Here is a 72,089-nt window from a genome sequence, read left to right on the forward strand (position 1 = left end):
TTTTCTCAAACAAATCTATAATTATTTTGCTACAAATTCTCTTTAGAAGGATTCTAAAGAGTTACCAAATGAATGGCTGATAACTAGGATTTAAATAGCTGTTATATTCTAGATTATTCCGATCTTTGGTTCTAATGGCATGTGACCTATATCAAACAAGAATAAATTTGAGCACTGCAATTTAAAGTCAAAGTAAAACTTTATTTCTCTACAGGTTAAGATTTTTTTTCACTAGTACCAAAACACTTTTATAATAAAAGTAGAAAAGAAGTTAGATGTGTTATTTAGTCCATATGTTTTAAAGAATGAAAACAGTAAATAGGTAACTAAATTTAAGTTTACCTTTCTCCTGTTTTGCTTTTAATGTCTGATCAGTATTTACCTTTAAACCATTCAAATGAGATCACTGAAAAATATAAATACAATATAATATAAACAATTTTATTTTTGATGTGTCTCTAGCCATCGATTGATGGCCATTTTCAGAGTCCTATTTGGTATAAGTACCACTGAGGGAAGAACAAGATTTGTCATGGGACTTGTACGTTTCTTTTTGCTGATCCAATTTTCCATTGCTTCCTTTTCATATGAATAGCCATCTAAAAAAAAAAAAAACAAATTATTTGCAATGTAGGAAAGGCAAGTTAGGATTACTAAAATGAGTTGGGTATAAAAACTCCGTTGCCAAGGCCTTTATTGTGATTTAAGTGGCACTCTTGTCCTGTGCCACTATTCCCAAAATATTTCTGCCACAACACCTTGAATTCTGCTATTTACGATTAAGATTGAACACATTACCTTGAACGATGTCAGTATTTTACTGATTCTTTTTGAACACTACAACTGAGAAAAGGACGCTGTAAAGAATTCAGATGTAGCAGAAAGGAAAGAAGCCAGGCGGAGTGGAATGGTAGTGAAGATAAACTGCCCCGTTAGAGCTGCTAGCTATGTGTGTAAATTAACGTGGCTGAAGATGAGAGAAAAGAGCCTTAGGAATAACTCAGAAAAACTTTTCAACACAGTGAGAAGTCAGGGAAACATTACAGAGAGATTATAGAACTTGGCTTACTAAGCACTTGACAGTTAAATGGATTTATGATGCAAAAAAAAATCCACCCATTGAAGTTTTTAATTACGATGTTCTTGCAAAATTCTTTGCGTTTGCATATGCAAAGATTGGAGTTTTCATTTCACTACTTTCTTCTTTATACTTGTACTTCAAACTGAAAATCTTAGTTCCTAATTACATTCACACGTTAACCTATTTGCTTTAATCTACAACGCATACAACTGTTTCAACTATCTATGCCAATATATTACTAACGTAAGACGACTTTCTGGCTCTGTCACCAAGACAGATACACTAGGGTGCTGTAATTGAAATACTGTGTTTGAAAATCACTTGAAAAAAAAATTCTTCTGTTTGATTATGTTACCAACTTTGACATACAATTTGGTCCATTTGCTTCCCTTTTTATCCTCCTAATTTTTAGAGATTGGTTTGTTTTCATGATTTATTTTAACTCTGTGAAAACATTTAAGTGATTGTGAAGGTAACAACTATAAAATAAGGTACTTTGAGAGGAATCCATTCTCCCTCTCTCCAACCCATGTTCCCTCCTTTCTCATATAGGTAACCGTGTAAATACAAGCAAATGTATGAGTACACACTCAGTACACATACATTCTTACAGAGAAGCTAGCATGCTGTATACACTATTTTGTACCTGATTTGTTTTTTACTTAACTATACCTTGCTTTTTTATCCCCCCCCCCCCACACACACACACACAGTACTCCACTGTATGGATGTATTGATGGACATCTGGGTTGTTTCCAATCTCTGCCTTTTACAAATAGTGCTGCAATGAAGTCTTATCATTTTGGGGGAGATGCCAGAAGTAGGACTGCTGCATCAGAGAGTGAATGTATATACGAGTGAATGTATATACGAGTGAATGTATATACGAGTGAATGTATATAATTTTGCTACATATGCCACTACTTCCATAGGAATTCTACCATTTTTTTATTCCTACTAGAAATGGCGATGAGTGCCTTTCTCCCCAGAGCCTTACCAAGAGAATACGCTGTCAAACTGGATTTTTATCATTCTCTCGTAAGCAATGGTATAGTGTATCAGGTAGTTTTAATTTATTATGAGAGAGAACATTTTTTCATTGTAAAGCCATTTGATTTTCTTTTTCCTGTGAACTGACTGTTCATATTTTTGGCCCATTTTTCTATTAGGTTGCTCTTTCCTTAGTTTAGGAAGATTTTTTAAAAAATTAAGATATAATTGACATGATTAGTTCCAGGGGCACAACATAATGATTCGATACGTGTCTATATTGCAAAAGAATCACCACAATAGGTCTAGTAAACGTCCGTCACACCACACAGTTACAACTTTTTCCTTTTTTCTTGTGATGAGAAACTTTCAAGATCTGCTCTGAGCACCTTTCTAATGTACAATACAGTCTTATGAACTGCAGTCGCCATTCTGTACATTACATCCGCAGGACTTACGAACTTTATAACTGCAAGTTTGTACCTTTTGACCATCTTCACCCATTGTGCCCCTTCCCCATGCCACTACCCGCCTCTTGCAACCACCAGTCTGTTCTCTGAGTTTGGTGTTTTGTTTTGTTTTAGATCCCACATTATAAGTGAAATCATATGGTATTGGTCTTTCTCTGACTTATTTTACTTAGCACAGTGCCCTCAAGGTCCATCCACGTCACAAATGTCAGGATTTCCTTCTTTTTTATGGCTGAATAATATTCCATTGTGTATACATACATTTTCTTTATCCATCTATTGATGGACACTTAAGTTGTTTGCATGTCTTGGCTATTGTAAATAATGCTGCAGTGAACACGGGGGTGCAGATGTCTTTTCGAGTTAGTGATTTTGCTTCCTAAGTGGAATTAATTGCTGGGTCATGTGGTAGTTCTAGTTTTAACTTTTTGAGGAACCTCCATACTGTTCCACAGTGGTTGCACCGTTTACATTCCCACCAACAGTGCTCAAGGGTTCCCTCTTCTCCACGTCCTTGTCAGCACTTATCTCGTCTTTTTGATAACAGCCATTCTAACAGGGATGAGGTGATGTCTCATTGTGGTTTTGATTTGCATTTTCCTGGTGATTCGTGATGTTGGGCATCTTCATATACCTGTTGGCCATCTGTATATCTTCTTTGGAAAAATGTCTATTCAGTTACTCTGCCCATTTTTTAATCGGATTGCTTGGCTTTTTCCTGTTGAGTTGTATGTGTTTATGTATTTTGGATATCCTTATCAGAGAGATGATTTGCAAGTATTTTCTCTCATTCAATAGGTTGTCTTTTCATTTTGTTTCCTTTGCTGTGCAGAAGCTTTTTAGTGTGTTATAGTCTTACTTGTTTATTTTCGTTTTTGTTGCCTTTGCTTTTGGTGTCACATCCAAAAAATCACTGCCAAGACCAATGTCAAGGAGCTTACCACTCATGTTTTCCTCTAGGGGTTTTATGGTTTCAGATCTTACATTCAAGTCTTTAATCCATTTTTAGTTGATTCTTGTTTATGGTGTGTTAGTGGTCCAGTTTCATGCTTTTGCATGGGGCTGTCCAGTCTTCCCAACATCATTTATTGAAGAAACTTTCCTTTTCCACTGTATGTTCCTGGTTCCTTTGTTGTAAATTAATTGGTCATATACGTGTAGGGTTTATTTCTGGGCTCTCTATTCTGTTCCATTGGTCTGTGTGTCTGTTTTTATGCCGATACCATACTTTTTTGACTACTATAGCTTTGTAATATGGTTTGAAATCTTTGTAGTCTGAAACCTCCAGCTTTGTTCTTCACTCTCAGGATTGCTTTGGCTATTCGGCATCTTTTGTGCTTCCATACACATTTTAGGCTTGTATGTTCTATTTCTGTGAAAAATGCCATTGGAATTTTGATAGGGATTGCACTGAATCTGTAGATTGCTTTGGGTAGTATGGACATTTTAACAATATTAATTCTTAAGAGCACAGAATATCTTTCCATTTATTTGTGTTGTCTTCAATTTCTTTCACCAGTGTCTTATAATAGGTCTTTCTCCTCCTTGGCTAAATTAATTCCTAGGTAGTTTATTCTTTTTGATGCAATTGTAAATGAGACTGATTTCTTAATTTCTCTTTCTGATAGCCTGTTAACTAGCATACAGATTTTTGTATGTTAATTGTGTATCCTGCAACTTTACTGAATTTGTTGATTAGTTCTAACAGTTCTTTGGTGGAGTCTAGGGTTTTCTATATACAATATCACGTCATCCACAAAGAGAGCCAGTTTTACTTTTTCTTTCCTCTTTGGATGCCTTTTATGTCTTTTTCTTGACTGATTGCTCTGGCTAGAGCTTCCAATACTATGTTGAATAAAAGTGGCAAGAGTGAGCAGCCTTGTCTGTTTCCTGATCTTAGAGGAAATTCAGCTTTTCATCATTGAGTATGATGTTAGTAGTGGGCTTGCCATATATGGTCTTTATTATGTTGAGGTATGTTTTCTCTATACCTGCATTGTTGAGAGTTCTTATCATAAGTGAATGTTTAATTTTGTCATATGCTTTTTCTGCATCTATTGAGATGATATGATTTTTATACTTCATTTTGTTAATGTGGTATGTCACACTGATTTACTGATATTGAACCATCCTTGTATCCCTGGAATAAACACCACTTGACCATGCTATATGATCCTTTTAACGTATTGAGTTTGGTTTGCTAATATTTTGAGGACTTTTGCATCTATGTTCATTAGGGATATTGGCCTGTAACTTTCTTTTCTTGTAGTGTCCATGTCTGGTTTTGTTATCAGGGTAATGCTGGCCTCATAGCATGAGTTGGGAAGAGTTTGAGAAGGACTGATGTTAATTAAGTATTTGATTTCTTATATCTACGGAATATTAACACTTCACCGATTTTTCACTTATTTCTTTTGGACTTTGAGTCCATGTTGAGAAGAGTCCCTATTTCTAGGTTATCAAAGAATTTACTTACATTTTCTTCTGGGACTCATAAGGTTTCATTTTTTTATGTTTATATCTCTGATCCATTTGGAATTAATTTAGATGTACAGTACAAGAGATGAAGCCAGTTTTATCCTTTCCAGATGGCTATTTAGTTGTCAGAATACTACTTCTTTAAATTACTTATTTTTCCCACTAACTTAAAATACCATTTTTATTATTCACTATATTTCCAAATGTCCTTGGACCAATTTCTGGATTTTTAAAAATTACTTTCCATTGGTCTATCTGTTCATGTGCCAATCCCACACTGTGTTATTGATAGAGGCTTTATAACATGTTCCAATATCTGGTAGGGCTAGCAACACTCTTTTTTATTTAATACGTTATTTGTTGTGTGTTCTTTCCAGTGGAACCTAGTAATCAGTTTCTGTATCTCTAAGAAAAAACCCACTAGTGACATCTTGCTGAGTCTTCCTGAGACTTCTGAGGCATCTTGCTGAGTTTTATAGTATTCTTCACGTCTATTTGCAAAATTTTGCATATTTTTTATGTCTAGGGTTTTTTGTTATTGTAAATTGTCTTCCACTATACCTTTTAACCACTTTTTGTTTACATGCACACACACAAACACACGAAGGCTCTTGATTTCTCTTTAACTTGCTAAATGCTGATTAGCCCTGTTAAGCTATTGTCTCTCAGCTCCAAACCCACATGTGATGCTGAGGACTTGGCGTGCTGGGGCCCAGATACTGCAAAACCACATTTCTGCCTTGCCAGCTGGCTCCCTGTTAGATCCTGCATGGGATTCCCCTAGAGGGAGACAAAAACAGGGTGAACTCCTGGCAGAGTTGTGCCTAGCTATAGCCTTCATCTAGCAGGGAGAGTTGGTTACACTCCAGACGGTTTTGTTTGCTTCACTGTAGGTACTGCACAAGTTTGTCTTATCCTTACCCCTCTAGAGAGACTAGCACCAGCTGGGTAGCTCCCCCTTCTTAGAGGCTGGGATTCTGGTTCTGAGAGACCCATGTGAGGTTCTGATAACCTCAACTTCTTCCCTTTGTTCTCAAGAGTCCCAGAGATGGTAGATGCTTTCTGCAGATACTGTTAGCACCATTTGAGATATAATTCACATACCATAATCCACCCTTTTACGTATATAATTCAGTGGTTCTTAATATAATTCACAGAGTCGTGCATCCATCACTATTTAATTTCAGAACGTTTTCATCACTCCATAAAGAAACCTTGTACCCATTAGCAGTCACTATCCCCTCCCCTGGCAACCACTAGTCTACTTTCTGTCTCTATAGATTTGCCTGTTCTGGACATTTCCTATAAATAGAATCATATGATATGTGGCCTTTGGTGTCTGGTTTCTTTCTTTCACTTAGCATAATGTTTCCAAGGTTCATCCATGAAGCATGTATAAGTATTTGTTCCTTTTTATGGCTGATTAATATTCCATTATATGGATATACCACATTTTATTTATCCAGTGATGAGACATCAGGGTTATTTCCACTTTCAGGCTTTATCAATAAGGCTGCTATGACATTCACATACAACTTTTTGTATGAACATATGTTTTCAGTTCTCTTAGATATATACCTACAAGTACAATTCCTGGGTCATATGGTAACTATGTTTAACTTTTTGACAAACTGTTTTAAACAGCTGCACCATTTTACTTTCCCAACACGTTATTTTCCATCTTTTTGATTCTAGTCTCTTGTGATGAAGTATGAAGTGACATCTCATCGTGGTTTTGATTTTCATTTCCCTAATGATATTAAGCATCTTTTCTAGTGCTTATTGGCCATCTGGATATCTTCTATGGAGGAAAGTCTATTCAAATCCTTTGTTTATTTTTTAAATGTGTTGTCTTACTGTTGCGTTGTAAGAAGAGTTTGAGTAGGAAAATATACTCAATTTTTATTTATAAAAATCTAAGTATATATAACGAACCTCAGTCTTACATAGCACCATCACACTCACTGGCCTATTACTGATAAATGATGTGCATGTTAATATTACTAGGTGAAATATTGTAAGTTCAATGACAGCTAATTCATTTGCCACCAGACTAGATAAATCTGACAATAGCATGTTTTTAACCTTCCAGGTGAAAGGAGCCCACTTTTGTTATTAATTTCTTAGTTACATTCCATCATGGTGACATAAGGCTATTTGTATAATTTCTGGTGGTGGTGGTGTTTGGTGCTTAAATATGAATGTCCCGTATGTGTTCAAAAAGAAGGTGTACTTTTGAACGTCCGAGTTTGATACATTACTTTGATCTGTTTTGGCCTGAGAGGTATGATCATGTCTATTACTGTGCTTTCTCCTTATACTACCTGTAATTTCTGCTTTATGAAAGTTGTTGCTGTGTTTGGGACTGCATGGCTAGTAATGGCTTATCTTCACTGAGAATCGTGGTCTTCAGAATTATAAATTTTTTTGGAGTCGGAATTCTACTTTTGCAGACAAGTATTTAACCCCTTCTTCATGTTCAGTTGTCTCATCTTTGCCTATCCTTTTATTTCTAACCTTCTGGATCCTTGTTTTAGCTTGGATTGCACTTTGGTAGCTGCTCTAAAAGTTTTGTCCCTTTAGGGATGAGTTAAGCCAAATTGTTTATTAATATTACCAGTACCTTTAGTAATAGTTCTATCATTTTTGTAAATCACCTATATAAATTCTTTCACTATGGGAGCTGGGTTCCATCAATTTTGATGCTTAGGGAAGTTTCTATTTTTGATCTACTGGTTACCTTTACACTAATATCTTTTAAAAAGAGACCAAGAATATTATTAGTGTCTCTTGGTTCCTTACTATAAGAAATATTCAAATTAGCTGGTAGTCTTTTTCTCTCCCCCAGTGTCTAAATTTCAAATAGGCTTTTATTGGGGCCGGCCCCGTGGCCAAGTGGTTAAGTTCCCATGCTCCAATTCGGCAGCCCAGGGTTTGCCAGTTTGGATCCTGGGCGCAGACATGGTGCTACTCATCAAGCCACACTGAGACGGTGTCCCACATGGCAGAACTAGAAGGACCTACAACTAGAATATACAACTATGTACTGGGGGGGCTTTGGGGAGAAAAAGGAAAAATAAAATCTTTAGAAAAAAAGAGCTGTACCAGATAGTTCTAGGAAGTAAAAAATATTTAACATTCACAAAATTTTATTTCAGTTTAATAGATGAATAGGTTCTGGTAAAATGCCACAGTAATGATACCTATTATGATTTATTCATTCCTTAGACTTCCATTTCTGGTAATAAAGCAGAGTAAGTAGATCCCAAAATTTCTTGCTACATTATACTTAGAAATGGCAACTAAAAGAAGCATCTTTTTACATAGATAGCTGACTTCCAGGTTCAAATTAGTGAAAAGTTCAAGTGAAAAATATTAGCTCCCTGGCTTGGGCTCTGAATTTATATCTGTTGTCCAAGAAGAAAGCTTGCTCAGCCCACTGCTGCCCACCTGTTGTTCTGGGAAATGGACAAAGCAAGCCCAACACCTCCCTCGAGCTATACCCTCTTTCCACACTGGAATTCCACGGAGAATACTTGACTGAAGATGAGCAGACACAGGGCACACGCAGACAATAAAGAGCAGGATTAGGACCCCACAAACCTCAGAAAATGAAAATAAATACAACCTGTGAGTATTTCTAAAATAAGGCTGAATCTAAGAAACAATATACTGTGAAAAATATTTAATACTCATATAGCTCTTTTTTGTCATTAGACTGTTCCAGGGCACTCTTACCTATATTAACACTTAATCTGCACCACAGCTTTATGAAGAAGCTGATGCATGGCCTGAACAACTTTCCAAGGTCACGTGAGTCGGCAGCGACAGAGTTGGGATTTAAGCCAAGCGGTCTGGCTCCAGAGTCTATGCCCTTAATCGACAGGCTAAATCAGATTTCCAGAAGTGACAAATAACAGTCACTGGAATTGTGAAAAAACCTCAGTGGGACAAGGTTAAATAGTGCCTAGACAATGCAGAGTAGATGACTGGTAGGTAGGTCTAAGAAAATTACCAAGAAAGACTGTAGAGATAATACAGGATAGAACAGCAGAGAATGAGAGTGGCTGTTTTCCAGAATCGATCAATGGCACAGAATTCCATTCAAGCAGCACTGTGCACCCTGAACAAGAGAAGTAAAAATACCCATCAAAGCAAAACTCTGAAACAAAAAACCAGAATTAAACTGAATTATACTTGTACTGCAACAATAGAGGCTAGAGAGTGTGTTCTCCATAAATAATTGAGATAAAACACTGAAGGGTTTTGCAAAAAAGCAAAGTGGTCAGATAGGGTTTATCAGGTTTTTACAATTTTGAAATGAATTATAAGTGTGAACACTGATTTTTCTAAAAAGCTATATAAATGAATTAACATATTTAAGTGTTCAGAGTAAACCTGAAAGGAACAAAAGAATAGATGGGACACCTGACTAGTGCAAAGTTGTCACTCTCCTCCTCACCCCACCCCTAAATTAACATAGAGTTTTTAGGTTTTCTGTAATTCTAATCAAAATGTCAGATTTTTGAAGCATGACAAAATGATTCGAAAATTTATCTTGAGGTCTAAATGGGCAAAAATTAAACCAATTGTTAAAAAGAATAATGAACGGTAATCATAATTAAAACTAAGAATTTAAAATATGGCAGTGCAGGACCGGCCCCATGGCCAAGTGGTTAAGTTCCTGTGCTCTGCTTCAGCGGCCCAGGGTTTCACCCATCTGGATCCTGGGCACAGACATGGCACCACTCATCAAGGCATGCTGAGGTGGTGTCCCACATGCCACAACTAGAAGGACCCTATCAGTATTAAGAATTTATTCAAAAGTAATATTTAAACAAATGTACCTGTATATACTAAATGACTGAGGATTTTTTCTACAGAATTATTTGAAGATGTCTATCAATCAATCAACAGTAAGGGTTCATTTATGGCACATTCACACCGTGAAAGACTGTCCTGTAGTTGAGAGTGACATAGTTCTGAATATACTGACAAGGAATACTATCTGATATATTGATAAAATTTTTTTAAAAGTAGGTATCATATCCCATTTGCCATAGAGCAAAATTATAAATGGATAGAAAAATATCTGGAAGGATACACCAGAATCTCCACATTTTCAAAATAATTATTTCTGTATTGTTTATGAAAGCAGCATGTGCTTGGTGAAAAATAATTTAAAAGGATGGATGAATAAAAATACTGTATAAGAATGCTGACATACAGGTAGAAGTGGCTTGGAAATTTTTCTGGGGTAGTTAATTCAATAGGTAGAAGGTAAAAGCCTTCGAAAACACCAGAGGAAAGAAGCCACGAAGGACAAGTGATCAGGAAAGAAGGGGAAAAGGGAACTAGAAGGAAGCAAAATAACTGGAAGCATGTGCTGGCAGGAAGTGGGCCAAACGTATCAATCACAGTCTAAAGAAATCGGTTCAGGGGCCAGCCCTGTGGCCGAGTGGTTAAGGTCGTGCCCTCCACTGCAGCGGCCCAGCGTTTCGCCAGTTCAGATCCTGGGTGTGGACATGGCACCGCTCATCAGGCCATGCTGAGGCAGCGTCCCACGTACCACAACTAGAAGGACCCACAAGTGAAAATACACAACTATGTACCTGGGGGTTTGGGGAATAAAAAGGAAAAAAAAAAAATCTTTAAAAAAAAAAAAAATCGGTTCAATTATATTAAAGATGAGGACAGTTTTTCAAAAAAATTAATTCAACCGTATGTTTTCCACAGGGAACACCTCTAAAACAAAGTAACACAGGAAGGCTAAAAATGGAAAGTGACTCTCCCAGGATTATGCTAAGCAAAAAAAGCTAAACCCAAAAGGTTTATTTACTGTATGATTCCATTCATAACACTTTTGAAACGACCAAATTTTAGCAATGGAGTACAGATTAGGGAGGCAGGTGGGAAGAAAGCAGGTAGGTGATGGATGTAGTTATAGAAAGACAAGAAGGGAACTGTTCTGTCCTCCAAAAGGGACAAACTTGTACAGAACTTAATACATAAAAAAAACTAGGGAAATCTAAAGATTTGTGGATTGCATCAATGTCAATATATTGGTTGTGATGATATAGTATCGTTTTGCAAAATGCTGCCGGTGGGGGAACTGGGCAAGTGTACAAGATCTGTTATAGCTGCATATGAATCTACAATTACTTTAACAAAATAATAAAATAAGTGGGTGACACCACAAAGCTTAAAATGAAAGACACAGGCAATATTAAATGGAAGTAAGGCTCTGGAGCAAGTAGAATTCTCAGACACTGCTGGTGGGAGTCTAAACTGATACAACCAGTCTGGATAACCGTGTATATCTACTCCTAGGAATACACCCAATAGAAATGCACATGCATGTTCACCAAAAAACATGAATACAGGTTCATGGCAGCACTGTTTAAAATAGCCAAAAATGATCATCAACAGTAGAATGGACAAATAAATTCTAGTATATTTACACATGAGAACTAACAAATTACTGCTTTCTGCAACAAGGACGAATCACACAAACATGATACCTAATGAAAGCTAGACCCAAAAGACACATTTTATTATTTAATTTAGATAAGGCTTAATAAAAATGTGCTTCTGATTAATCTGTAATTAAAGTCAGGATACTGATTACCCTTGGTGAACGACTGTTCATTATGTGAAAATTCAAGATGTACACTTATGTTTATTTTTAAAATAAGTAGATCGAAATATACCACACAGCCATAAACAAAAAGCCAGAGAGCCAAGATTAAAACATATGAGACAAAAATTCAAGGGAAAATATGTTAAATTATGCCAACAAGAATATTTTATGGTGATGAACTAACTTATTAAAAGCTAGATTGGAATTCATAATTGAACTTGCAGTTAAAAACTCTCCTACAAAGAAAACTCCAGGCCTAGATGACTTCACTGGTAAGTTCTATCAAACATTTAAGGAAAAAATAATAGCAATACTATACAAACTCAGAAAATAGAGCAGAGGGAACACTTACTAATTCATTTTATGAGGCCAGAATTACCCTCGTACCATGTCAAACATTACAAGAGAACTACAGCCAATATCCCTTATGAACACCACAAATACTGAAATAATAGCACATCAAATTCAGCAATATGTAAAGGGGGCAACTCAAATCCTAAAGGTTCCACAAAAAAAACTCAGCAAAGTTGCAGGATATAAAATCAACATACAAAAATCAGTTGTGGTCCTACATACTAACAATGAAGAATCCAAAAAGGAAATTAAGAAAATTCCATTAACAAACAGCATCAAAAAGAATTGAATAATTAGTAATAAAGTTAAGGAGGCAAAAAGACACATACACTGAAAACTACAAAACATTGCTGAAAGAAAGACAAAAAGAAAGAAATCCCATGTTCACAGACTGGAACTTCAAACTGTCATATTACTGAAAGCATTACAAAGTCAACACAATCCCTCTCAAAATCCCAATAATTTTTTTTTTTGCAGAAATAGAAAAATACATCGTGAAATTCATATGAAATCATAAGGGATCTTGAATAGCCAAAACAGTCTTGAAAAAAAGTTGGAAGACACACACTTCCTGATTTTCAAAGTTACTACAAGGCAACAGTAATCAAAATGGTGTGGTACTGGCATAAAGACAGACATAGAGACCAATAGAATAAAGAGTTCAGAAATAAACCTCACGAATATGGTCAAATGTTTTCAACAAGGGTGCCAAGACCAGTCTTTCCAAGAGATGGCATTGGGAAAACTGGATATCCACACACAAAAGAATGAACCTAGACCATTAAAAATTCAAACGGATCAAAAACCTAAATGTAAGAAAACAGTAAAAATCTTAAGAAGAAAACATAGGGGGAATGTTTCATGACACTGGACTTGGAAATGATTTCTTGAATATGACATCAAAAGCATAAGCCACAAAAGAAAAAGTACATAAAATGGACCTTATTAAAACTAAGAACTTTTGTGTATCAAAGGACCCTTTAACAGGGTGAAAAGGCAACTCATGGAATCGGAAAGATATTTGCAAACCATCTACCTAATAAGAGATTGATATCCAGAATATATAAAGAACTCCTATAACTCAACAACAAAAAAAGCAGAAATATGCAAAAAACCTCAAAAGAAGATATACTAAGTGGCCAGTACACATGATAAGATGCTCAACATCCTAATCATCAGGGAAATACAAATCAAAACCTCAAGATACCACCTCACCCCAACAGGATGAAAAAAAAAAACCCAGAAAAAACAAGTATTGGCAAAGACGTAGAAAAGTTGGAACGCTTCATGTATTGCTGGTGGGAATTTAAAATGGTGCAGCCACTGTGGAAAATGGTATAGTAGTTCCTCAAAAAATTAAACACAGAATTACTATATGACCTAACAATTCCACCTCTGGGTATACACCCAAAAGAAGTGAAAACAGGGACTTGCACAGATATTTGTATACCCATGTCCACAGCAGCATTATTCACAATAGCCAAAAAGTGCAAACTACCCACATGACTATGTTTGGATGACTGGATAAACTAAATGTAGTATATACACACAGCAGAATGTTCTTCAGCCTTAAAGAAATTCTGACACGTGCAACAGTGTGAGTGAACCTTAAAGATACTATGCTAAGTAAAATAAGCCAAACACAAAAGGACAAACATTGTACGATTCCACTTATATGAGGTATCTAGAGTAGTCAAATTCAGACAGAAAGTAGACTGGTGGTTCCCAGGGGCTGGGGAGAGGGGGGAGTGGGAGATATTATTTAATGGGTATAGAGTTTGTTTTGTAAGATGAAAAGAGTTCTGGAGATGGATGGTGGTGATGGTTGCACAACACCGTGAATGTACTTAATACCACTGAACGGTACACTTAAAAATTGTTAAAATAGTAAAATTGATGTTATCTGTTTATTTTACCACAATAAAAAAATCAATGACTGTAACTATGGAAGGCAGAATAATGGAACATGTGAATACTTGGTGTTAACATGGCAAAGGGGAATTAAGGTTGCCAGTCAGCTGATTTTAAGATAGGAAAGTATCCTAGACTATCCAGAAGGGTACAATCTAATCACATGAGTTCTTAAAAGCAGAAGAGGAAGGTAGGAAAGTGAGTCAAAGAAATGCAATGTGATGCAAAAAGATACAACCCACCACTGCTGGGTTTGAAGATGGAGGAGGAGGGTCCCCAGCCAAAGAATACGACAGCCTCTAGAAGCCAGTGTATGTTTCCTCTTGCTTCTATAACAAATTATCACAAACTCAGTGACTTTGAAAAACACAATTTATTATCTTACAGTTCTGCAGATGAGCAGCATGAAATCAGTTCCACTGGGCTAAGATCAAGGTGTTGGCAGTGGCGTTCGTTCTGAAGGCTCTAGGGAGAATCTGTTTCCTCGCCTTTATCAGCTTCTGGAGGCAGCCTGAATTCCTTGGCTCCTGTTCCCGCATCACTCCAACCTCTGCTCTGGGGTCACATCTTCTGTGACTGACTCTCCTGCCTCTCTCTCTCTTTCACTTATAAGGATCCTTGTGATTACACTGGGTCCACCCAGGTAATACAGGAGAATCTCCTCATCTCAAGATCCTTAACTTGATCGCATCTGCAAAGCGCTCTTTGCCACATAACACTACATTCACAGGCTCTGGGGATTAGGACATGGACATCTCTGGGAGCTATCATTCTGCCTATCAGAGCTGGGAGGAGCCCTCAGCTTACAGCCAGAAAAAACCCAGGGGCCTCAGTCCTACAGTCACAAGGAATTGAATTCTACCAACAACCTAAATGGATTTCCACTAGAGCCACCAGAAAGGAACGCAACCTGCCAACACCTTGATTTTAGCCTGTGAGACCGCACTGGACTTCTCACCCATAGAAGTGTTGTTCTAAGCCACTAATTTTGTGGTGATTTGTTACGGCAGCAACAGAAAACTAACACGGTCATCTATCATATTACAGGCTAAAGGAGAAAAACATATTACTTTAATGGATAAGCATTTTATAAATTTTCAGCAACTCAGGATAGAAGGGAACTTCTTTAACTTGATAGAGGCAGCTAACATCACACTTAACATGAAAATTGGAATGTTTCCTTCCTAAGAGCCGGGTGAGGTAAGGTACGGTAAGGTAAGAATGTCTGCTCTCACCACTTCTCTTCAACATGGTACTGGAAATCCTGGCCACAGTGATAATGAAACCAGCTCAACAAAAGGTTGACATAAGGGAAGCCATATTGTAGAAAAGAAACCATACTATAACTTTAAATGACCTCTGACTGACTAACCCAGCTAGGTATGTACCCTCCAGGAGATCCACCTGCTCTGCAGATTTTACAACCCCTACTTGTGCATATACCTCCCAGCTGCAGTAAGACAATAACTTCATTCTTTTGAGTTCCTTAGGAATGCAATGACCCCCAGACAGAAAGTCTATGCTGATAGCCATCATCAATGAAAAACTGAAAAGATCTGGTGTGGCAACTTCTGGGTCAACACTCCTGACCCCCTCCCCTATAACCCACTGGCCTATATAACTACTCAAGATTCTGTGTTCCCCTTAAGATGGTTCTTTTGGACATTCTTTGGCCATCTTCCCCCTTGCTAGCAAGCTGTAATAAAATGCCCTTTCTCTACCACCATCTTGCCTCTTGACGACTGGCTTCTGTCTCATGGCGAGCAGATCATGCCCTTTGCGTGTGGGGTTGCCGGGTGGATACAGATTGGAAAGAAAGAAATCTGTCGAGAGGAGAAAGGTTTTGGCCTCGGTGCATGCATGCTTGGTGGATCCCCGTGGCACCCATGACCCCACAGCGCACACACCCATACCCTTTTCTCCTCCCAGCAAACCTCACAGGCTTGGCTGAGTGGTGAGGACCAAGAGCACAGAGCTGAGGCGAGAGGATCGGGAAGCTGGTCCCTTTTCTCGTGGATCCAGCACTGACTGAGCCCTGCCACATGGTTCCTAGGAGACTGGAGGGACTCAGCCTGACCTTTGACCTCAAGGACTCACCTTGTGTGGGACAGAGCAGGTGGACAGTGACATCTGGATGCAGTAAGTGCTAGGACAGCAGGTGTGTACAGCACAGAACTAGAGGCCAGAGGCTTTTCTTTTTTTTAAGCCTTCAGCCACCCAAAGCCAGTACTTTCCTCAGTGTTACTGTAAGAATTAAATGAGATAACATGTATAAAGTATTTTGGCTTTGCTTGGCTCCTAGTGACTGAAAAAAGTTAGATACTATTATTAACAATAATAATACTGTTATCCTTCTTGTAATTATGGTGGGGAAGGGCTCTATAGAAAAGGCATCACTAGAGAGAAGGCAGATCTGAAGGATGACTAAGAATTTAACAGATGGAGACAAGGGCGGAAGAGCATCACAGGTTTCTGTTCATCCTTGATGTATAGTTTTAAATATACCATCATAAATAATAGGTATTTAAACTGACTAAAAGTTAGCCAACGAATTCTTTCTATATTCTGGTTCAAGATTCAGATTTACAAATGTTGGAGAGGTTGTGGAGAGAATGGAACCCTCATACACTGCTGGTGGGAATGCAAACTGGTGCAGCCACTATGGAAAACAGTATGGAGATTCCTCAAAAAATTAAAAATAGAACTACCATACGATCCAGCCATTCCACTACTGGGTATCTATCCAAAGAGCTTGAAGTCAGCCATTCCAAAAGTCCTATGCACCCCAATGTTCATTGCAGCATTATTTACAATAGCCAAGACATGGAAGCAACCTAAGTGCCCATCAACTGATGAATGGATAAAGAAGATGTGGTATATATATACAATGGAATACTACTCAGCTGCAAAACAGAACAAAATCATCCCATTTGCAACAACATGGATGGACCTTGAGGGAATTATATTAAGTGAAATAAGCCAGTTAGAGAAGGATAATCTCTGTATGACTCCACTCATATGAGGAATTTAAAAATGCGGACAAAGAGAACAGATTAGTGGATACCAGGGGAAAGGTGGGGTGGGGGGTGGGCACAAAGGGTGAAATGGTGCACCTGCAACATGAATGACAAACATTAATGTACAACTGAAATCACACAAGATTGTAATCTATCATTAACTCAATAAAAAAAAAAGATTCAGATGTAACTCAAGATTTCATTGATTTCATCATTTGTTTTTTTTAAAGAGGGTGCACAGCAGAATATATATTAAAACAGTGGTTGTCAAAGTGTGGTCAGCAAGATGATAAATTATTTTCATAAAAAAAGAAATACAACTGTCTATTTGCAGATGACATGATCATGTATGAGGAAAGTTAAAGGATCTGAAAAAAAAAAGCTATTATTACTAATAAACTAAGCAAGGTCACAGAACACAAAATCAATTGTGAAATACCAAGCAATGAAGAATTAGAAACTGAAATTTTAAAAACTAGTATTTAGAGTCACAAAAATATGAAATATCTAAGGATAACATTAGCAAAATATATGCAAAACCTTCACACTGAAAGACAAAGCACTGCTGAGAGAACGTAGAAGACCTAAATAAATGGAGAGCTCTGTCATGTTTATGGACTGAAGCTGTCGATTCCAAACTGATCTACAGATTAAACACCATCCCAACCAAAATCCTGGCAAGCTTTTACACTGAAAAACTACAAAACACTGCTGAAAGAAATAAAAGAAGACACACATAAATGGAAAGGTACCCTGTGTTCATGGATTGGAAGCGTTAATATTTTTTAAATGTCCATACTACCCAAAATGATCTACAGATTCAGTGGAATCTCTATTAAAATCCCCATGGCATTTTTTTCCAGAAATAGAAAAATCCATATTAAAATTCATATAGAATCTCAAAGGACCTTAAAAAGCCAAAACAATTCTAAGAAAGAACAAAGCCTGAGGCTTCACACTTGCTGATTTCAAAACATATTGCAAAGCTAGAGTAACCAAAATAGTGTGGTACTGGCACAAAGACAAACATATACACCAATGGAATGGAAGAGAGAGCCCAGAAATAAACCCTCACAAATGTGGTCAAATGATCTTCAGCAAAGGTGCCAAGACTACACAATGGCACTGTTGGCGGGAATGTAAAATGGTGCAGCCACAATGGAAAACAGTATGGAAGTTCCTCAAAAAATTAAAAATAGAATTACCATGTAATCCAGCAATTCCACTTCTGGGTATAAATCCAAAAGAATTGAAAACAGGATCTCAAAGAGATATCTGTACACCCATGTTCATTGCAGCATTATTCACAGTAGCCAAGAGGTGGAAGCAACCCAAGTGTCCATCAACAGAAGAATGGATAAACAAAATGTGGTATATACATACAATGGAATATTATACAGCCTTAAAAAAGAAGGAAATCCTGCCATTTGCAACAACCTGGGTGAACTTTGAGGACATTATGCTGAGTGAAATAAGCCAGTCACAAAAAGACAATTACTGTATGATTCCACTTGTATGAGGTATCTAAAATTGTCAAACTCATGGAAACAAAGTAGACTGTGGTTACCATGCACTGGAGATAGGAGGAAATGGGGAGTTGTTCAACGGATGTAGAATTTCAGTTTTACAAGATGAACAAGTTCTAGAGAGCTGTTGCACAACAATGTGCATACAGTTAACACTACTGTACACTTAAAAATGGTTAAAATGTAAATTTTACTTTTTTTTTTTTTTTTTTTTTTTACCATATATACACAAAAAAACCCTGGCACACTTTTCTGTAGAAACTGAGAAAGTGATTCTAAAATCTATATGGAAACATGCTAAGGACCAAGAATAGCTAAAACAGTTTTGAAAAAGAACTAAGATGATTTACACTACCTGACTTCAGGACTTACTGTAAAGCTACAGTAATCAAGGCACTGAGGTAACTAGTACAAGGACAAACATAAAGATCAAGAGAACATCACAGAAAGTCTAGAAATGGACCAGTGATATAGAGTATACAGACTCAGTTGATTTTCAACAAAAGTGCCAAGATAATTCAATGGGAAAAGATTTCTCAATAAATGCTGCTAGAACAATTGGATATCCATTTAGGAAAAGAAGAAATGTTCACTCTTATCTCACATGTGAAATAAATCATAGACCTAGGGGCCTGCCTAGTGGCACAGTGGTTAAGTGCGAATGTTCCACTTTGGCGGCCCTGGGTAATATCTGAAGGGACACTTTACAAAAGAAGATATATGAATGGATAATAAGCACATGAAAAGATGCTCAACGTCACTAGTCATCAGAAAAGGCACATTAAAAGTACAATGAGATACCACTTCACACTCACTAGGGTGGCAAAAATTAAAAGGCTAACAATACCAAGTGTTGGGAAGAATTTGGAGAAACTGGAATTTTCAGTTGGGAACTTAAATGGTACAACCACTCTGAGTAACAGTTTGGCAGTCCCTTTAAAGTTAAACATTCACTTACTATACAACACAGTAATTCTACTCCTAAATATTTAACCAAGAGAAATGAAACATGTCCAGACAAAGACATGTACATGAATGTTATAAAAGCATCATTCATAATAGCCAAAAAGTGGAAAAGACCTAAAAGTTTGCTAACAGGTTAATAGATAAACAAGTTATGGTATGGAACCCTACTCAGCAATCTGAAGGAATGAATTACTGATACAAGATAAATGAACAAGATAAATGAATCCAAAGCATTCTGCTGAGCCAAAGAAGCCAGGCATAAGAGTATATCCTGAATTATTCCATTTATATCAAATTCTAGAAAAGGCAAATATAATCTACAGTGCCAAAAAGCAGATCAGTGGTTATGTAAGGCCAGGGATGGAGGAGGATTGATTGTAAAGGGCACGAGAGAACTTTCTGGGCTGTGATAATATTATCTTGATTGTGATGGTGGATGCACAGGTATATACACTTTAAAAACCTGACCTAACATCCATGCCCGCCTTCCTCTATTTTATATGTGGGATGCATGCCACAGCATGGATTGATAAGCTGTGCATAGGTCCATGCCCAAGATCCAAACCAGCAAACCCTGGGCTGCAAATGTGGAGCGTGTGAACTTAACTGCTGCTCCACTGGGCCAGTGCCTACAATAACTTTTAATAAATTAACTGCCATTTCTGCTTAACCTAATTCGAGTTCAGTTTCTTTCAACTGCAAACAAGTTTCCTAATACAACACACCAAAGCCAAAAATATACAGCCATTGCTACACTCATAGATAATTTCATAGCTGGAATAAAAACAGCTGACGTTTACTGAGTGCTTATTATGTGCAGGTGCTCTTTTAAGTCCCTAACATGCATTAACTCATTTGATCCTTACAAGAATCCCATGAGGTAAACACTAGCATCCCATTTTGTACATGAAGAAAATAAGGCACAGAGAGGTTATATAGCCTCCCACAAGGTAACTCAGCTAATAAGTAATGAAACAGATTCAGACTCAGACAGACTGGTTCATCAGTGCATTTGCTCAACTACTAAGCCATACTGCCTCCCATAAGTATCTTTTGTATTAAATAATGAAAACTAAAAATAAAAGAACTAAACTTGAATTAAATGCTTATGAATAAGAAAATTATAAATGGCTAAAAACATTAAAAAGTGCTCAAACTCAATATTATACAAAGAAATGCAAACTGAGATTACTTTTCACGTTTTAGATTGAGAAAGATTAAAAGATTGCTAATATCCAGTACAGGCAAGAATGTGGGAAATATGGACCCCCTATATTGCTGAAAGGGCAATTTGTCAGTATCTGTCAGTAATTTCACCTTTAAGTAACTTATCCTACAGAAGCATTCACATTAAGATTGCAATAATAAATTTATACAACGTTTACTGCTGTAGTTTATAATGGCAAAAAACCAACAGGGAATGAAATAAATTATAGGATACAGACACAACTGAGTATTAGGCAGTCTCTAAAAATATAAAGTAGGGGGCTAGCCCTGTGGCATAGTGGTTAAGTTCGCATGCTTCGCTTTGGCAGCCAGAGTTTGCGGGTTTGGATCCCGGGCACAGACGTACACACCACTCATCAAGCCATGCTGTGGTGGTGTCCCACATACAAAATAGAGGAAGATTGGCACAAAAGTTAGCCCAGTGACAATCTTCCTCAAGCAAAAAGAGGAAGATTGGCAACAGATTTTAGCTCAGGGCCAATCTTCCTCACCAAAAAAAAAGAGAGAGAATAAAGTAGATAACATGATGCCTTCTTCTCTCCCTGGGAACTAAAGAAAAATTAAAGCAGCATTTACTGATGACTATGACTTAGAAAGCAAATGTCCATAGACAATTTCAGCAAAAAAAAAGGCATGATACAGAACAGTATAAAGTCTATAAACACAGTTTTGTAAAAAATATCTTGATTCTACTGGTATTAAAAATGTGATATTTAAGAATATAGAGAGAAAAATATTTAGAATTATAATTAGTTCTTGCCTTTGGGAGCAGACAGATGAGATGACTCACTTTATACACCTTTGTTTTGATTGAAAAATTCTCTGACAATGAAGATATATTATATTACAATTAAAAGAGGAAATTTATAAAAAATACAAACATATGTTATTGGTTCAATAATATCTCAAAGCAAATATAAAATGCCAAATGTGAGAGCTAAGCATTCTTTAAAAGAAAAGATGTTTACAGTTGTATGAATGAAAAATGCTCCTGCCTACAAAGTTCACAGCAAGTAGAGACAATTACATTAAAATGATATTAACAAAAAAAGACTATATGATTGGTTCCACTAGTCATGTTGACATAGCATGCAAGGTCAGTATTTAAGCCCCTCATATAAGTTAATTATCAAAGAAGATGAATAAATATTTTACACCCAAGCATATTTAAATGGCAAATTGCCATGTAGAAAAATTTATTGCCTCCCTGGCAATGTAAGAAATAAAGTTTCAAACAACTATTAAACTCACAAAAATAGAGTTATAAAATTCAATGATCACAAAACTGTGGAGAAACAGGGACACTTAAATATACTGCTGATAGCACTCTAAACCTTTTTTCTAGGAAACGATCTAATAACAAGTCTAACAAAAACTATCAAAATTGTTCTTAATGTCCATAAACTATTCCCTGATTGGTTCATTCTGCTTTGGGGCACACATGCCATGAGATGCCCCTAAGTAATGTTTAACAACAGAAAGAAAGGAGTGCTAAGATATCAGTGCAATGCTATTTACAACATAAAGATTTGCAAACATACATACACCAAATCCCAGAAGAGTCAAACAAAATGTAGCATAGAGCCACAATGGAATAAAGATATTAAAACTGAAAATTATGTAGACTACGTCAATATTCCGAAATGTACATAATAAAATTTTACACCAAAATCAAAAAAGACAATGTAATACGAAGTCACTGATCACAACTATGTAAAGTATGTATGTGTTTATTCACAAAGATTAGAAATTAATATGGAATGATGCAACTTTATAATCTTTAACTTCTTACTTTCTGTAAGGTTGTTTCAATTTATGATAGCGACAAAATAAACATAAAAGATCTCAACAATCTATCTTAAAAAACAATACTTTAACTTTACATTCTAGTAACTAAATACTTCGCAAGTTTACGTAAAACTTGTAAAACGTATTCCTTTTGTCTCTAATCTTATCCAAACTTAATCCATCCAATTTTATGCATTAAAAAACACAGTGTGTTGAAATCTAATGAGTTTTTAAAAAGAAAAAGAAACCAGAAACTACTTATGAGAAATAAGACATGTTTTGAAAACTTTCCACATTTAATAAACTTCTGTGAACTGCCTACATTATTTACTCACTTAGCACACAATAAGCCCTGAAACTCAGAAGAGCATCACACATACCTGATGCGATGACAGGCTCCTTCATAAGTTCCCGAGTTATTGGACATATAAATTCATCAGGAACTCCTGAAGAAAGGGTTTTCACCTTTGTCCTCAGCTCTTCAATTTTCCTCAGAACCTTACTACGCAGCCCTAGAGATTCTGAAAAGAAATTATTCTGTTAGGGCTGGAGACCTTCTGGTAACCTTTATGTAAATCTTTAGCAAATAGAGAAAGATTTTATCTACTACAACCAAAAATCTTCAGACATACCGTTTTACCACATGGAACTGTTTTCTTCAGAAATTTTTAATGAATCTTTGTAGTATAGAATACTGAGCTTTGGTTAAAGTAAATCAGCGACTAATAGAGAGGTTACTCTAAACAACCTTAGATTCCGACTTTTCCTCAAGAATCTCAGATTGCCAAACACCAACGTACTAACCAAAATCAGAAAAGGCTCATTACCACTGGTTAATTTATTCAGACAACAAACAATTTCCTAAAAATCATTTTTAAAGATGCTCAGTTCAATAATGTAAAAATTCCATCTTATATTTTTAAACTTTATGAAATTGGATACAGTATTTGCTGATTCTTGTATGAAACACAATCACAAAAAAAGCTCATCTATTTGTCCAAGACTGTACACACATTTCATTCATTTATATTGTTACTTTTAACTTTTAAAAATTATCTTAATTTTTAATTTCAGGAAGTTTAGTATAATTAATTTTAGGAAGTTTAGTGTTATTACCTGTTTACACTTTTAGAACTAGCTGACAGTTCTACTTTAGATGGAGGTTTTTGGGGGTGGGGTGAATAGAAGAAAAAAAAAATCACATTTCAGAATGCCTCATAGTTCCCATAAAAAGCCAAATCAGGGGCCGGCCCCGTGGCCAAATGGTTTAGTTCGTGCGCTCTGCTGCGGCGGCCCAGGGTTTCGCTGGTTCAGATCCTGGGCACGGACATGTCATGGCTCATCAGGCCATGCTGAGGCGGCGTCCCACGGGCCACAACTAGAAGGACCCACAACTAAAGTATACAGCTATGTACTGGGGGGATTGGCGGAGAAAAAGAAGAAGAAGAAGAAGAAGAAAGAGCCAAATCAGATTGCTTTCTGCTGGGAGGTAATTCTCCATAGGGTTGGTAGGCATCTTAGGACACTTTTGTCTCGGCAAAAGGATGTTTGCAAACACCCCTGGAGCTAGAGATAGCACCTCCCTCCCAGAGGGCAGATTTGTTTCCTGACAAGTACAAAGACAATGCCTTCCTCTTGGGCTAGTTTGCTAGCTGTCCTCGTATAAGAAGGGGAGTTTCGTGAGCTTAGGGTTCCTCAGCTATGACCCAAGCACAAATTGCCCCCACAAGACTTAAGGGGAATGGGGAACCAATTTGAACATAAAGCTCAAGCTGCCTGCTGCGTCATGAGGTTAAATCTATTCGGACTCGTTGACCACATCTGCGGAAGTATGGCAAGTCAAGCCGGCAGCTGCCTGCCCCTCAGGGACTGCTTCACTGCTTTCCTATCACCTCTTTCCTATGTAATTCACCAAAACCAAATTGAGGATTTTTAAAAGAATCTTTTAAAAGCACCACAACATGGTTCATAATTAGACAGTAGCCATCTCATTTAAAGGGACAATTACACAACATATAATGAAAAGGACATAGAAGCACTTAATATACTGAAAAATATACATATATTTCCCTGTCAAAAATATTACACATACATGCTAATAATTAGAATGTTTATAATATTTATAGTAGAGAATACAGAAAGCCTACTTCAAAATGCCCAGACTAGAAAAGGTTAAATTGAGTGTGATCCTTGTCCAATTTTGATGTCATTTAAAAATGGATTCAGATTGCTTTGCCCTCAGGGAAGCAGTTACCAAATCATATCCATAGAGCTTAGCCAGAAACAAACATCTCCTTATAACTGGGGATTGGGAGTGAGTGTTATTAAACTTAACTGCTCACAAAGAAAGGACCCTTACCAGCCGAGGGCTAGTAAACCCTCAGGATGGGTAATAGGTAATATCTGGCTATATTTACTATAACCCTGAAGAGGTATCTGGTCCCTATAAAATGACAAGTTAAATAGGCCACTAGCTCCTGTACCCTCTTCCCCAGCCCCTACTCAACTCTGGAAATGCTATATAATTGGGAATTGATAGAGTCTAAACACAAATAACCATCAAAAATACAAAACAGGGGCCGGCCCCATGGCCAAGTGATTACAGTTCTGTGTGATCCCCTTCAGCAGCCTGGGTTCACAGGTTCAGATCCCGGGTGCAGACCTACTCCACTTGTCAGCCATGCTGTGGAGGCATCCCACATACAAAACAGAGGAAGACTGGCAGAGATGTTAGCTCAGGGGTAATCTTCCTCACCAAAAAAATTAAAAAACAAACAAATCTCTGAAAACCCCTACGGAAACAGAGGTAACCAGATTCCAGAGTGGGAGATGGGAGAGGACAGCTTACGGCACAGATCTACGTACACGAATGGAAGAGAGACCTTTCTACTTTCTTCACTCTCTCCAGCTCTGTCCTGTAAGTACGGTTGCCAAAGCAGCAACGCCAGCATCAGCTGGAGCAGAACAAGACAGCGCTATAGCCTAGACCTGACAAGCACAGCCCAACAGGCTGGATACTGAATCACCTCTCCACTGCCCTCAGAGAACAACAGAACCAAAAGTTTATTTCTTAAGGGGAAAAAAGTACTTTCTATTTTTGAAAAATAAATTTTACAAAAACCACCAAACTTCTGACTAGAATGATTAAGAGAAAAACAGTAAAGATATAAAAACTATAGTAGGAAAGAAAAGGGACACACAACTATAGGTATGGTAGGAACTGTTAAAACAATTTTGAGAAGATGGTAGTAGGAGCAGTATAGTTTTTTAATTTCTCTGAATCCCCACATAAAAACAGAGCAACTAACTAGATAGCAAAATCAAATGCCACCAACATTTCCAACAAAACAAGGTAGCTAGGAATCCTTATGACCCCACAATATAAGTGGGTGAGGACAAACCACTGCCATCCATAAGACCCATGGCTGACATCTGTGGAAGGAAGCAACAGGACATCCGACGGGCCTGAAGAAAGGAGACCCCAAAATGCCCAACAAGTACTCACTGGAAAGTAGGGTGGGCCAGTTTAACACCAGCAGCTGAACTGGAAGGGTTATGCGCACTCCAGTAGCAGGTCAGTGCACAAGCCCATAATAATTAGATTTGAAGGGACTGTTTCACTTTAATCATGTATAAAGAAAAAATGGTAGGTGTTCTATTACTTAATGATATGATGCTGGGCAACAAGTGAAAAACTACATAAAGGTGCATTACTAGGAATTGAGACATGAAACTCAAAATCTGAGGATGTTAAAAGAGGCAATGTACAAAGTTTGAAAAAGTATTTTATATAGTAATTTGGTATTATAATTTTTAGATTATAAAATGACAAAAATGTCTCATGTGCTTTCATGGTTTCTTGGAAAGACAAGAGCAAAAGGAAGAGGGAACCCTTTGAAAAAATCTCATTTCCAATTAGGAATATATGATTGATAATTATTTAATATAAGTGCAAGGACTGACATGATATACAATAGTTCCTTGGCATTTGTCATTCCAACTTTCTACTGTTATATCATCTACAACAATTCCAAACTCTAAGATAGGGAGCAATCTGCAATACTCCTGACAACTAGATATAAACCGAGGCCAACATGCCGATGAAAGTCACATGCCTCGTTAGAGGACTCACTGCTTGCCTCGTATCACACCTCAGTGAGACTTTCTTGCTCCTCACCTTTCATCCTTTCTGCCTTCTGAATGAAATATTAAATACTATAGTAGAGTTCACAAATTCATGGATTCACAAATGGCTTAGGACCTATCTCTCTCAGTGCCAAGGATCTTTTGTACCTTGTACAAGAATCTCCGTCTGGACATTCCTTATGAAAATGTAGTACTGGATATAAGGAGTTATTTCCTACCTAAAACTATATCTATTCTACCACTGGTTTTCATTAACATGATCCTAGAAAAGGTCTATTATCCTGGGTTAAAGCACTAGATTCCAACAGATATTCCAGTCTACAGAAAGTGCCTTTGTTTGTTCACAAAAGGCTCACTGAGAAAAGTTTTGATAGACTGCGTAATTCCTTAAAAATAATTTTTTTAACTGTCAAACATAATAGACATAACACTTTGGTTTCTAACATTCCAATGTACTTTACTGCATAATATAATCAATTTCGTCCATATGATGAATGTTAAACAAATTCATATTTATTCACATTCACATAGGAACTATTTTAACAGTTGTACCAAAAAAGCAAATGCAAGTAAGATAGCTATGCACTGAAAGAGTAAAATTCATTCATACACTCAACAATTTGCCTCCTAACACATTTTTTTCTAGAACCAATTTCAATTCTCTATTACTCCGATTTATTGTTTTGAGGAAGTCTGCTTTCCTTAAAAGTCAAGACTAAGAGAAATTCACTGTAGCTTAAAATAGCACCTGTAGAAGATTAAAGTTAGCCTCTTGATCCTTTTATAATCTTGCAAAAACTTTAAAATACTTTAGAATGTGAAAAAAATAATGCCCTAGTCTATTTATTTACTAATTTATTCTGTGTTGAATTTGCTAACTTTCCAAATCTTAAACACAAACACAAAGTAGAGTCCCGATTTACTAGAGAACGTGCAACATTTCTGTCTCCACTCATAATAATGCTTTTCCTCATTCAGCTATTAGACCACCACAGGACTTATTTAAATTACATTTCAATCTTGGCTCGGGCCTGCTCGTTTCAAAACCTATTTCACTGAACTTTAAAATGACTGTAATTACTAAACCTGACACCCATCCTTCAAAAACTATTTCAGGCCATTAATTGAATCCTGTAAGAATTTCTTATTCTTTATTTATCTAGCTATCAGAATAGAATTCTATTCCTCTTATTTTTACTATGTTTCTCTTACATATTTTCAAACATCCTTGGTTGAAATCTGAAATTATTATTTTACATTGTCAAGTGCTTCTGTGTGATAAAGTACTGTTAGTATTTATTGTGAGAGAATAATGAGAAAATCAACTAATGAAGATGCCAAATTCACAAGAACTTTAAAAAAAACCCTACATTCTATTACCTACTTTCAGGAGAAAAAAGTAAATTATAATGGAAATTAAGTCATTAGATATACAAAAATAACTTTCACAGCATGGCCTGAATACAAAACTATCTAGCCCTAAGTATTTTCACAAAATCATCATTCTGTTAACTTCTTAAAAGGTCATAAGCTTCCAAGAGATTTAAATAGCTTCACATATTATGTTTAATATATAAGGAAAATATAACACTATACTTTAAAATGGTTTTCTATAACAAATATTTTTTTATTTGAGTCTTCATTAACAATAAATCTCACTACGGATATCCTATTTCCTAAGTTTTCTGGTTAATTAAGATTTTACAAAGCATATTGATAATAGTGTCTGGTTATTATGTTTACTATTATTTATGTTTATTATTTGATTATATTAATGTATGTTTATTAATAACATACATTATTGTTATCTATGTTATTCGAGTGCCATGCTCTAACAAACATAAAAGACTTCAAACTGTTTTTGATAAGGATCTAGTATCCAGAATACATAAACAACTCTTACAACTCAACAACAAAAAGGCAAGTCAATTTAAAAAGGGCAAAGGATCTGAATAAACATTTCTCCAAAGATAGATAAATGGCCAAGAAGCACTTAAAAAGATGCTCCATATCATTAGGTAAACGCAAATCAAAACCACAGTGAAATACCACTTCATATCTAGTAGATGTCTGTAATCAAGAAGACAGGTAATAAGTGTTAACAAAGACATAAAGAAATTAGAAAACTCAAACATTGCTGGTGGGAATGTAAAATGGTACAACTGCTTTGAAAAACAGTCTGGCAGTTCCTCAAAATGTTAAATGTAGAGTTATTCTACTCATAATTATATACCCAAGAAAAATGAAAACACATTCACACAAAAACTCACACATATATGTTCATGGCAGCATTATTGATAGTAGGCGAAAAATGGAAACAACACAAATGTCCATCAACTGCTGAATGAATGAATAAATGAATAACAAAATGTAGTATAGCCATACAATGGAATACTATTCAGCCATAAAAAGGAATGCAGTACTTACACATACAAAAACATGGATGAACCTTGAAAGCATTGTTAATAAAAGAACCCAATACAAAAGGCCACATATTGTACAGTTCTACTTATAAAACCCCATAGAGATAGAAAGTGTATTAGTGGTTGCCAGAAGCCAGGGAGAGGAGAGAAGGGGGTTCTTTTAGGGAGATAAAAATGTTCTGAAATAGGATAGTCATGATGGCTGTATGACTCTATGAATAAACTAAAAACCACTGAATTTTACACTTAAAAAATGACTTGTACATTGAAAATTACAAAGCATCATTGAAAGAAATTAATACCTGAATAAACAGAAAAACATCCTGTGCTTATGGACTGGAAGATTCAATACTAAGATGAAAATAATCCCCAAACTGATCTACAGATCAATACATTCCCTATCAAAATCAAGTGGCTGTGTTTTGCAAAAACTGATAAATTGATCCTAAAATTCATATGGAAATACAAGGAACCCGGAACAGCAAAACCAATCTTGGGTGGGGATGGGTGATGGAGGGCACATTTTTCAATTTTAAAACTTACTACAAAGCTATAGTAATTAAGACAGTGTGGAACTAGCAGAAAGATAGACAAACATATCAATGAAATATAATTGAGAATCCAGAAATAAACCCTCAAATTTATGATCAACTGATCCACAAGGGTGCCAAGACAATTCAAAGGAGAAAGAATAGTCTTTTCAACAAATGGTGCCGGGACAACTGGATATCCACATCTGAGAGTATTAAGCTAGACTCTTACCTCACACCATATAAAAATTAAGTCAAAACTGATTACACAGAAAATGTGAGAGGTAAAACTATAAAAGTCATAAAAGAAAACACAGATGTATATCTTTGAGACTTGGGATTAGGCAATGGTTTCTCAGATATGACACCTACAGCACAAGTAACAACAGGGAAAAAAAACCAGATAAACTGGACTCCATCAAAATTTAAAACTTTTGTGCATCAAAGGATACTATCAAGAAGGTGTAAAGATAACCCACAGAATGGGAGAAAATATTTACAAATCATCTATCTGATAAAAGTCTAGTATCCAAATTTATATAAACAACAGAAAAAAGACAAATAACCCAATTTTTTAAATGGGCAAAGGATCTGAATCAACATTTCTCCAAACAATATATACAAATGGCCAACAAGCACATGAACAGATGTTCAACATCACTAGTCATCAGAGAAATGCATATCAAAACCACAAGGAGGGGCCACTCCAGTAGCATACTGGTAAAGTTTGGTGTGCTCCATTTCAGAAGCCCAGGTTTGCAGGTTCAGATCTCGAGTGTGGACCTACACCACTCAACAGCTGTGCTGTGGCGGCAACCCACATATGAAGTGGAGGAAGACTGGCACAGATGTTAGCTCAGAGTTAATCTTCGTCAAGCAAAATACGAGGAAGACTGGCAACAGATGTTAGCTTAGGGCTCATCTTCCTTAAGCAAAATAAGAGGAAAATTGGCAATAGACGTTAGTTCAGGGCTAATCTTCCTCAGGGGAAAAAAAAAAACTACCCACAATGAGAAACCACTAGGATGGCTATAATTTAAAAAGCAAACAAGTGTTGAGGATATGGAGAAATTGGAATTCTCACACACTGCTGGTGAGAACGTAAAACAGCACAGCTGCTTGGGAAAATAGTCTGGCAGTTCCTCAAAGGCTAGCACAGAGTTACCATATGACCCACCAATTCCACTCCTAATTATACACCCAAGAAAACTGGAAATAGATGCCCACACAAAAACTTGTACATGAATGTTCACATCAGCATTATTTATAGCAGCTAAAAAATGGAAACAAGCTAAATTCAGTCAACTGATGAATAGATAAGCAAAAAGTGATAAAATCATACAATGGAATATTATTCAGTTGTAAAAATAAATGAAGTACTAATATGTGATACAACATGGATGAACCTTGAAAACTTGCTAAGTAAAAGAGGCCTGACACAAAAGGCCATATATTGTATGATTCCATTTGTATGAAACATCAAGAATAGGCAAATTCTTAGAGACAGAAAGTAGATCAGTGACTGCCAGGGGCTAGAGAGAAAGGGAATAAGGAGTGGCTGCTAATGCTCATGGGGTTTCTTTTTGAGAAAAATGTTCTGGAATTATATAGTGGTGATTTACCACTCTGTGAATATACTAAAAATCACTGCATTGTACACTTATAAAAGGATGAGTTTTATCATATGTGAATTATATCTCAATTTAAAAAATATATGTTTTGAAAATTACAGTTACATGGTCGCTTTAGTTACCTAAAGAAATGCTATGTAACATTTCCTTTCCATAATCTAATAAAAATATACTGTCCTTCTATGCGAAGATATATACCAGCTTACTTACTAGGTTAGAATATTAAGAGGAAACCATTAATGCAACTAAAACCAATCTCAGAGTACATTATTAAAAATTGTTTTTAAGACTGCCTATGTTGCACATATCTTACCAATTTTCAAATCATCAGCCAGACTTTCTTTTGTAAGATTCAACAGTTCTCTTCCATCAATGTTATTCATTTTGAAGAGACCAGTAAGGTCTTCTAAACCTTGTGCACAGAGCCATGCTGAGACGTCGTCCTCTGACCAATCTTCAATAAACTGCTTCGGCTGATCTTCTGTGCTCCCTGCTTAAAAAACAAACAACAAAAAAACCCACACAAAAAGGCAAGTGAAATAAACAAAAGAAAAAGTATTTCCTTTATAAACATTCTCACTTTGAATTAAAAAGTAAATGAAATTTTTTAAAATCTGTGTTTTACTACTTTAACATCCTTTTAAGAAATTTCAAAAAATCAAATACTATGCACCATTTAATACTACTTTAAATACTGCTCTTTTGGTGCTTTTTATTTTTCACTCCGGAAGAACAATTTTTCTTTATTATATAAAATTCATGTCAGCAAAAGTATTCTATTTGCTCTATCATCTGCTTATCAGCACCACTATTTGGTTAATTCTGACACTGATAAAAATAAAATGCCTAAATTATGTGGCAACATTGCTTGATGAGGCCAAAAATAAAACCAACAAAATAAAACAATAATTTCTATTTTGTTCCCAGGCTATATTTATCTGAAAAATTAGTACGGAGTATAAATAGCGAGCTTACAAAGCTATGGGAGATGTGATAAATGTGAATGTGCGCCCAAAGCATTTACCAACAGTTTTAACATAGGTCAACTACTTTAAGACTCGCTTTTCTGAAATTACTTTTAAATTACATTAAACTCGGATGTATACTTCATAGTGAGAAAAGCAATGTGAATAATTTGTCAAAAAAATTACTGAATTTCTGATTTTAATGGTGAATGCAGTTGAACGGGGTTAAATATGATGTCCTTACTAACCTTGGCAAAGTGCTTCTGGGTCAAATTGCCAGATGTTCACTGTTTTGTCCATTGAACCAGTAGCAAGTAAAAGGATATTGGGTGCAAAGGCACATGTTGTGACATACCTAGTTAATAAAAACAACAATTAGGTATCCTCAGGCTATTTTTTAAATTATATTAATTTTAATTATATTTAATTTAATTTTAATTATATATTTTTTTTTTTTTTTTTTTTGGAGGAAGATTAGCCCTCAGCTAACTACTGCCAGTCCTCCTCTTTTTGCTGAGGAAGCCTGGCTCTGAGCTAACATCCGTGCCCATCTTCCTCTAGTTTATACGTGGGACGCCTACCACAGCATGGCTGCCAAGCAGTGCCATGTCCGCACCCGGGATCCGAACCAGCGAACCCCGGGCCGCCGAGAAGCGGAACGTGCGAACTTAACCGCTGCGCCACCGGGCCGGCCCCTAATTTTAATTATATTAATAGAGAGAAAGTTCAGACCTGGTGTGCTGAGTCAACGTGTAAAGTATATTCTCAGTATTCTGAAAAACAAGAGAAACAGCTTTAGATTTACTCAGGCAAGAGTAAAGTTACAGATAAAAACTCATTTGACATAAACGGCCAAGTGAACTGTAATTATTATTATTAGTCACTAATACATGTTGAAACTTTACCCAATGAATAGAGCATAACATCTATAACTAAGAATATTATCAGATACTTGTTTCACTCTTTCTCAATTATCAGCACTATTATCTACTGACCACCTTCCTAGAAATCTTTAGTATAACAGACTCTCAGCTTTTGCCGATTTATTTGAACTTACTAACAGTAACCTAAATGTCTATTACATGAAATAATTTGTATTTTTCCTACGACATTTGACTTGTAGCCATTGCAGGACCAGCAAATAGAAATTAGGCACTTAGATTTTGAGTACACTTAGCTGGCCATCCAGCATCTATATGTATTTAATTGAGACTCATATACATATTTTATGGAGAAAATTTAATGTTATAGCTGTTTTTGTGAATGTAAAATTTTCTGAAAATTTCATCAGAAATATTAAGGTTCTACTTCACCTAGTTTGAGTATTGTTTCACATTTCCTGCCAGAACTCTCAATGATTTGAACTTCTGTGTGGAGGACTAGTTTAGATTCCTTGCTTGAACCACTACACTTTGATAATTTACATATCCATTTCATTTGCTGGCATAGCTACAGCCTGAACTCAATCATTATAAGGCTCCATTCATGGCGAGCCAGCCTGGTGGTGCAGTGATTAAGTTCACATGCTCTGCTTTTGCAGCCTGGGGTTTGCTGGTTTGGATCCTGGGCATGGACCTACAGGCTGCTCATCAACCCATGCTGTGGCAGTGTCCCACACAGAAGAACGAGAAGGACTTACAACTAGGATATACAACTAGGTACTGGGGCTTTGGGGAGGGAAAAAAAAGGGGGGAGGGGAAGAATGGCAACAGATGTTAGGGTAGAGCCAATCTTCCTCACCAAAAAAAAAAAGTCTCCAGTCAACATGGATTTCTCTTGGAGAATATTTTTGTCAACTACATCTTCACTATACAGTCATATGTCACTTAATGACTGGGATACATTCAGAGAAATGAGTTGTCAGGCGATTTTGTCGTTGAGCAAACATTATAGAGTCTACTTATACACACCTAAATGGTATAGCCTACTACACACCTAGGCTATATGATACTAATCTTTTTTTTTTTTTAAAGATTTGTTTTTCCTTTTTCTCCCCAAAGTCCCCCAGTACATAGTTGTATATTCTTCGTTGTGGGTCCTTCTAGTTGTGGCATGTGGGACGCTGCCTCAGCGTGGTTTGATGAGCAGTGCCATGTCCACGCCCAGGATCTGAACACTGGGCCGCCTGCAGCAGAGTGAGTGAACTTAAGCACTCGGCCACAGGGCCAGCCCCTATATGATACTAATCTTATGGGACCACTGTTATATATGCAGTCCATGGTTGACCAAAACATCATTATGCAGCACATGACTATATGTAAAACATCCATTTTTCTTCATATTCATGCAACTCAGCCTTTATTCACATGGATCTACCAAAAACTCCCATTTTCTAAATCCATAATAACCTACTCTTCCTTATACTAGTCCCTAAATCCAGCCAGGACTCTAACCACCACTTTCAGCTATACCCTCCCCAAACCCTGGGGTAAACATTCATTCTTTGCTATTATGGAAAATTGGTGTAAAAGTTTAAGAATAAGGATTTAAAGTAATTTTTTGGATACCGGTGCTCTTTAATTCTGTATTTTCTTTGATCAGATTAAACATCTGTCCATCTTAAAATCACAAAACCAGTATCTCACTTGCACAACTATTTTAGCATTTCTGAAAATGTATGTTATACTCTTGGGCACCCTAAACAGAAAAAATGTATACATTTTTTTCATCTTGCCTAACTAAACTTGAAGTTCAGTAGCCTAATAAATAAACAAAATTTACACAGATCACACACACAAGATTTTTAAATACTTACAGTATCATACACTATCACAGACTTATCCACTGATCTTTAAAAGAAAAAGGAAATTTATGGGTGAACAGTTCCATAAAAACCAAGTACAGCATTTATGTAATTAGTATTTTTAAATCATTCTAACAACTTTTTTAGAAAAGACCGAAATATTGATATACATTTAGATGCAGTATCTTTTTGTTCACATGTATAAACTTTTATTCAAAAAACTACATGCCATATATGAAATATATCAGAAAATTATGAACTTTATTAAACACTAGCATGTGCTATTTATACTATATAGCTACAAACAGAATAAGGATTTGTGATGTATAAATAAGACACAATCCCTATCAAGTCAGTAACTGAAAGGGAAAAATACTACAAGGAAAAGCTATGACTTGCTACTTGGTTTTTGTTTCAGATAGCACTGTTCTCTGTCGTCAATATGGCTGTGCCTTAATCACTAATCTACCGATATATATACACGCATATACACACATCTTGATTGTGACTCATTTTTGAAAATTGTAATTCTAAACTTGATAGGGACTCTACATGGTTTCTTTTAATGGTATAAAAATTAAAAACCACCATCTGGGATTATTCTAATGATGAAAAAAATCATCATACCAAAAAAATGTAATACTATAACAAAACACATAATTAAAAACAATAGATAAATATGCCTCTACATGATATATTCCCCCTTTGGAAATAGTCTTTTTTGGATATTTCCCCATTTGGAAATGTTGCAAGGCAAGAAAACATATGAACAATACAAGTGTTACTTACTACCTTCTGTACAACTTGAATAATATTTGCACTTATTACTAAAACGTAGCTGATTACAGTCTGACCACAGGAGTCATACCTACTGGGAGGCTTAAAATTCCTTTAAATAAGACTTAAAATTCCTTGTTTAGTTGGCTATCCAGTGTTGATGACAAATTTTGACTGCAGAATCTTTGTCATAAATTCAAAATAGGAATTATTCTTTAAACATCCAAATATAAAATAAAATACAAGAAAATGGGAGGGCTATAAATGCATTCAGAATGTCAAAAAAGAGTTATAGCATTAAATGTTAAATTCCATCCAAAAAAAATGAGAAATTATATTAGCAGCTAACATTATTTGAGCATGTATATGCTAGACATCATTTATAAACCACTCTTATTTAGTCTTAAATTCCTCAAGGTACAAGGTATTATTACTCGAATATCTAAAATTCTTAGGGAAAATGCTATTATTACTTCTGAGCATCTTAAAAAAGAAAAGTAAAAGGAAATTCCATCTTCTGAGACTACCACTACTGCAATTAAAACTAACTCATCCTAACGATGTATCACTTAAGAAGCTGGATCATCATTAGTAATCTTCGTGAGCTTTGTGCTGGGAAGACAGAAATTAGGGCAACAAGAAAAAGTCTACATATGGAAATAGCAAGCAATAAGGCCAAAAATGCAGACTAGAACAAAAATACAAAGTACCCTGAGTGCCTGCCCAAGAAATTTAGACAGTCTTGTAGGCAACAGATAGGGAGCCATGAAAGCAATGGAATAGGAAGGCAATGGAACAGGTTCACTTGCTGATGAGGTATAGGAATGAATTTGAGGAGCAAAAGACCAAACAAGAAGAACTCTTAATTAAGAGTCCATTGAATCCAAGCAAGAATGGAGATTATGGACAGAGACCTGCAGACTCTGGAGAGAAAAAGGATTTTCAACACATTTTCCTATAGCCTCCAATTTGACTAATAGGGATTGAAAGGAAGATGCAACAGGATTTGATGACTGATTAGATTTTGAAGGAAGGAAATTAGGATTAGGGAAAAATAACAGTTTTTGATATTTGAGATATGAGTTTCAAAGTCCAGGAGATAAAAGAATCACTGTAAATAGACACAAAATAAAATACTCTGTAACTACTGAAACAATATAAAATCTCAAACTATTCCCTAAATTGAACCTCAACCAACATCACACAAAAAATCCAACTGTTTGCTGCCCCGGTTGTACATTTCCTGCCTGCTTTATATAACTCCTCCTCTAACTTTTCTGTATCCACATTCCAACCCATCTGCCCTGTCACCCTAACCCCACTTTTCCTTACGAAGGAGGCCTTAGTATTCAAGCCTTTTGATAATCTGTTTCTGCAGTTTTGTGGCACTCTAAAACCTCAACTCTACTCACTCAAGAATAGACGAGAAACACGTCAATTATATCTAGACAACTACTAGACAAGAGCAACAACACAGACAGTTGTGTGCTTGATATGGGAGAGAGTATAATCATAGGCTGAAGGGAGATCAGTGACATTATAGTGACATTGTACAGCCATCCATGTCAGAATTCACCCACAGCATATTAATCCAAACTAGCTTTATACAATGGCCAAAAAACTAATCAAATAAAACTATCAACAACTATTTCTTTAGGTCAAGTATGTTCCCAAGGTTTAAAGATTTATTTTACACACAAGCATTTTTATTTTAAACATATCTATGTTTCTTCCCATTCAGAAAGTATTTGCAGTCTCTTACAAAGATGGAGCAAAAACAAGATAAAAATCATGTGAGGTGGGGCCAGCCTGTTGTTGTGATGGTTAGGTTTGCATGCTCTACTTCGGTAGCCCAGGGTTTGTGGGTTCAGACCCCAGGTGCAGACCTACACACTGCTCATGAAGCCATGTGATGGCATCCCATATACAAAATAGAGGAAAACTGGCACAGATGTTAGCTCAGGGCCAATCTTCCTCACCAAAAAAAAAAAAAAAAAAAAGTGAAGAAACTGATGAGGAAGAGAACATAAGGATGAGGTGGGGAGAGGAATGAAGGTTAAGATTAGTATACAAAATATATGTCATAAAATCCAGCCTACATTGCTAACGGAGGGCTGCAAATTTGGTTCCGAGCTTCTTCAACAGCAATTCAAAAAAGGAAACAATCTGTTACACAATTTAAGATAGAAACACAAACCCAATGCTTGGAAAAGAGACATCAATTCCTTAGACTGAGACGTGAAAGAACTATTTCCTCCAAGGTCTTTATAGAGAGGATGCTGGGAACCAAGTCCTCAACAACTCTTCTTGAATGAACATGGTTTCAAACAGCTGTTTTGTAACAACCCTCAGTATAGGCCAACAGCTAAAAGTTAATTTAGAAAAAGCAGAAATCAGACAATGAGAGGGTAAAATGGCATGTTATACGATTGCCCAATGTTCTGGATTACATACAAAATAATATGCATTATTATAATATACATAATATTTAATAAACATGCATTGAGCAATTATTATGCCCCAAATCTAAGTAATAAATGCTTTGCCTGCATTTTCTTATTTAATCTTCATAACAATCTAATGAGGAATGTGTTACTATTTTCCCCATTTTATAATTCAGAAAAGTGAAGCTGAGAGGAGATGGAACTGGAACTTGTTAAGGTCATACAGCTAGTAAGTGGTAGGGCTGAGATTAAAACTCAGTTCTATGTGATTCTAAAACCCACGTTTTTGGCTTTTACACTTCCTAGAACATCATCCCCAGGAACACATTAAAATTAAAATTGATTCATAATGGGCCATGGCATAACTACCCTGGTAGTTATAGCCTAAAGAAGATGGCACGGCTATTCGAACTTCACTAAAGCTTTCAGAAGACATAAAATTTCAAGCAATGCAACATCTGATAACCCTCCATGATAAACAAATTGCAACACGTACTTTTAAGGCTACTTAAATGAACTGACTTGTTCCATAGGATTGTCAACAATGTTGTAGAAACAGGAAAAAAAAAAAAAAAGATGGTTTGAGTTTTGGAAGGGTGAGCGTAAGTCTTCTTATGCTAGTCATTACTGAGCGAGAGGTTGTTTGTTAAAACCACTCCTAATTTATGACAATGGAACTTGAACGTCCACATGCATGAAACAGAAAAAATATAAACAGGCATCTTGCTGGGAAGAGGGGGGACACTTCCCATCCCTCCTGGAGTGAGATTCCTGGCCTCTCTTCGTTCTCTCCTGCTTAGCAGAAAAGGAAGGACAGATGACTGGAAAGTCTGGCGGCAGACACTAAGCCACGTGGCGCAGTCCCTTCTGGATTTTCCTGTTTCCGATCTGCCCCTGCAGGGCAAGTCTGCGGCAGTCCATGCTGTCCAAGAGCACGTGAGCAAGTCAGCTGCAGATTTATAGTCTGTTACCCAGACTGTCTATCCTATATTTCTCTCTCATTGGTTTTCAACTCAAGAAAAGAGGGTGTTACTTCTTGAACTGTTAAAACTCTAACAACAATGGGCATTTTTAAACTAGTTTCCAAGGAATCCTAACTACTAGTACTGAGAACTTATGGAAGGAGACAGCCTCTATTTGAATTATAAAGACTGACCCTTCCTGCTTGAATAGAAGCTAATACATACAATGTTCATTTTATCTGGTTGGATCAGGAGAAGTGGAGTGGAACTGAGGACAAATTCTGCTAAGCAGCTAGAAGAAAGTTATTAGAGGAGAGACGTGGAGAAAGATGAAGGGGAAAAGTTCCTACATATTTTGCTCCATGATGTGTGATGTCATCATAACTCTGAAAGCTAATGGAATGTGTGAAGCATACATGAGAATCAATGTATCTTCCGCTAACCCAGATACTGAAGAGATTTTCAAAAATTTAAAATACTGCCCCTCTTCTATTTTTTTATTTTTCCTAAGAAAAAATGTTGTTAATATGCAATGAGTTCATTCTTGTTTTTAAATGAATTAAAAATGTTTTAGCATTTTCTCAGTTTTATTTTCTGTAAATAGTGATATATATAACCATATAAGCAAAAGCTCTTTGGAGTCCTCAATAACTTTTAAGAGTGTCAAAGAATCCTAAGACCAAAAAGTATGAGAACCTCTGACCTAAATCGTGATTCCATTTCTTTACTTCAGCATTAGCACTCATCTGGTATAGCTAGGCAATGTCTATCAGAATGCTTTAAAAGTTTCAGTAGTTCTCTTAAATCCATCACCTCTACCACTTATTTTTACAGCCTCAATTCCCCTTTCTCCTCTTTATATTTACCACACATTTTAATCTAGTCAAGAATTTCCTGCCACCTGGAATGGCCTTTCAGTTGCCCAATCCTCCCCTATCTGCGTCTATAAATTCTGTACCGCCTTTTACATGGTCACCCATATCTATGCCCTATACAACTTCCTTAGTAGACTTCTCACCTACAATCCCATTCTGCTGTCAATTCATTTTTCCTGTCTAGCCTCTTATTTTCATATATCTTTTATTCTACTCACTTTTTCCCCACTGTCTCCCTCTTTCTCATATGTATCCACTGTACCTTACCAATGACTTTTAGTCACAAATGGAATCTCTCTATCATTGACCAATTAACTTATTTATCGACTCATCAAATATGGTTCAAACATGTCTCTCAATTCTCCTAAAAAACTAAATGTTTATATTTCACCAACTTACATTTCCAACTCATTCACTTGCCTGTATATTTATCTAAATAAACTAAAAATATTCAGAAGACTATCTGAATGCGACCTAGAGCAACACTGTACACCAAAAAGTATTTAATAATGTAAACCTCCATTTATCCAGAACGAACGAAAAAGGAACATTCCAGTTAATATGTTAGTTAATTAAGATGCACATATATACAAGCAACAAGACATTATAATGCTATAAAATGACCTTAACAAAAAACTATATTGAGTATCCCTTAGCACTTCTTCCATGATGCAGAGGGTAAGCATGTCAGGATCTTGCAGTGTTATTAGGTTATCACCATGAACATCAACTATCAGGACAGAGAATTAAAACATTTTCAAGGGCACAAACATTGTCTTATACTTCCTTTTATATGCCCTATTGCCACCAGCAGAGAGGTGGACACATAAGAGAGCCATAAATATTTGCTGAATTTCATATAAACATTTTGTTGATTAACCTCTCAAGAGTGAAATGCACAATATGTCCCCCAAAACAAGAGAAGGAAATCCAACTTTCTCTGTTTAAACTTTCCACTGATTTCAATTCTAGGTAAAAAAAGAATTACTATAAATGCTTTTTGATGATGAACTATTTTCATCTCTTGAAATAAAAAAGTCATATCTAATACAATGACTACATAGCTAATTATTTTGCTGATTATTTGGGAAGGATTGAAGCATATCGGGAAAAGAACTATCAGGCTTAGTCCAGAACATTTTAAGTGGAAGTCAGGAGCCTAAATATCTCAGCTGGGGCCAAAGGTGCTGTGAAGAGCCATGAATGTGGGTTTGAATGCTATAGCCTGTGATATCAGACAGGAAAGTTTTAGAAAATCCAATGGCAGGAAGGAGAAAACATACCAAAGTATTCAAAAGGAGAATATAAAGGAACTGAATCATGTTACTGTGTCCCAAACCAATTGCTTTACAGAATAAAGCTTTGAAAAATAAAAGCTAAGATTAAAATTTTCGAGAGAACTGGAAATCACAAAAAGTGACATAGTGGACCTGAAAAAAAGCCAAATAGAAATTCTAGAACTGAAAAATAAAATAAAAATTAAGGACTCATCAGTAGACCAGTTTAATAGCACATTAAATAAAGCTGAGGAGACTATCAGTAAAAGGGAAACCATTCAAAACGAAGCAAAGGAAATAGAAGAATGAAAAATAGAAAAGAAACATAAAGTTCACAGTGAGAAGGTATAATTTGCATTTAACTGGAGTCCCAGATTTAGAGAAGAGGAAAAAAACGGACAGAGGCAGCATCTGAAGAGATAATGAATAAGAATTTCCCCTAAACTGATAAACTATCATTCGACATTAGTAAGAAGTTCAGTGAATTCTGTGCAAACTAAAAAGAAACCCAAATCTAAATACACCAAAGTAAACGTGCAGAAAACTACAAAAAGAAAATTTTGTGAGCAGCCAGCAAAAAAAATATGAATTACATTCAAAGAAGCAAGTCAGAATAAAACTGACTTCTCTACAGCAATACATAAAAATAATATGTCCTAAGTTGTGTTTATTCCAACAAAGCAAGGTTGGTTTAGTATTTGAAAAATCAGTATAATTTACCATATTAATAGAATAAAAGAGAAAAATCATATTATGACTTCAAAAGATGCAAGAAAAATCACTTGACAAAATATAACACCTATTCGTGATAAAAAATTCTTAGAAACTAGAAGGAATAGAAGAGCTAATAAAGCTTATCTCTCAAAAATCTACAGTGATCGCAATAATGAAAGCTTTCCCTTTGCAATGAGGAATGATTTCCCTAATCCTGGTAGTGTTACCCAGTTCAGTAAGGCATAGAAGATGTCAAAAGTACAAGGACTAGAACGGAAGAGACAAAGCCATCATTATTAACATATGACATGATTTTGTACATAGAAAATCCAAAATTAGAACCTTTATAGAAAAATCCATTGTCTTTCCACATATATTTCTCTATATTAGCCACATCTTTTATAACAGTAACAAAAAAATTAAGTGCCTCAAAATAAATCTAACAAAAGATGAGGAGGACTTCCACACACCAATTATTGAGAGAAATCAAAAGAAAAATAAATGGTGAAATAGGACACATTCATGGTTTAGCAGACTCCATATCATAAAGATGTCAATTCTCCCCAAATTTATCAGACTCAATATAACCCCAATCAAAATCCAAAGAGGTTTGCATGTGTGGAGGGGGGAATTGGAGGCAACCTGACAAGCTAATTCTAAAATTTATATGGAAGTGTCAAAAGCCAGGAATAGCCAAAATCTAAAGCCTTAGAAAGACAGAATGGTTTCAGAGCCAGGAGAGACAAACAGAAAAACAGAATGGAATAGCAGGCTGAGACACAGACTCACACACACATGGTCAGTGATTTCTGACAAGGCAACATAGCAAAATGGTGGAGAAAAGATGGTCTTTTCAATACACACTGCTGGGACAGCTGCACATCCACATGGAAAGAAATGAAACTAGATTCCTATCACATATCATACACACAAATCAAATTTGACAAAGGAAAAACAATGAAAGTTTTAGAAGATAATATAGGAAAATATCTTCATGACCTCAGAACATAAAGAAATTGACTACACTAAAATTATAAACTATGAAGAGACAAATCCAAAGAGAGGGGAAAAATATTTGCAACACATATAACCAATAAATGGCTCATATACAGAAATAGAGAGGTAGATAGATAGATAGATAGACAGAGAGACAGAGAGATGGACAGACAGATATCAACAACAAATCAATAAGAAAAAGATAATCCAGAAGAAAATGGGCAAGAGACATGAACAGGCACCTGGTAAAAGAAGAAATACACATGGCCAATAAATTTCTGAAAAGGTTTTAACCTCACTCTTTCAGGGAAACACAAATTAAAACCACAATAAGATAAAACTTCACATCTATCACAATGGCTAAAATTAAAAAGACCCACAATACCAAGCATAGGCTAGCATTTGAAATAACACTGCTGTAGGGGTGTTTGACCACTTGGAAAACAATTTGGTGTTACCATCAAAGTTGAAAATACAACTATTGTGTAACCCATCAATTCCATTTCTATGTATTCACCCTACAGAAATGCATGAACATGTGCGCCAGGAGATAGATATATTCACAGAATTATTATTATAATGTTCCCAATCTGGAAATAATCCATATGTTCCTCAACATTAAAATGGATAAAGTATAGTATATGCATGCAATGGAATATTACAATGAAAATCAACAAACCACAGATATACGCGGTAACATGAATGAATGTCACAAATATTATGTTAAGTAAAGGAAGCCAGACACAAAATAATTCATATTGTATGATTTGTTTTAAATCAGTTTAAAAGAAAAAAGCAGTATTATGTATTATCTAAGGTGTTGTCCCCAGAAAGGGGCACTTAAAAGGGGAGGACTTCTGGAGCAGAACCAACTACTGTTCTATTTCTTGACCTGAATAATGGTTACACAGGTTTGCATCAAAGTAATTTATCAAGCTATTCTCTTATGTTTGACGTATTTTTCTATATGTCTATTTTATATCAAAATGGTTTAAGGAGATTAAACTAAATAGCTTACCCCGAGACTAGCATTTGCCCATTATGAGAAAAGGCACAAGCCAGAACAGGAGCACTGTGCCCACTCAGTGTACTTTTATATTTTAATTCAAAACCTGCAAATAACAAGGTGAGAAAAATTAGCAAGGTGACCATGCTTATAATTTATTTTTTAAGTCAAAACTATTTCACTTATTTATTCAATAAACAATCTTTGAGTGCCTAAAGGACACAAAAATGAAAAAATCCTCATGCAACTCAGGTAATGGAAGGCAGTGTGATTAAGTGGTTTCAGAAGTTCAGTAATGGGGAAAGAAAATGGCATGCTCAGCAAAGGCTAGACCAGGGGCGGAGTTATAATTATCAAATTATTTTTTAAATTTTAAGCTCTTTAAAGTATATAAAAATATAAAATTTTCAACTACACTATAATCTTGGTGTCTAATAAAAAATATATACATATATATCTCAATTGCCCAAATGCCTAAAAAGAATCAAATGGCTATAGTTTTTTAAGTCTGATGAAATATTTTATCATTCCCTAAATAAAAAATAATCAGTGGTAATTTATACATATTTCCAATATATCTTATAATACTCCTACAAAGTACGGTAACACTAAAATCCTTTTTATGCTTTCTATAATTACTGAAAAGAAATATCACATCTATTTTAAAGATAAACCAAGGGAATTCAACATGTTTCACTGACAATCTATAAAAATAATTATTAAGAAGTTCGTCCAGGGAGACAAGGAAATAGTGAAATCTATAATTTTCTCAGACCTAATAAAAACTTTTTTGAAGTGTTAATGGCTTTTAAGATAGCAAGCATTTAACTAAACAAAAAGGTCATTAGAGCAGGTAAATGTTTCAAAAAATATATTTTATTTAATTATTATTAAATATACATTTTATTTCTATCAAAAATAGAAAAATATATTTTTTTATCTTGGAGAAAAGATGTAAGCATTATCAAACAAAGCAAAAATGTTGAGTTGCAAACCAAATGAAGACCTGTAAAATGTGCAATATGACCATAAGAATAGGTTACATTCTCAAGTATGAGATCCACACATCTATCTATTCCTTCCTACAAACAAGCAATTAAAATAATTAGGTGCAAATGATGATAAATGCTTTATAAAGAGGCTTTAACTGCACATTTATAAACTGTTATATATGTTTTTTAAAGAGTCAGTGTAAAAACATTTTCCAATGAATGAAAAGCTTTACCTTTGAACAAGTACTAAAGATATATTGTATTTAGAACATCTACATATATGACCATATTTATGGTTTATTATAAGAATTTTACTTTGACAGGAGCAGAAGGAAGAAGTAAGATAGACCAGAGAAGTAAAGGAACTCTTATCCTCACCAGCATGTCATTGAATACGTTAAAAGAACTACTAAACGTAACCTAACAGGCAATAAATTAACTAAATTTCCACAAAAAGAAATGTATGTATTTCCTGGCAATAGGCCCCTCTCTATGCACTAGGATAATGACAAGATTCTCTCCTTGACCAAACTCTAGCTAGCTCTTCGGAGCCCTCTTCTTGACTAAGCTTTGACCTTGACCTTTGCTTAAACTAACATACTTTCTAAGAGCACAAGGCTGCATCCCTAGGATGACCCTAGCTCCCTTAAAGTGCCTGCCTGAGAAAACTCAAGGCTGCCAAAGAATTTACTGTTTGCTCCAGTCAATACCTGAAGAGATGGCCCCTGTCCCCCAGTCTCTGTGGGTGGGTAGGAGCCTAACTTCCATTAAGTGTCAGTCAGCAAACTCAGATGAATTTCACATGGACCAACCCCTCCCTTCCTGCTTTTGTAATTTTTCACTTCCCTGACTCAACAGAGCCTCCACTTATACCCCTCTTTATTCTCTCATTCTCCCTTTAAAACGCCCAGTCACCTCAACTGAAGTTGAGTTCAGTTCATGCTGGACTCTTTTCCCTATGGCAATAGTATATTACTGATTAAACTCTGTCCTTACCATTTTAACTAGCGTCCAGCTTTATCTTTGATAATAATTATAAACAATGAAATGTAGCTTGTGATTTAACTGAAGATTACTAGGTAACAAAATATTTTTAGGTATCTGAAGCAAGATGGTCAATGAACCATATAATTTCAGAGTTCCCATTAAATGATAATAAAGGAATTAATAAAGACATAAAATCACATCAACGAAGAGAACAGGAAGGGGGGCATCAGCACATCAGAAACTGAAACCAATTTTGGGAAGGCAGAAAGCAAATTAATCGAGAGGCAGTGTAGAGGAGTAACAGCCCTAAATGCAAAGGGAGGGTGCTATAGCCAAGAAGAAAGCTAGTCTGCCCTAGAAAACCACAAAACACTTAGGACTATCACCGGCAGGGAAAAGCAAAGACACAACGACACAGATAAGGACATGAAAACAGAAAAATTAACTAAAAGTCTGCTTCTGAAACACTCAACGTCTACCTCCAGGCCCTCCCTGACCTCACCCATAGTATGCTGCATGAAAGCCAGATGCTTCTCCCCAGGCAAAATATTTCCAAGGAAAATAATGACTGCCAGGGGAGCTCCATCGCAGCCCCAGGGCAACACAGACACCCACACTTTCTAAGCCCCCAACCCACAACCCACCTTCTTATTCCAAAGGGAAGCCAGCAACAACAAACCACAACATGCAGGGTTTCTAAATATCTTATTGTCTAATTACTCAATGTAAATAGAGTACTAAGGATCACTAGACATTTGAGGAAGGTAACCACACGAAAGATCAGGGTAAACAAAAAAAGGGCCCCAGAGCAAACAAAGATGATCAGGAAACAGAAGGGAACACAAAAACAAAACAAAACAAAAAGCCTCTAATTGGTATCCTGAGAGTTTTGAGAAGATCTTGCATTCATAAAATAAAAGGAGGACACTTTGAAAAAGAAACAGAGAAGACGATGAGCTTTTAGAAATTGAAAAGATGATAGATGGGATAAAAAATTCAGAAGAAAATTAAAAGATAAAGGTGAGGAATTTCCCTATAAAGTAGGAAAGAGAGATAAATGTGGGGGTAAAATACATATAAATCATTAAAGAACTATCACAAAGAAATGCTGTACTCCAAAACTGAACAACGTAAGTTTCTTGATTGAAGGGTCACTTGAAGGATTAGTACCATGCATGGGAAAAAGACCCCCACACTCAAAATAACAGTAACTATAGTGAATAAATTTAAAATAGGGTGGTATAAATAATATTTACAGAAACTGTGGAAACCACCAAGAGTTGAAAACCAAGTGCAAAGTGGTTACTTTTGGTAAGCAGGAATAAGTGTGGTAGTGGTGGTGACATCATAATTAGCAGTGAGTGGTCAATCTTTAAATCACATCTATGTAATTACTTTGATTAAAAGTTCTTAAAACATATTTTTATGATCATTTTTAGATACTCAGAGTACCTTAGGTAAAAAGATCAATTAAAATAGAAATTCTATCTGGATCACAAATAATTTTAGAGAGCGACTAGTTGAATCCATACCTGAGACATGGGTAAAAGAAACAACCCACATTTTGATCTGGCAATCCTGACCACACGATGCCAATCGGAAAAAGTGTGTTTGTTCTCCATCTATAAATGTAAATTTGTTAAAAATAAATACACAAGAATTGATAAAACATCTAAAGCAAAAATTTTTCAATTTCTCATACTGAGATCTGTTAATTCTATTCATTTAAACCATATTCACAGACAATATTAACTTATACCATACAATGAAAATGTTGGTTAAAGAATTTCTTTTAAACAAGGTACTTCAAAGGATTATAACTTTAGCTCCTGAAATTGCTACAATAAATTTTTTTTTTCTTGAGGAAGATTAGCCCTGAGCTAACATGTGCTGCCAATCCTCCTCTGTTTTGCTGAGGAAGACTGGCCCTGAGTTAACATCTGTGCCCATCTTCTTCTACTTTATATGTGGGACACCTACCACAGCATGGCTTGATAAGTGGTATGTAGGTCAACAACCGGGATCCAAACTGGCAAACCCCGGCCTGCTGAAGTGGAACGTGAGAAGTTAACTGCTGCGCCACTGGGCCAGCCCCAACAAAATACCTTTTAGTTTACCTCCCACTAAGGATATAACTCAAGGCTTCAAGGGCCAATATTGAGCCACTAAACCTAGGGCATCCTCCAACCCAATCTTAGAGTCTATGGGGCCAGCACTGATGGGAAATATTAGGAAGAAAAGTCAGTTATGATAATGAGTGTTAAATGCTTAATTATTCCCAATTTTTTAAGGATATCAACATTTCTTAAAAGCTTAGTCTATAGTTCACATGGAATAATAAAGAGATTTTTTTCCATTTGATTTAATCAAGACAAAGGCTGGAATTATATAAATCCAAAATAACATCAATTCGATCCATGTGATTTGGTGGAAAATATTACACAAATTAGGGAAAGTAATCAGTAAATTCGGTGTCACAAAAAACTCACTAGTTTTTATGCTTATTTAGATAATTTCAGTGTATCTTTACATACCTACTAAATAAGTTCCTAAATACTTGTGAGTAATGTAAATATTGACATCATCGACTCAGTTTTACATGAGTTCCACCTAATATCACAGATGTGGTTTGATCAAAAGAGGTTTTTGCACTCATATGCAATACAGCACATTTAAGAAACCTAATATCCATCTTAAGATTGCACTCTGGTTTTGCAAACGTTGGGTATGTGGTATTTAATTTATACACCTGGGTATGTAAAACAAATTTTTTCTATGGACTCTGTCTTTTTGAAAGCACACATACCTTATTTAACATACAATAAATTAACTTCTTTTTCACTGAAAGTTTTTCTAACTCCAAGGGACTTCCATATTTTAATAGCATTTTTCACTTCATAGCACAGGTTCAACCAAAGGGCATCCTTTCTCAGAGATCTTTTTTTTTTTTTTTTGAGGAAGATTAGCCCTGAGCTAACATCTGCCACCGATCCTCCTCTTTTTGCTGAGGAAGACTGGCCCCGAGCTAACATCCATGCCGATCTTCCTCTACTTTATATGTGGGACCCCTGCCACAGCATGGCTTGTCAAGAGGTGCCACGTTCGCAGCCGGGATCCAAACCGGTGAACTCCAGGCCGCCAAAGTGGAACATGTGCACTTAACCACTGCGCCACCAGGCTGGCCCCCATTACGTCTTTTTTAAGCCAAACCATTTTACTCAATAAATGGCTAAGGGTAGAATATTTAAGCACTAGATCCAATCAGGAAAATTTTTTCTTTTCATTGCTTCTTGACTAAATAGATCTTTTGAAGTTAATTCTGAAGTTTCTAATTTAAGTAGTGAGAATTCAGCTAAGACAATGTAAAATTATGGAGCTTAAAATGTGCCTTAATATCTAAATATAATATTAAAAACACAGTTTTCTTCAGGAAAAATATTTAAATTGTAACAAAAACCTAATCTAAACTTTATCATTTAAAAACTGGAGAGAATTGATCCTTTATCCTCAGGCACAAACAGGATTATTTTTCCTTATTTGAGCAAAATGTCACAAAGACAGAGGAGTCAATATGTCATACATAGATATTAACAAATACTAAATTAAACAAATTAAAATTACATACTTTGTCTTTTAAGAAAATACAGTAGTTCCCCCAAATTCCTATAATAATCACTTTTAAAGCATGTATCAATCTGTTTCAGGGAATTTACACATAGGTTAATATCTATTTCAACAGAAGCAGCACTAAAGAAACTAAAGAAGGGACACATTAGAATTATACTGAGAAATATACTTTGAAATACACTCCAAAGGCAGGGTAGGGATGTGGGCATTACACTTATTTTAGAATCTCACTGAGAATTCTCTGCTTGGTTTACTGAACCTTTCCAGGCCCCACCACCTGCAGATCCTTTTGAAGACAGGACAAGGATGCCCTTAGTTTTACTCTAATATTAACATAATAATGATATTTTAATTGAAAATCTATTTTCAGATAATTTAGAATTAAAAAAGAAACAAATTTCCCCCATTTATGTAATTCATCAAAGATTCATTGAGTGCCTATAAGATTTGGAGAACGTTCCACAGAAATGGAAGAAACGGTTCTTGTCTGTTACAAGCTGGTCTTTTTAGAATAAAACTGCACAAAAACAATATATTAAAAGAATAAATTATAATTAAATTAGGTAGAAAAGTTAACATAAGAATGGGTTCATGAAAAAGAAATCTATTAATTTGCTACATGATGTTAGAAGGTTAAAAAACAAAAACAAAAACTTTCAGCAAATCGCTAGAAGGAATCTTTCTCATCAATCTCCATTTCAAGGCCTAACATGCACCAGGCACTGTGAATAAAACAGGCCCAGGCCCTGTCCTCACAAGCTTACAAACTAACAGGAAAAACACCATTAAACATAATCCATATAAGTAAATATATAATTAAAAATTGTGATACTTCTCTAAGTACTATAAAAGAAAAAGCATGCAAATAAAAGACTATATCAAAATGGTTTAGACTGAGTGCGAGGGGTAAGAGCAGGCGAGGCTCCTCTCAAGCGATTTCTTACCTGAAATCTAAAGGTAAAGGACTTAGGGTGAACCAGGTGAGGGGTCCGCATGTAAAATCCTTGTACATCTTAGAAACACTCGAGGAACGAAAGGAGGCCAGTGCGGCAAGAGAATGAACGAGGCCAACCATGATTGGAGATGAGGCAGGGAAACAGAATGTGTAAGGTACTTACAGGCTTTGTGTTTTAGATTTGGTTTAATCTTATTCTTATATTCTCATATTCTCACCTTAATCTTATTCTGATAAGCCATTGACAGGTTTGAAACAGGGGAGTGACAAAACCATCCTGCCTACTGTGTGGACCTGAGTTGTCCTATAAGGTAGTCACTAGCCACACGTGGCTACAAACACTTGAATTGTGGTTAGCACAAACTGAAATGTGACATACACACCAGATTTCAAAGACTTAGTACCAAAAAAACGTAAAATATCTTATAATTTCTATTACCAATTACTGAAATATTTTAGATATATTGAGTAAAATGAAATGTTATGAAAATCAATTTCGCCTACTACCAGAAAATTTTAAATTTACATATGTAGCTCACATTATCTTGCTGCAAGACAGCACTGGTCTGGCAACAAGACTGGATAGACAAAAGCAGAACTTCCGTCCTAACACAGAAGACGAAAATACAAAAAGAAAACTTCCCATTTCACTGCATCCATTTAAAACCAAGAGCCTGTATTATGGAGTTTTTGTTTCTTCTTTTTCTAAAAATGAACTGTGTTGGTAAACATCTTATTTTATAAATTTAGCTTTTGGAAGATTAAATTACTAAATGGAAAATGTAGCTTCTGTTTCTAATTTTTTAATTTCACATTTCTATTTGAATATCAACATACTGTACCTGAAAAATCACAGTACAACCAATAGAGTGAAGTCCTCCGAATTACCATATTCAAGGAACGCAGATCCATTCTACCGGTTGAGTCACCCCCCACACACACTAAAGAATCTGATAATCTGATTTTCCTGTATTTCTTCATGACTTCATTTTGATCAAAAAAGATACAGGAGAAGGATGATTCTTTAAAAGGAATGAATTAAAAGGGCTCCTCCTTTCACTAAGGATGAAATGAAAATGAACAAAAGAACTAAAAGTCATATCCAAACTACAAATACGAATTAGTAATGCTTAAGAGAGTAAAATAACTAACCAGAAATTGGCTGTGAAGAAAAATCACAGCAGGTAATTCCAAGATCATGTGCTTTTTCACTATGCAGACACCTCATTTTATCATCCCACAGCGTCAAATCTCCACACGAGGAGCCAGTGACAAAGAGGGTTCCAGTAGGAGAAAATGCACAGGCCACCAAGGAGCCATCCTTAACACTACCACATCTGAAATAAAAGCAAAACAAGGGGGTTTTCATTTCAGAGCATCTTTTACTTTGTATTACAATCTCTAAGAGCAGCTTGATATAGTAAAAAGAGGATAAATGGTTACCATAGAACTAGAGAGAAAGGGCAGGAGATGTCTCTAGAAGTAAAATACCATTTATAGGCTATAAACTGAGATATGCTTTCTCATACAGAGGATTTAAACATTATCTTAACATGTTCAAGGCTAAACTATAGGGATCCAAAGCCCTTATATCTTCATATTTTTCCACATGGCAAGTCAGTATGAACACACTAAAATCTACAAAACTTACCAAAAGCAATGACACCAACTATAGTCATATATTAAAAAAGAAAAAAGTACTTTCAACTTTTGTGTTAAAATCACCCAGAAGCAAAAGTAAGGCCTTTCATCTTATCTTCAAATATAAATCGTTTATGAAAAGAAAATGCTGTGAACAAGTTAAAGTTATCTTGGGAATATAAGGAAGCATTGTGCTGACAACACTATTTTCTCAATTAGGAAACAAAACAGTGTTCCATCTAGTGCTTAAATCTACAGGAGTGGATCATTTTTCCATCACTAATTACAGACATTAGGGAAGTGATCCTATAGATGCAGAATTTATCACCTGATAAGCGAAAAAGAAGATTCCCTAATGACAGCTGTATTTCATTCATAAAAAGAATATTTCATTCTTCATGCCTTCTCTGTACACTATTAACACCACTTAAAACACATCATTTTCTTCAACCCAAAAACCTAAACGTAAATGAGCAACAGTTGTTGACCAGCTGGCACCTGTGCTCCCAACGATGTTGAGGGGTAGGAAGAAGGGAAGGAAGGTACATTAGACTATTTTAACTGGTAACATTTACAACTCTGCGGGTTTTGATGTACTTAACGTCACTGAACTGTACACTTAAAAATGGTGAAAATGGTAGGTTACATGTATTTCACTACAATATAAATACATAAAACTACATTCTGTTAATGTTGGTAAGTTGAAACCAAACATCACCAGTGTAAATTAACTGTCGTATTTTTATCCGAAAGGAGTTTTTCAGGTGGCTACTACTCACAAAGTTCTTTTTTCCGGGCTTGGTCATTTACGCAGCAAGAATCCTCATCAGGAAACAGGTGAGACTTACCTACTATTACTTTATTACTGAGAACATGAGCCACGAGTGACAAAAAGACCAGAATCACGAATCTTATTCAAAAGACTGTTTTCTTTGCCTCACTCTTACAATAAAAATGCATAAAAGTCTAACAAGATTAACCTTTATTTTACAAAAGAAAGATTTGAAATTTAAAACTCAGAGCCAAGCAAATCTACAAGAATTATATGAAACATCTGCTTGGATGACCTTCAGAAGTTGAAATATTTTTCCTTGTCATGTCTAAAATTACCTGCTTCTTAAAGTCATCAAAACATTCTGCTTTCTGCTATTTTTTTGGTAGATCTGTTAATAGGATTAAAAATGGGAAGGATTGAAATATTCATACCTATATAACTTGTATGACTGTGCATTCCACATAACAACCGTTCCATCAGCTGCCCCTGACACCAAGCAAGTGGAGTCGGGGGAAAACTGGCAAACCCTCACAGGGCTACCGCTGGGCTGTTCCATCACCGCCAAAGTCTGCCCATTTTCAGTATTCCACAGGACAGTGGTACCATCTGTTGAACATGAAGCTAAAATATGTCCTGAAGGGGAGAAACAGCAGCAGTGGACAGCATAGGTGTGAAACTTCAAGGGGGAGTGTGGCAATTCACTAAAGTCACTCAGAGAGTACAGGCGAATTGTTTTGTCCAAGGAGCAAGTAGCCAAGAGGGCAGAGGAGAAAGCACAGCAGTTGACATCATCATCATGATCGGCTAACGTGTGAATTAGTTTCACCATGTTCTTTATTTGAAGTAAAATATCCTGCAATGTTTAAATAGATAAAGGTTACTTCATTCTAGGAATCAAAGAAATGCAACTCAAATCCTTATAAAAGGGCCAAAATCAAAGAATTTGCTCAATGAAAGCTCCTACATTCAATCTATTACACCTGGGATAAGGATAATTTGGAGAGAAATAAAACAATTATAAGACTTTAACCTCTGATGATGATCCCAGTCACCACTGCCATACCAACAAAGTTCCTTAACTCCTGGAAAAAAAACCTGTCAAATAACTTCAAACTAATTTGACATTGAACATCCAAAACTCTGGGTATTTATTTCACCTTTGAAGCCTTTCCCTTAACTACTTTTCAACACTGCTTCATTCCAGATCTGCTAATCTCAACTCAAAAGATTTTTCACTGTTTTAACAACCTGACTAGGCCGCTCCTTCCATAGGATGGAGCCAAGGCTATTGCTCTGCCTTTAAGATGCAGAACTGAATGGTTCACTCATAAAAACGAACAAACGGTTTCACCCAAAATTTAAGTGGCAGCGTTGAAAGCTATCCTGTCATGTTCTTTCATCTAGTTTGATCAAGAACAAAAAGAATAAAAAGATTTGAGGTGAAGAACCAATAAATCAAGGAAACCAAAGAGAAAGAGCGGCCAAAAATGGACTTAGCCAGACTGCACTTAAGAACAAATTTAGGATAAAATGCAAACTCCTCACCACGCCTTACAAAACCCTCTGTGATGAGGCTATTGCCTGCCCACTTCTCAGACCTCAACTCCTGCCACTTTCTCTCCCTCTCACTGCTTTCCAGCCTCCCTGGTCAAACGGATTCTGGTCTTCCATCTTCATAAAGCAGTTTTCTTACACTGACATGCTCTTCCCTCTGCTCCTGGAATCCTAGTCCTCATTCAGGTTTCAATGTCCCTCCTCAGAGAAGGTTCCCCAATCTAAAGAAGCTACTCTCTAGGCTAGCACATCACACTATTTCAGTCCTCAGCGTAGCAATTACCACCATCTGGTGTATTTGTTGCTTGTCTCCCCTTCCTAGAGTGTAAGCACCAAAGGAGTTGAGATCTTGTCCATCTTTCTCATTTCTGTATCCATAATATGTAAAAAACAGTCAGGCACCTAATGTGCACAAATATTTGTTGAACAGATATTTATTTTTTCCTAAATCCAATTGTGTTCTGGCCTTTAAAGATTATATATGAGCATAATATGAAATGATCAGAAAATTAAAAATAAAGCTACTAATACTAAAAATAATCTGACAGTGGAAAACTGGTATAGAATGAGGTGATAATCAAGCCCTGAAAGGACAGGTATAACCTTGGATGGTAAAATTCACAATCCTTTGTTCTAACTGACAGAAATAATCACAAAGAGATGGAGCCTACCTTTTCCACTATGTATCTTATTCCAAAAGTTCAACCTCTTTTTTTCAAACAGAAACCCCAATAACGTCTAGAAAACAGAAAAAAACACGAAAAATCCAGATCGACTATCGCCTGTTATCATTGCACCGAAAACAAGATCAGACGATGCTTTCCGGAGATCTCTCAAATCCCAACTGTGCGAGTGCACGCAGGTAATTTTCCAAACAAACTTTGGCTGCCACACCCCTGTGGCTCTCGGCTCCCTCTGCAGTGACAAGCCCCACATCGAAGGGCAGAGACGGCGTCGGCGGAACAGTTTGTGTTGAAAAGCGCTCTCCAGCCTCCCCTACCTGCCTCGGGGCGTGGTCCACTCAGGCCTCAGCTGTCACACCAAACGCTCAGTCTCCGGGCAAACCGGGTCCACTCGCCAGCGTCTACACACGCAAATCCGTCTAACCCAGAGCAAACGCAAACCGTGCCAAGAGCCCCCCTCCCCCCCACCCACATCAAGCCCGCGACTCGGCCCGCGCTCGCAGGGCCCGGGGATTCTCCCAGTTCTGAAAGCCGGCCGGCCCTCCGCGGACTGGGCGACCAGAGGCAGGAGGGCGGCCTCGAGAGGCCAGGCGGGCGCGGACCGTCCGGGGCGCGAGCACCCGCGCTCGGGAGGCGCCCAGCTGGGCTTCCACGCCACCCGCGTAGGCCCGCCCGGCTCCCCGGGGTCCTCGCTCCCGTCAAGGCCCTGGCCGGTCCCTTTCGCGCGCTTACAACGATTCCGAGAAACACAGCGTTCAGACGCCCCGAGCGAGCAGGCTCCGCGGGCCGAGCCCCGTCGCGCTCCCCTACCTGCGACCACCACCGCTAAACTGGCCCGGGGCGCCGCCCCTTCACCCAGCAGACCCCCCGCAGCGGGAGCCGCCCTCGGGGCTCGCAAGCAGCGCAGCGCAAGGGACGCACAGGTGCGGCGGGCGGGGCTGGCGCCCGTGGAAACGCCAAAGCGAAAGAAACAGGCTCCGCCCTCTCGGGGGGCCAGCCCGCGCTGCGGCGCATGCGCGTCCTGCCGCCCGCTCATGGGAAGGATTAGGCTCTAGATGAGTTCAGGCTTAAGGAGAACCTTTAGTTGCAGTTTTCCCCCAGTTGAGGAAGCTGATCAAGATGAGATAAGATTTAAGAAGAATCTTTAGTTGCAACTTTTCCCAACTGAGGAAGCCGAGGTTCCAAGGTCTAGCGAGAGCCTGACATGTGGTTTTAAAAGGGGCATTGTATCAACTCTGGTTATTCCAGCTCAAAGGTCTTCAATCTCCTTCCTCTCTGGTCTTTCTCTACTCTCCTCTGTCTCTTCTCTGACTTCTCTGATTGGTGTTTTTTGTTTAGGCTAGCTCTGCCCTCAGCGGTCCATGACTTGGGATCTTCTACCTTAGCGTTTGTGCTCAGGTTTCCGAAATCTCTGTTTCCAGGGCCAGGGCAGGCTGCTTGCCTCTGGGCCTTAGTCCTGCGGTTCCAGCTGTCCACTGGACAGGCCCGGGTGGATATCCTGGTGTCGCCTGAATCCGATGTGCATTTCTACTAGCCTTTCCAAGTGTATCTCCTAGGCTCACAGACCGTGGTTTCCATGTGTAACTGACGACAAAGTGATCTTGCCAATCCATTTTGAGATTAAAAAGTCCAGAAAAAAGTTCCTAACCATGCTAATACTTAACTAAGTGCATGACACAGGATAGGACTATGTTCAGCAAAAATCACAGATAGCTAGCTTTTACTTTTAATGCATGCGACTTTAGAGTTTTCTTTAACGAGGAAACAAAATTGTCAACGTGAGGAAACTAAAGCCGTATATTTGAAGAGTAATCTAAAATGCTCAGATTTAGAGATGAAATTGAGATTACTGGAAATGATTTGTAATGAAAAAGAGAAACGGGAAAGGGGAGATCAAAATTCATGATTTGAGATACTGCTGGGATTTTTAAGTTGATTAACGAGTGCATCATGATTAAGACTTTGAACACCTGACTGTGTGCCAAAGTGCTGCCAGAACAGAATTTTTCTAAAAACAACTTTTTGATTGTATAAATCATAGAGCTCTCTGTAGGAAATATAGAAAATATAAATAAGAAAAATAGCCAATAATCACACTACTCAAAGATAACTCACTCAGAGATAACATTTCCTTTCACTTTCATTCATATAAATATCAATGATTTTACAAAAAGTCCTGCAAACTGCCTTTGAAATCTTAAACTTGTATCCTGAGCATTTTCCATGTCTAAAATTTCTTCAGTAGCTTAATTACCTTTTCTTTCTAATGGTCCACATTTCCAGAAACATACCATAGTTTATTTAACATTTTCCCTGTCGTTGGATGGTTGTTTCAATATTTTTGTGCTTATTATAAATAATACTGGATTAAATGGCTTTGTACATGAATCTTTACCCACATTTAGGAACATTTGCTAAGGAAATTGTTAAATAGAAATGGAATTACTGGGCATATGAGTGTAAAGATTCTTAATCCATCTTGCCATATTGCATTTCAGAGAAGTTGTGTTGTTTATACTCTCAGCAACATATGGTTGTGCCTGTCTCTCCACATTCTTGACAGACTTGAGTAATTTTTTTTATTCTCACTAATTTGATGACTAAAAGTAGTTATAATATTCTTTAAGTAAAAGAAATTCCTGCCTACACATGCTGGTAGTTTAGCACGGTAACCTCGAGGCCGGTATGGTCAGCTTTGCCTGTCCTGGAGGGAAAGGCAATTTCAGAGAGGGAAGCCCTATTGTAGTAGGTCTGCAGTCTCCCAGCTGGCAATTTGGGAGATGTTAATTAAAATATTTTGCCAATATGCTAGAGAAACATTGTAAGAATTTGTAGAGATCTTTGAGCACATGAGTGAACTGGTTATCTTATCTCACGGGACAGACAGAATGTCAAAATAGCTGAACTTTGACTTGGAATATTGAAGATTTGAATATTTTATGCATTCTTTGCTTCAATTATGTAACTGTGGTCAATAATCCTGTTTTATCATTAATTTCTAATTGTGCTCCTAGTAATATTACTACTTGAGGATTATAGAAAGTGATTTTAAATGATATATTTAAAGGAAAACTAAGTTTTCAATTAAATAGTGAGCAACAACACAATCTCAAAATGCAATCAAACGGGAACAGAATAGGTGTGAATCAACTAGTGAGCCACTGATTACTGAAATGTATGGTCGAGAGTAACCAAGAGCTCAAAGGAGAGAGAGAGAGATGATAGGCACTGGAGTAATTAGAACAGATGGGTAGGAGTGGGTCTTAAATAGGCTTGCAGCATGGGCCAGCTGAGGGATGAGCTTGGGAAACACCCAGTTTCACAGTAAATACCAACATATTTGGGTTGTTCAGCTCTGCAGGCAAACCCAAGGCCAGAATTTTCAAAACAGTTGGGCAGGACAGAGTACAAGATATAAAAACTCCCTTAAGGTGTTCAGTTTGCAAAAATATGTCATGCTTGGGGCCGGCCCTGTGGCCTAGTGGTTAAGTTTGGCATGCTCTGCTTCAGTGGCCTGGGTTTGGTTTCTGGGCGTGGACCTACACCACTTGTCAACGGCCATGCTGTGTCAGCAACCCACATACAAAATAGAGGAAGATTGGCACAGATGTTGGCTCAGGGTTAATCTTCCTCCAGCAAAAATAGGAAGATTGGCAACAGACGTTAGCTCAGGGTGAATCTTCCTCAGCAAAAAAAAAGAAAAAGAAAAAGTATCCAGCTCAAAACATATGATATGTGCATTTGTGTTTGTGTCTATCATACTTCAAAAAAGTTTTTTGAGATATCCATGAGAATGGCCCAGGGGTTCTCATACTGATGCATTCACTCTCCACACCTGGTATCATCCACAGTGCCACCTCCCATTAGAGAACTCTGGGGATCTGGGACACTGTAACTGTCTGGGAGCTTGCTGTTATATTCTGCATTATGGCACATTCTCTGAGTTCCCTGTATTCTTTGCCATTAAATAAACTTTACAATCTTTAACTAGCCATCTTTCCATTAAACCACTCACAGTCCTGGGGTGCCAACCAAGTGATGAGAGTTGAGCAGAATTCTTTGAGTTGGTTCTCCGTATAGATAAAGGGAGGACCCAGGAGCCACCAAACAAAGAGGATGAGGAAGGTGCATGCTGGGCACGGTGAGAACTGCCTGATGGTACGTGTGGCTGGAAATAAAAATACCAGAGAGAAATGTGATGACACACATGACCCTTGGAATTTGCTATATAGTAAAGAAATCTTGTATTTCCTACTATGCCCTTTTCTTCCTCTTTGGTACCAGAAGTATTTTTCTTGTTTATGGATTTTTAAATTTCTACTTCCCATAGTTTTAATATTTTTTCTTTTATTTCTTCTGTCTCATTTGCTTGAATTCTTTATTTGACAGTATCTTTTTGCTAATGCTCTTCAAGAGAATTCAAGATGTTAAAAATGCATTCTTGGGGGAAGAAAGTCCTCATTTTTTATCTCAGATTCATGGTTTTTGATTACATAAGAAGAAAATATAACAGACATTGCCTAATCAAATTCACCTAGCAATAGTCCAACTTGCAGAATTAGCAAATCAGGTTTCCCATTCATTGCCATTGTAGTCTGGAATGCAATGTTTTGATGATACCAGTCTTTCCCATACTAGAATATCCTGTCAATTATTGACCAAATAGAGTTAGGTCTCTATTTTAACCTCACTGTTTCGTGTTAATATTTCTCCAGTTTTTCACTAGTGACTTTCAAACTAGTTGACTGATTTTTCCCTAAAAGAAATCAAGATACTTCTTTAGTTTTACTTTCTGTTTGTAACTTACAGAGGGAAGGGCGCTTGTCATATTTAAAAGAATATAATAAAATGTCATACCTAACGTGGCAAGTTACGTTTTTCAAAAATGACTACAACAATATTTCCCATCCCGCATGCTCTTCCAGAACTTTGCCACTTACCTATCAAGAGGCAAGGTTATGTCCCTCCCGTTTGATTTGGGTGGGTCATGGTGACTGCCTCAAGTAACAGAGTATATAACTTCCAAGACAGGTCATAAAAGCAATACAGCTCTCAGATCACCCCCCCTCGCACCCAGCCACCATGATGTGAAGAAGCCCAGGTGACATATAGAGGCCCACATGGAGAGGAACTAAGGCTCCTGTCCTCAGGCCAGGCTAAGCCCCAGCCAGCAGCCAGTGCCTGTGAGTAACCCTCTTGAGAGAGAATCCTCCAACTCTCCGTTGAGCCACCAAAGCTGATGCCCTGTGAAGCAGAGTTGAGCCTTTTCACCAAACCTTGTCCAAACTGCACATTGTTGTTTTAAGCCACTAAGTCTTGGGGTGCTTGGTTATGCAGCTATTGACAACTGGAACCCTCAGGCAACTGCTAGAGAGATGTAAGCACAGTAACTGAAGGCTGACTTCATAGTTTTTAGAATTCCCTTATCACCTCTGTAAATTAACAACAGAAATATGCCAGCACAATATCTTTGCTTAAAATGGGGTAAACTCAAACTCACTATTGCTATTTATCTAAAATTTGAAAACTGCTACTCCTTTTGGGGAGGGGCCGTTATATCTGCAGTTTGACCATTTTGTTTTCAGGATAACACCACTCTGACTGTGGGGGAACTTCTTCTTCAGTTTCTCCTCCTGAATCCCTTATGCTTTTAATGGTACTACGATAAACATGCAGTCATCCAAACCAGAAACATTGGGAAAATTTTTGTGATTGTTTGTTTGTTTTAATAAATTTGAGTTTGGGTTTCTCATCTGTAAAATGAGAATAAAAATACCTTGAAGAGTTGTTATGATAATTAAATGAGAAGATTCAATGCTTTCCAAGAGTGTTTCAAATAACTTTTGTGGATATTAATACATATTTCATTGTTTTTAAAAATTATTTTTGTAGTCAAATAAGTTTGGGTGAGTTAAAGTTAAACAGATTTCTTTGCTAAAGAACGTCTTAGGCTTTATTCTGCTAATGCCTGTAATAATTCTCTTAGAGGGGAACATTGTATGCAGTGTTTCCCAAACTTGATTTAACCTTGAAATCTATTTTTCATGAACATCTCAAAGGAATAGAGTTCCATGGGACACACTTTTGGGAAACATTTTGTGAAAGTAGGAAGTCAATAAATGGTAACTGACTATATTCTAAACTCTTTAGCTCGGTATAAAACCCTTGTAGTGGACACCTGCCATTTTCTGCTGCCGAGCCTTCTTTCCTCTTCTTCAGGTAATAGCATCCAGTTCTTCCTTCGGGGTGCTATGCCTCTCCCTTTCCATGTGGTCCTAGCAGAAGTATCAGAAATGCCTTCCTAACACCCCGTCCCCACTACACACATCCCAGGGTTAAGCATATAGTCAATCAATCTCTTCTGGGAATTTGAGTCTTTAAGTGGAGTTACACAGAGATGTAAGTGGTTGGTGTTGAGTCATTCCTAATGCAGGGCCTTAGAGAGACTCTGCTCCAGTTCCCGCTACTGAGACCCAGAGACTTGCCCTACTTCCTGTCTTTCCTTAAGCCTGCTTCTCAGCTTTAGTTGAATCTTGTGAGCTACAGCACATCCTTCCCATGGACTTTTTTTGCTTACATCAGCCAGAACTGCTTCAAACCTGAGGTACCTCTCTGTGTTTTATCCCCTGGATACCTGTTCAGCTTCGTCTACTGCCTCTTTCTGTTCTTATGCTTTGTTCTAGCTATACCAAATTCTTGAAGTCTCTTGAACTCATCGTGAACACGAGTGCCTTTATCTGGAGTGACTTTTCTATCTTTTTTGACTATTACAATTGGAATCATTTTTTTGTTTGTTTTTTGTTGTTTTTTTTTTTTTAAAGATTTTTTATTTTTTCCTTTTTCTCCCCAAAGCCCCCCGGTACATAGTTGTGTATTCTTCGTTGTGGGTTCTTCTAGTTGTGGCATGTGGGACGCTGCCTCAGCGTGGTCTGATGAGCAGTGCCATGTCCGTGCCCAGGATTCGAACCAACGAAACACTGGGCCGCCTGCAGCGGAGCGCGCGAACTTAACCACTCGGCCACAGGGCCAGCCCCACAATTGGAATCATTTTTCAAGACTGAGACCAGTGATCATCTCTTTTGTGAAAGAGTCTTCCCTGACTCCATAATATGGTATCACTTCCTTCTTTGTATCTCTAACATATACAACCCTCGACACTGCAATGATTTTGACTACCTCTCTATTAGTCTCCCTGCCTCACCCAGCAACCTATGAGTTCATTGAGAGAAGGGACCATGACTGAATTTTTTATGCCTGGTATAAGACCTATTCAATGAAGGAAGGAACAAATGGTCATCCCTAACAATTGTGAGGTAATGTGAAGAGCATTAGAACAGGAGTTAGGAGACCAGAGTTCTTGTTTGATTTCAACTTTTATTTGTAAGACATTTAAAATCTCTGGGTTCCAGTTTCCTCCTCATTGTATGATCTTCGAAGGCTTTTTAAAAATAAATTCTGAATACCTCATCCTTAGTCACATTCTCACATGTGTTGGGCTCTGTTATTAATTTTTTTTTTTTTAGGAAGATTAGCCCTGAGCTAACTGCTGCCAATCCTCCTCTTTTTGCTGAAGAAGACTGGTCCTGAGCTAACATCCATGCCCATCTTCCTCTACTTTATATGTGGCCTACCCCAGCATGGCTTGTCATGTGGTGCCGTGTCTGCACCAAGGATCCGAACCGGCGAACCCTGGGCCACCAAAGCAGAATGGGCAAACTTAACTGCTGTGCCACTGGGTTGGCCCCTTTGTTATTAATTTTTTATTGACTACCCAGACTTCTTATTGATAAATCCTCATAGCATCAAAGTTCATATTGATTCCTTCATACTCCATGGATTTATTCTAATAGTTTTCCCAAGTAGATTAAATTATTAATCAGACTACACTGAAAAATGAGAGCTCTACTGCTAATAAGTGTAATATATATGAAACCATTACTGTTTTAAGGCAAGATATTTGAAATGATGCAATGGCAGATTTACATGGTGGAACAGATGTCATGATGTCACAGAAGACTTCTATCAATTAGAAGACAACTTAACCAGTATAGCAACTAATACCCTCAAAGTATTTAAAAAGGAAGCTTAAGGGGCTGGCCTGGTGGCACAGCAGTTAAGTTCGCATGTTCTGCGTTGGCAGCCTGGGGCTTGCTGGTTCAGATCCCAGGTGCAGACCTACACACTGCTTGTCAAGCCATGCTGTGCTGAGTGTCCCATATATAAAGTAGAAGAAGATGGGCAAGGATGTTAGCTCAGGACCAGTCTTCCTCAGCAAAAAAGAAGAGGATTGGCAGCAGATGTTAGCTCAGGGCTAATCTTCCTCAAAAACAAATGAAGCTTAATAGTAAATATTTAACATAAGTATTCAATATATAATCAATCAATTTATGTATATGATGGCTTTTATAATTACTTATATTTTTAGTATACTAAAAAAGTACTTTTTAGGATACATTAATAGCAATTTGTACCAGGTACCCATATATGAATAGATGAATTTTAAAAGTCTTGAAAGATACCAGTCAAATTTAAAAGTTGATGTGATAAATGCCTAGAACTATACAGAATCCCTTATTAAGTTGCCTCTGACAGTGGGAATGTTAAAGTTGATGTGCTCCAGCTACATTCATTATAGTTTGAAGAAGCCAATAAATAGCACCTGTTTTCCCTACTGGAATTCCATGCCAATTTAGAGAGGTGTAAGAGACAAGAATGGAAATCAAAATATTCCCTTCAATACTGAAAAAGTCTAGGCTGGGAGTGACGACAGCATCATGGTGGAGCGAGCTCTTCCCTTAGTCTCTCCTTGCTGAGATACAATGAAAAGGACATTAACAAACCATCAGAGGACAGTGACACAACACCATAAATGTCTGAGACGTCTACACTGCCCTATGTCTGAAGATGGGGTTCCTGGACTCCCTTCCCCCCACCCCAAGAGGCAGTGGAAGGAGGTAAGTGGATTTCCTCTCTCTCCTAGGTGGTAGCAATCTAGGGTGTGACTCTGAGAGGAGAAGGGGGAAAAGGCAACTGTCAACAGGAATGCTTATGCTCTTGAAGTTGCCTTTCAGCCTGTGGGAAAGCTCCACACCGAGGTGACTAAGCAATCACTGGGCATCCACACCAAGCCAAGCAGCCTAGGCAGGCAGACAGTGAGTGCAGAGCAGTGGTACACTGAATCACACGTGCAAAAGAAAGCACCCCTCCATGCCTCCCACCTCGTGCACCAGCTCTGCTGGTCAGCTAGAGCAGCAGATACCCACCAGAGCACCTATGCCTATGTGCATATAGCAGCAGCAGCCAGCAGGCAAATGCAGATGGGCCCAGTCAGCAGAGCTTCCAACAGACATGCACATCTGCCAGGGGTTGCATCAGGCTCAGAAAACACAGCTCCTGCCACCCCAGTGGTGGCAGGTGGAATCTGCAACCAGATACTACCTCTGTGCAACAGCACAAGTCCACCCCATCAAATAGCATGAAGTACATTAACACTCCATGGCAAGCCAGTTGGTAGAGTGGTAAGTTCTCACACTCCACTTTGGTGGCCTGGGGTTTGCAGGTTCAGATCTTGGGCATGGACCTACACACTGCTCATCAAGCCATGCTGTGGTGGCATCCCGTATACAAAAAATGGAGGAGGATTGGCACAGATGTTAGCTCAGCGACAATCTTCCTCAAGCAAAACAAGGAAGATTGACAACAGATGTTGTCGGGGCCAATCTTCCTCACCAAATGAAAAAAAGAAGAAGCATATCAACAGTCCAGACAAGAATGAAAATGACAAGTACCCAGAAATCAATAATGAAGTCACAGAAATTTACAATCTAAATGACAGAAAATTCAAAATAGTTATCATAAAGAAACTCAATGAATTATAAGAAAACTGAGAAAGACAGTTCAACATTCTCAGGAATAAAATTAATGAACAGAGGGAATTCTCCACAAAAGAGAGTGAAACTAGAAAGAAAAATCACAGATGTTGGAGATGAAAAATACAATGAATGAGGTAAAATTTGGAGTCCTTGAAAAACAGAGCTGATATTATGGAGGAAAGAATTAGTAATTTAGAGGTTGGGAATATAGAAATACAGCAGATGGAGGAGAGAGAACTAAGACTAAAAAGAAATGAAAAATTTCTCTGAGAAATATATGACTCAATTAGCAAACACAACATAAGGATTATAGGTATTCAAGAGGGAGAAGAGTGGGAGGAAGGAGCAGAGAGGTTGTTCAAAGAAATAATAGCAGACTGGGGCTGGCCCCGTGGCCGAGTGGTTAAGTATGTGTGCTCTGCTTCAGCGGTCCAGGGTTTTGCTGGTTGAATCCTGGGTGCAGACATGGCACCACTCATTAAGCCATGCTGAGGCAGCATCCCACATGCCACAACTAGAAGGATCCACAACTAAAAATACACAACTATGTACCAGGGGGCTTTGGAGAGGAAAAAGGAAAAAAATTAAATCTTTAGAAATAATAGCAGAGAATTTATCAAACCTGGGAAAGGAGCTGGAATGGCATGTAAATGAAGCTAATAGAACTCCTAATTACATCAATATAAAAGACCTTCTCCAAGGCATATATTAGTAAAACTAGCAAAAGTCAATGGCAAAGAAAAAATATTAAGGGCAGCAAGGCAGAAGAAAATAACCTACAAAGGAACCCCATCAGGTGTTCAGTGGATTTCTCAGCAGAAACCTTACAGGCTAGGAGAGAGTGGAATGATATATTCAAAATTCTGAAAGACAAAAATTTTCAGCCAAGAATACTCTATCCAGTGAATATATGCTGCAGATATGATGGAGAAATAAAACTTTTCCAGACAAACAAAAGCTGAGGGAGTTCATTGCCACTAGACCTACCCCCTACAAGAAATGATCAAGAAGACCCTCATACCTGAAAAAAAGGAAAGAGTTTACAAAGCCTTGAGCAAGGAGATAAATAGACAACAACAACAACAAATGAGAAAATTGCAGCTCTTTATCAGAAGATGTTAGTAAACACTTAATTATAACATTAAAGATAAAGGGAAGGAAAGCATCATAAATAACTCTAATCACTTCATTTTAATCACAAATTCAGAATACAAAATGGAATAAGTGGTGACAACAATAACTTAGGGAAGAGGAAAAAGATAGAACCTTCTTAGACTAAGGAAATAAAAGGCTATCAGAAAATGGACTAGCATGTCTACGAGATCTTTTATATAAACCTCACAGTAACCACTAACCAAAAAATCAGAACAGAGACACAAACGATAAATAAAGAGAAAACGGAGAAAACTATCAGAAGGAAACATCCAACTGAATTGGCAGTCCAAAATACATGAGACAAGAAACAAGGGAAATATAGAACAACCAGGAAACAAGTGATAAAATGGAAGTATTTAGCCCTCATATATCAGTAATCACTCTAAATGTAAATGGATTGAGTTCTCCAATCAAAAGACACAGAGTGGCTGGATGGATTAAAAAACTAGGCCCAACAATATGTTGCCTCCAGGAAACACATCTCAGCTTTAAAGATAAACACAGGCTCAGAGTGATGGGGGATGGAAGACCATACTCTGAGCTGATGGCAAACGAAAGAAAGCAGACGTTGCCATACTTACACCAAAGTAGACTTCAAGATAGAAAGACAATGAGACGCAAAGGCAGGCAGTATATAATGATAAAAAGGACACTCCACCAAGAGGACATAACACTTATAAATATATATACACCTAACATGGGAGTGCCAAAGTACATAAAGCAATTATTAACAGACATAAAGGGAGAAATTAACAGCAAACAATAATAGTAGGGGACCTCAACACCCCACTTACATCAGGTGATAAATCATCCAGACAGAAAGTTAACAAAGAAGTAGTGGAATTAAACACCAAATTAGACAAGATGGACTTAGTAGATACATACAGAACATTCCATCCCAAAACAGCAGAATACACATTCTTCTTAAGAGCACATGAAATATTCTCAAAGACAGATCATATGTTGGGAAACAAGGCAAGCCTCAATAAATTCAAGAAGATTGAAATCATATCAAGCATCTTTTCCAACCATAATGCTATGAAACTAGAAATCAACTATAGGAAAAAAGCTGGGAAGTGACAAATATGTGGAGACTAAACAACATGCTACTGAACAACCAATGGATCATTCAAGAAATTAAAGGAGAAAACAAAGGTATCTGGAGACAAATGAAAATAAAAATACACCATACCAACTCAAATGGGATGCAGAAAAAGTGGTCCTAAGAGGGAAATTCATAGCTATACAGGCCAACCTTAACAAACAAGAAAAATCTCAAATAAGTAATCCTTAACTATACCTAACAAAACTAGAAAAAGAAGAACAAACAAAGCCCAAAGTCAGCAGAAGGAGGGAAATAATAAAAATGAGAGCAGAAATAAATGAAATTGAAACCAAAATAACAGTAGAAATGATGAAGGAAACTAAGAGCTGATTCTTTGAAAAGATAAACAAATGACAAACCCTTAGCTAGACTCACTAAGAGAAAAAGAGAGAAGGCTCAAGTGAATAAAATTAGAAATGAAAGGGGAGAAATTACAGTGGATACCACAGAAACACAAAGGATTATAAGAGAATACCATGAAAAGTTATATGCCAACAAATTAGACAATCTAGAAGAAATGGATAAATTCTCAGACTCACACAACCTCCCAAAACTGAATCAAGAAGAAATAGAGGAACTGAATAGACCAATCACAAATAAAGAGATTAAAACAGTAATCAAAAACCTCCCCCAAAATAAAAGTCCAGGAGCAAGTGGCTTCTCTGGAGAATTCTAACAAACGTTCAAAGAAGATTTGATACCTATCCTTCTCAAACTAGTCCAAAAAATTGAAGAAGACAGAACACTTCCTAACACATTTTACAAGGCCCACATTACCCTGATCTCAAGCCAGACAAGGACAACACAAAGAAGGAAAATTGCAGGCCAATATCGCTGATGAACATAGACGCAAAAATCCTCAACAAAATATTGGCAAACTGAATACAGCAATACATTAAAAGGATCATAAACCATGATCAAGTGGGATTTATACCAGGGATGCAAGGATGGTTTAACATCTGCAAATCAATCAGTGTGATACACCACATTAACAATATCATGTCTACTAGGGCAAAGAAAACGAAAGAAAAAATAAACAAATGGACTTCGTCAGATTAAAGAGCTTCTTCAAGGGAAAGGAAACCAGGAACAAAATGAAAAGACAACTCACCAACTGGGAGAGAATATTTGCAAATCATATATCCGACAAGGGGTTAATTTCCAAAATATATAAAGAACTCATACAACTCAACAACAAAAAAAGAAACAACCCAATCAAAAATGGGCAAGGGATATGAATAAACATTTTTCCAAAGAAGATACACAGATGGCCGACAGATGCATGAAAAGATGATCAACATCACTAGTCATCAGGGAATTGCAAATCAACACTACAATGAGATATCACCTTATACCTGTTGGAATGGCTATAATCACCAAGACAAAAAACAACAAATATTGGAGAGGATGTGGAGAAAAGGGAGCCCTCATCCACTGCTGGTGGGAATGCAAACTGGTGCAGCCACTGTGGAAAACAGTATGGAGATTTCTCAAAAAATTAAAAATAGAAATACCATACAACTAAGCTATCCCACTACTGGGTATCTATCCAAATAAATTGAAATCAACAATCCAAAGAGACTTATGCACCCCTATGTTCATTGCAGCACTATTCACCATAGCCAAGATGTGCCCATTGACCCAAGTGCCCATTGACTGATGAACAGATAAATAAGGTATGGTATATATATATACAATGGAATACTACTCAGTCATACAAAAAGACAAAATTGTCCCATTTGCAACAACGTGAGTGGACCTTGAGGGATTTTGTTAAGTGAAATAAGGCAGAAAGGGGCACATATATATGGTGACTGACATAATAGTGTACAAATGAAATTTGACAATGTTATAAACTACTATGACCTTGATAAAAGAAAAATAATTAATAATAATAAAAAGTCTAGGCTGCAGAGGGGAGGGATACAGAATAACGGGCTTCCTATTCTGAATCCCAGATCTAAGTATACTCGCTCACCTAGTCACGGGCAGTGCGGAAAAACCCCAGGCTTCTACTGGTAGGTTTTGCTGCCAGGCTTGCTGCGAAGCCCAAGTCGACCAGAGTCCACGCTCCCATAGGCAAGCCAAAGAGAGTGGAGGCGGACTGAGCCATAAAGCTCCAGTCTCTTGTCTTTAACTCGCCTATCAGAGAGGGGAGGCATGAGGAAAGAGTGGACTGACATCCTTTCATGTGGAAATATGAACCCAGGAGTAAAATGCTCTTCCAACTCCCAACATTCAGCAGCTTTTTATTCTCTTCACTCCTGGCTCTTAACACATTGAGCCGGGAGTATGGCCATCCCTTGAGAATACGGGAGGAGATCTGGAGTTTCTGGACTGTCTTGCTACTAACCTTCATAATGTCACTCTCCTAATACCAAGTATGGTTCATTTGTGAGTCATTTTTAATCAGTAGAGGTCAATGTTGATTTTGCTCCAGAAAGCTCTGAAATAGGCCACAGCAGCATATTAGTTACATTGATTCTAACGCCATTCTGTACCCAAACCTTAACATTTACTCTCTAATCTAGTTCCCATTCTAAATATGTGCAGCCATGTTGTCCAAATTTGCGTATGAGAGGTTCTGCAATGAGATCAAACGACTAAATTAAGATACCCCAACAACAAAATGAGCAAAACATGACTATAAACTTCTTCTCATTATGAAATTCATTGTGACATTAAGGACCAAAGATTAAATCTCCTTGAAAATTAAAGTCCAAAGTTATAAAACTTCAAAGCAATTTAAGTTAAATCAAATTCTCTTGTCAAAGAAAAATACCCAGGGTCCAACCTGGTGGTACAGTGGTTAAGTTCACACATTCTGCTTCGGCGGCCCAGGGTTCACACCAGTTCGGATCCTGGGTGTGGACACGGCACCGCTTATCAAGCCATGCTGTGGTAGGCGTCCCACGTATAAAGTAGAGAAAGATGGACATGGATGTTAGCTCAGGCCAGTCTTCCTCAGCAAAAAGAAGAGGATTGGCGTCAGATAGCTCAGGGCTAATCTTCCTCAAAAAAAAAAGAAAGAAAGAAAGAAAGAAAAAGAAAAATACCCAGACATTTGTTTTTCTGACTTGTCTTGTGGTTTTTTCCATGGTGATGGATATGAAGTCAATGTGTCTAGGACTGCCAGCAGCTTTCTCTGTTTAAACAAATCTCGTCCACCTTTACCTATTTAGGATAATCATACCCAAGGGATAGTGTCCAATCAGATCAATATGTAACAGGCCTGAACTCTTTTGTTCCACCTGGGATGTCTTTAATACGCCCCATCTTTCCCGAGGCTTCCTACTTTGTCAGGCATAGTCCCTTCGGAAACGGGCAATATCTGGGTCCCCACTTACAATAATTGTATCACCTGAAACTCAACAGTGAGCCAGTGGGTCTTTTTTTTTTTTTAAACAGCTTGACATGTAATTTATATGCCATGCCATTCACTCATTTAAAGTATACAATTCAATGGTTTTTACTATATTTACAGAATTGTGCAACTATCACCACAATCTAATTTGCAAACATTTTTCATTACTACAAAAAGAAACCCCAGACCCTTTAGCAGTTACTACCAATCCCTCCAATCCTATCCCTAACCCTTAGCAAACACTAATCTACTTTCTATCCTTATGGCTTTGCCTACTCTGGCCATTTCATATGAATGGAATCTTACAATATGTAACCTTTTGTGCCTGACACTTTCACTTAGCATAATCTCAAGGTTCATCTTTGTTGTAATATGTATCATATATCAGTACTTCATTCCTTTTTATTGCCACAGAATATATCATTATATCAATATACAATGTTTTATTTTATCCATTCATCAGCTGATGGAATCTGGGTGTTTATACTTTTTAGCTATTATGAATAATGCTATGAACATTTGTGTACATGGCTCTGGGTGGACATATGTTGTCAGTTCTCTGGGTATATGCCCAGGAGTAGCATTTCTGGCTTATATGGTAACTAACTGTTTAACACGTTGAGGAACTGCCAAACTTTTCCAAAGCAGCTATGCTATTTTATAATCCCACCAGCAGTATGAGGGCTCCAATTTCTCCACATCCTCATCAATACTTATTATTGTCTGTCTTTCTTATTATAGCCATTCCGGTGGTTCTGAAGTGGTATTTCATTGTGGTTTTGATTTGCATTTCCCTGATGGTTAATATTGTTGAGCATCTTTCCTTGTACTTATTGGTCATTTGCATATCTTCTTTGGAGAAATGTCTATTCAGAGCCTTTTCCCATTCTTTAATTGGGTTATTTATCTTTTATTATTGAACTCTAAGAGTTATTTATATATTCTGGATATGAGTCTCTTATGAGATATATGATTCACAAATAATTTTTGCTATTTTTGTGTTGTCTTTCCACTTTCTTGAAGGTATCATTTGCCTAACAAAAGTTTTTAATTTAGATGAAGTCCAATTTATTATTTTCTTCTTTTGTCACTTGTGATTTTGGTATAGGATATAAAAGGCTTTGCCTAATCCAAGGTCACAAAGATTTACTCTTATGCATTCTTCTAAGAGTTTTATCATGCTGGCTCTTACATTTAGGTCTCTGGTCCATTTTGAGCGAATTTTTGTGTATGCTGTAAGGGAGAGGTCCAACTTTATTCTTTTGCATGTGGGTATCCCGTTATCCTAGCACCATTTGTTGAAAAGACTGTTTTCACCTTTGAATTATCTTGGCATCCTTGTCAAAATCAACTGGACAAAAAGGTGAGGGTTGATTTCTGGACTCTCAATTCTATTCTGTTGATTTGTATGTCTATTCTTATGCCAGCACCACACTCTCTTG

The 72,089-nt window shown here is 37.0% G+C and overlaps 1 protein-coding gene across 8 annotated transcripts; it reads right to left on the minus strand.

Moving 5' to 3' along the window:
• Positions 1-427: 427 nt before the first annotated feature.
• Positions 428-56,097, minus strand: WDSUB1 (WD repeat, sterile alpha motif and U-box domain containing 1). 8 transcript variants are annotated; one of them, XM_046659486.1, is made up of 13 exons: positions 55,962-56,097; positions 55,469-55,552; positions 55,140-55,206; positions 53,346-53,767; positions 51,651-51,835; positions 47,449-47,538; positions 43,950-44,043; positions 34,899-34,932; positions 32,876-32,916; positions 32,392-32,498; positions 31,492-31,671; positions 22,829-22,969; positions 428-599 (listed from the first exon to the last, which is right to left on the minus strand). In XM_046659486.1, the coding sequence occupies exons 4-13, from the start codon at positions 53,741-53,743 to the stop codon at positions 442-444; spliced, it is 1,428 nt and encodes a 475-aa protein (XP_046515442.1). In that variant the 5' UTR covers positions 53,744-53,767; positions 55,140-55,206; positions 55,469-55,552; positions 55,962-56,097; the 3' UTR covers positions 428-441. The 8 variants fall into 8 exon arrangements, with proteins under 8 accessions (XP_046515442.1, XP_046515447.1, XP_046515444.1 ...); XM_046659491.1 differs by lacking the exon at positions 55,140-55,206 and having other exon boundaries at positions 55,473-55,552; XM_046659488.1 differs by lacking the exon at positions 55,140-55,206.
• Positions 56,098-72,089: the final 15,992 nt, after the last annotated feature.

The sequence above is a fragment of the Equus quagga genome, chromosome 4 (assembly GCF_021613505.1).
Source record: "Equus quagga isolate Etosha38 chromosome 4, UCLA_HA_Equagga_1.0, whole genome shotgun sequence".
Taxonomy (NCBI): Eukaryota; Metazoa; Chordata; class Mammalia; order Perissodactyla; family Equidae; genus Equus; species Equus quagga.

Bases quoted from the DNA above. Each gene is read 5' to 3' on its own strand.
- WDSUB1 (XM_046659491.1), bottom strand. From the start codon at position 53,743: ATGGTGAAACTAATTCACACGTTAGCCGATCATGATGATGATGTCAAC. The intron at 22,970-31,491 runs GTAAGATATGTG...ATTTCTTTTCAG, and splicing joins GGCTGATGATTTGAAAATTG to AATCTCTAGGGCTGCGTAGT. The intron at 600-22,828 runs GTATGTGTGATG...TTTTTTTTTTAG, and splicing joins GGAGCCTGTCATCGCATCAG to ATGGCTATTCATATGAAAAG.